The 72,089-nt window shown below is 40.6% G+C and overlaps 1 protein-coding gene across 2 annotated transcripts; it reads right to left on the reverse strand.

Moving 5' to 3' along the window:
* Positions 1–24,752: 24,752 nt before the first annotated feature.
* Positions 24,753–59,817, reverse strand: C2H21orf91 (chromosome 2 C21orf91 homolog). Of its 2 annotated transcripts, none has more exons than XM_075542470.1 (5): positions 59,713–59,817; positions 58,753–58,886; positions 33,555–33,689; positions 31,120–31,182; positions 24,753–29,489 (listed from the first exon to the last, which is right to left on the reverse strand). In XM_075542470.1, the coding sequence occupies exons 2-5, from the start codon at positions 58,877–58,879 to the stop codon at positions 29,323–29,325; spliced, it is 492 nt and encodes a 163-aa protein (XP_075398585.1). In that variant the 5' UTR covers positions 58,880–58,886; positions 59,713–59,817; the 3' UTR covers positions 24,753–29,322. The 2 variants fall into 2 exon arrangements, with proteins under 2 accessions (XP_075398585.1, XP_075398584.1); XM_075542469.1 differs by having other exon boundaries at positions 33,555–34,091.
* Positions 59,818–72,089: the final 12,272 nt, after the last annotated feature.

Below are 72,089 nucleotides of genomic sequence, written 5' to 3' on the forward strand. Positions count from 1 at the left end.
TCCATTAAGCTCCCAAAAGGTTGGGACGTATCTTCAAATCTCATAAGCAATAAAGCAAATATTAAGCCAGAGTCAGTGTTACTAGTCCAGGGTAGATGCTGGGTTAGTGTCTTGCAAGTAAGATCAACAGCTTCCAGGAAGGTCATTGGTTCTAGGGCAGTGGTCAGTGGCACTCCCTTCAGTGAGAGGATGCTACTAGTATGGCTCTTGGTCCTAGAAATTTAACAGCCACCCAGTGCATGGAGAAACAGGCATGATCACTACATGCTGAGGGAGTGATGTCCTGTCATCTCATTCTGCTGCTTATAAATCTATTTTGTCAGTTTGTCCTGTCTAAGATATGTACCTAGTCTTGCTGCTATGTTTAGGGTGTTTTCCCTTTCACTGTAGGGATGCTATGCCTGGGCTGTGACTTATCAGTCCTTTTCAGCCTCACAGTTTTGTAATGTTTAGTTTTTAACTTATGCTCATACGATGGAGTCTTTTCCATATAGCTCCTGTGCCCTTTTGTCATAATACCATCCACTAGAAATGACCATGAAGTGCAGTGAGTTATATAGTATGGCCCTTCTAGCATAACCTTTGTAATTCCCACCAAGTGCCTGGATTGAGTCATGCCCAGTAAGATATAAGAAACTGTAATGCAGGGAGTGGTCAGTTTCACCGTCCTGCAAGGTATAAAAAGAGCCACCTCAGAGGCAGGAACGTGGGATCTCACTGCCATCAAGAAAGAAGAGCCAGGAGTGGAGTTGAGTGTGATCTTTGAACCCTCCCCTCCCTGCGCACTGAACATTTTGGGGATACAGAGGGCTGTGAATCGCAGATGTAGTGGTGAAGCAGTAGCAGCAGAGGCTGCAGAACTAAGAGCCAGAGTAGAAGAGTGAGTGGCAGGCTGCCATCCCACAGAGTCGGTAAAATGGAGTGCTTTCCGTCGAGGTACACTGTGGAATGGGGTGCCTCCAGACAATTGGAGGAGCTAGATTTGGAGGGCCATGGAGCCAGAGATGAGCGCCTTCAAGATGAAGCTTATGGGCACTTATTGGTAGAGATAATGGGGCTGTCATATTTCCTAAACGGGGCTGAGGCCAAAGGTCTCTGTGGCTGAGACGATAAAGACCAGAGAGAGGGGAGCTGGCAAACACAGCTAAAAGGAAGCTCTCCCGACTGGAAGAACTGTATCCCGAGAGTAAACTGTCTCTCCCCACTTTCCCAGATCTATCATGGTCACTGCTTCTGCCTGCTTTTCCAGCAATGTCATGGACATTTTGGCAATTCAATGGTCAGAAGTTTGTAAAGAACTCATTTGGCATCTGAAATGATGGCAAGGCTCAAGATCAAGTGAAGCCTTAGACGACAGGCTGCAGCCCTCCGCCAACCAAATACCTGTCATCATGTCCTAGAGGGAAATGATTACAAAGTTATAATAAGAAACCAAATTTTTATTCAGCATATGCAGTAACGAGAAAAGAAAGGCGGGAAATGCACGGACACACCATCAAAGCGCTGTCTGACCAATTCCTAGAACAATACAAAATAGGTGGTTTATGTACAGGGTTGTTGGTGGTTTTGTTACTGTAACTAGCTTATTGTCTTTTACCAGGAGAAAGAATTGTTACAGAGACCAATGAGATCTCAGCAGGAGTGTCAGAAAAGACACAGTTAGTGTCAGGTGCTGCTTAAGTCACTCTGACTCCCAAATGCAATCTAACATGCTTTATGCTGCATGGTCCAAAGGGAGTTGAACGAGGCCAGGCAGGGGTGGGGTGGGGTGGGGCCAGTCAGGGGTGGGCTGGGACCAGGCAGGGGTGGGGTGGGACCAGGCAGGGGTGGGGTGGGGGTGAGATGGCTTTCTGAGGTGGGGTGGGGGCGAGATGGCTTTCTGAGGAAAGGTGCTGCCACGGGGCACGTTGCTTGGAAGAGTCTTGCTAATGTGTGCTGGGGGAGGGCTGGATTTTCGGCTTAAAACAAAATGGCTAGACTGGGATGAACGAGCTGTGAGAGAATTACTCTGGTCAGACATAAAGGGAACGCTGGAGAATGGTATCAAAGTCAATGGAGGGTGTCCAGGCCATGGCCTACAAGCTAGGGATGTGAAAGAGCCCAAATGGCTCATCTTGCACAAGTGAAGGAGGGAATTTAAAGGTTCCCGGGGGTGTGAGGAATTCTGGGCATTTCAGTACAGTGCTCACTTTCCAAGGATGATGTCGGGTGCAAGGGATTCTGGGGAATGTAGTACACAGATGGTGACCATAATTGGTCTCTGAGGCAATATCTGTGAAAAATAACTTAGAAGTGCTGTTAGGATGGTGCAGGCCTGGCTCTAAACCCCCCCCCCGCCACTCAGTTACTTAAGTGAACCACTCTTGCCCCTCTCTACAAACAGACCTAGCTGTTTCTCCTTTGGTTCCACTGCCCTGTTTCAGTCTGATTCTTTCCATACACAAAGTAAACATTACAACAGCTTGTCCTGAAGGGTTAGGTAAAAGCTTCTGTGGTAAACACAGTCAGCAAGGGTTTTTGTTGATCCAATGTGTCAGAATGGGGAAGGACAAAGGATAACTTTTTTCCATTTCCACTTCTTACTTCTGTGGGATACTCCCATCCGTCAGTCTCCCTTATTCTTCGTGTGTGTCTGCTTCCTCTGTCTTTCCCATTGGATAACTAACTGCCCCTCCCTACCTTCCTTGATTGTTGGGAAGCCTGCTCGGAGCTACTGCCTCTCCCTGTCTCCTTGTGGCTTCACCTTGGCAATTCAGCGGTCAGAAAGTGTGTGTGTGTGTGTGTGTGTGTGTGTGTGTGTGTGTGTGTGTGTGTGTTGTGTTGTGGTGGGAGTGGGTCCTAAAATGTCATTAGGGTTGCTTCAAGGTTTAGGATGGAATTGGGGCTCTGTATGAAGTACTTTGGCTTTTAGGCACTCGCTCAACCTTAACCAGCCGTTTCCAAATTCAGGTCTTGAGACCTCCTTAGTTCTTAGTAAAGCCAAGAACACTGGTTGAGACCTGTTAGAAAGGGAAAAAGGGCATATGGCCTAATTACAATGTTTCCCTCCCTTCATGACAACTTTGCAGGCTCCATCTCCTTTCCACAAACGAATGCTCTCATGCTATTGTGCAGGACCACCAAGCTAGCTCCAACCCATAGCGACCCTGTGCACAACAGAATGCCCTCATAGCTTCCCAAATAAGGAGCCAACCTGCTTCTCAAAGTACCTTCTCTTGAGTTTCAAGCTTTCTTCTGTAGCAATTTGTTTTACTCCCACCCTAAAAATCTGTTAACGTTTTTATGTAACGCAGCTCCCTAATAAGGCATTTACCATCTCCATGCTTTTTTTCAGCACTTCACTTCTATACCTTCTGGAACAAACATATTCTCTAGCGTTATCTCGCACATCTCCTGGGTTCCTTCCCGTCTCTAAGGGTTCATTTCAGTGGAGGAGAATTTGTGGTGGTGGTTCTTTTGAATCAAGATCTGGGTTTCAGTTGGTCCGCGTTGCTTTAGGGGTGCTCACTATTGCTAGGACTTCTCGGTGGACACACACATGACCGAGGGCTTCAAAAGCCTCTTGTATATATGCACATTTACATGTTCATGTCTTGGTTTATTTATCTGTTGTGTGAGAGGTTAAATTCTAAAGCACTTGACTAGTGGACAGCTGTGCTCTACAGCTTAAGCCCTATTACATCAATATCAAATATTGATATAAATTCAGACTCATTTGAGGTTTTTTTTAAAATGTTACTTGCCCAATTCATACTGGCTATTAAACCAAAAAATATGGGTATGCCTTAAACAAGCACAGGGAAAGGAAGTTTGCACCCAGGAAAAGTGTGTTTGGACATAGATTAGCTAAGTGTGCAAAAAAATACTCACACAAAGGAACTTGGCTGGTCATTTACTGCAAATAGCCCATCAGATGCATGATATGTAATTAAATGATTGGGGACCTTGTACTGTCACGTGAGTGATCATGATCATGAGGTTTTTAAATTCCCAGAATCAATCCTATACCCTCCCCTCCCCTATTTTTAACCTGCACTTCTTGACTCAATGGCAGTAAGTTTGGTTTTGGAATTACGCACATATTCCTGATGTTACCAGGAAGTTGCTCAAGGTTTCAAGCCTCTCCTCTCTTGTTTTTATCTTGGTTACAAGAAAAGTTTTCGGGAAAAAAAAAACCATTAAAAATAGAAAAGTTTTCGGAAAAGTCAGATACAATATTTGAATGGAATAAGTGAGTCTATTAAGGAGGTATTTTGGTGTGAAACGCCCAATGACCCCAACTAATCCGAGAGCGCTCTAGAATGAAGAGCCAGGTTTGTATGCCAGGGATAGCCACCGTTTACCACTGGCTTGTGGGAGAAAGATGAGCCTTCTTCCCCCTGTGAAGAATTACAGTCTTGGAAACTCACAGAGGCGGGTCTACTTTGTTCTCCACAGTCGCGATGAGTCAGAATTGGCTCCATGCAGGGAGTAGGCGTAGTAATACCATTGGCTGACTTTCTGGTGGGTCTTCTGCTGTGGGCTGGCTTTCTGTAGCATACATCCCCTTTCCAAGTACACCCACCAGAGAGTTCATGCCGTGTCCTTGTCTCCAGGTTCCAGAATCAAGGGTTAAGTCAACCATTGTGGGAACAGTGTGAGCATGCAGTCTTTCGCTATCTATCACCTTTCACTTTGCCCACCACTGCATTAATAAGGCCATGTCTTATTTGTCCTTCACCTTCCTTTGTACTGGGGAGGCAAGGGAGAAGTCGGCCTCTGCCTCTCTTTTGTGATAGAAAAACTCTTCCTTTGTCCACGTTTCCCCCTGTTGGCTGCCTCTCCAGCTAACAAGATTATGGTACTTTCTATGCTTCTGTAGTCCCATCTGGGATCATGATTAATTGACCTGCAATAAGCATGATTTTGTAATGATTGCTTTAGGGGAAAATGAGACCTTGATTAAAATGTATTTTATTGTGACCACAAGGCGAGATAAAAACAAATTATCCGATGAGGGAGACCATTAGCCAGAGACCATGGTTGTGTCCAAGGATTCCCAATCACGAGGCTACTTAAATAGGACATGTTAACACAAAGGAATCTGTCATAATATCATGATGGTGGAGTGGATCGTGACCGGGGGTGGGTCAATTCATCACAGTTGAAGGCAGAACTGCAGAAGTGGGTGAAGAACCATGATTGGGATTCATACATTATTGTACATAAGAAAAGCTTACAAGATGGGTTCAGGGACCTACAACCCCTTGGTCGGGGTATGTCTCATGACTATGGATCCTCCTATTACCCTAATTTCAATCAAGGACATGCTGATGCAAGCAAGTCCCTGAGGGGTAGGCTGCCCTCCCTTGGCTGGCTCAGGGCAAAAGAGCAAACACACCCTGCCTGAGGACAAAGAGTTGTCTGTGCCAGCTCAGTAGGCAAAGAAAACTCCATGGAGCCAGAATCTCCGTGGAGCTTCAAAATTGATTTAGGGCTCCCACTGGGCACTGTAGCCTTCTGCAAACCTATTGCTCAGAATTTAGCTTAATTCCCTTTGTTCCCATTGTCCAAATATAATGAAATCCATGACTGTGATTCTGCACGAAGTCCAGGCTAACAGTTTCCTTCACCCAGATGATTGCTTTTGTTTTGTCTTTGACCTTAATAGAAGGGTCTGAACATAACATTTTAAAGGACCCTTGGCTTTGATAGTACTGTGTTGGGCTGCTAACCACGAGGTCATGCCTTTGAACCCACCAGTCACTGCTCAAGAGTAAGATTGACACTCCTCAGGGAGGATGTACAGTCTCGGAGTCCACTAGGGAAGCTCTGTTCGGTCCAATAAGACACTATGAGTCAGAATAGACTCCATGGCAGTGAATTTTGGCTCGAAGGCTTGAGGTATAGACCCTTTTATGATTTTAGATATTTTTCCTATCGCACTATCTAATCTGTCAAAAGTCATGTGTTTACTCCAATATTTTAAATTATTCTGTTCCATCACCACAAGGTTTTCTCTAGCTCTAACTCATTTAGAATGAGAAACGAGTTTGCCCTGCCCTCACTATATTGAGTTACTTATTCAGGCCTCCTGTTTATAACTAGTTCTGCGCCATTCCTGGCCCTTTCTCTCCTGCAGACACTCTCTCCAGATGACTGAGGCTCTGGTATACCATGCCCCAAACCAAAAGCAATCTTACTCTATAGAGTTAGTGGGGCTTTAAGTCTTTATGGGAACTAGCAGCCTGCTCTTTTCCCTGAGGAGTGACTTGTGGATTTCCATTGAATCAATTCTGACTCATAGAGATCTTTTTGTTGTTGTTATTGTTAGTTGCCTTCAAGTTAATTCTGGTCTGTAACAACCTTATGCACAACAGAATGAAATACCGCCTGATCCCAAGCTATCTTCACAATCGTTCCTGTGCTTGAGACCCTATAGGCAGAGTAAAGCTGTCCTCGTGGATTTCCCAGGTTGCAAATCTTTACATGAGCAGATAGCAGATAGCCTCATAGTTCACCAGCAGAGTAGCCAGTGAGTTTGAACTGCTGATCTTATGATTAGCAGCCCAATAGATTATGCCATCAGAGCTCCTCCAAACTATACCATACCATACCATACCACACCATGCCCAAACCAAAACCAAACAGTGCCGTAGAGTTGCTGCCACTTGCAGACCAAGCCTGCCTTTTCCACAACTCCAAAGCTTGCCGGACCCCGGCATTCTGCCCAAGTCCATAGCTGTCCCTCTCCGCCGCTCTGGAGCTGAGCCCTTGTCACGTCACCCACTGCTAGTCCATGCTCACCTTGCCGAACTTTACCTCTAACTTCTGACACCAGCAGTCTCATTCTTCTGGGGAAACAATTAATTTTGTCTCAGATGCTTTGAATGTGTTATCAGGGCATCATGCATGACAATGAGGAAATGACATAAAAGACCACACCCAAACAAACAAACAGAAAATAAATCAAGACCCTGCCATCTGAATCAACTTCAAGTCATAGCGACAAGGGCACGGTAGAACTGCCCTTGTGGGTTTTCTAGAACGCCTCATCTTCCTCCCAAAAGGAAGCTGGTGGTTTTGAATCGCTGTCCTTGCATTAGCAGCCTAACACATAAGCTCTAGGCCAGCAGGCCTCCTCTAACAGATGACAGTGAACATAAAATACCATCAACGAGATGGATTGACACAGTGGCTGCAGCAACGGGCTCCAACCTATTAACTGTTACGAGGATGGTACAGAATTAGGCGATGTTTTGTTCTGCTGTACAGAGGGTCACATCTTGATCTAATTCAATGAATTTCAAACCAAACACATTGGTAGAATTCTCCAACTTCTTCATCACTAGCTAGTTTTGGTGGTATAAAATTTTATAAATTTGAACAGGAGTTATATATATTGGATTGCCTTGAATGTAGATAGATGTAAGTCTAACACAGACAGCATTATACTCTGAGATCTTGAAATGCCCCTTTTAAGGGTGAACGTAGTCCTCTTCCTTTTGTTTCATTCTCAGCATAGTAAACCATATGGTTTTCTAAAATAAAATTATTTTATTTATTTAATATTTATATTATCTAGAGAAGAGGGACCAGACTTCAACCCGGTGCTTCAAGATGTGAATGCAACATACAGGCATGAAGCAGGGAACCAATAGAGAGGTCTGCGGGAACAGCCCCAATCCCAACTACGTGGACAGCCCCCTTTCCCTTCAGAAGAATTCACTTCAGAGGACAGCATTGAAGCCACAGCTCAGAGAGAAGGACGTGTCTGATCAGAGCACACAGGAGCAAACGAAGGGGGAAGGAGAGAGTGGAGTACATCCTAGCCCACTAAGTCCCGGGGATGATATTTCTGCTCAGAACAGACAATGCACAAAGAGGACCATAGGGCCAACCGCACTACAAGACACGACATCCCTCACTGACCCATAGCCCTACAGGGGACAACACTGGAGACACAGTGAAGGAATGGCACCCAAGGGAGCAGAGCAATGAAGTCCCCAGGGAATACCAAAAATAGACTTTGGGGCCAGGACATGGCATACCATCAGACTTGACCGGAAAACACTCGGAAAGGTCAACTAACAGACCTAGAACTACTTACAGGCTTTTTCTTTTTTCATTGGTTTTTGTTGTTGTTTTGCTTTACTCTGTCTTGTTTGTTGTACATATCATTATTGAGAGGTTGAAAACAGAGGACCGGGCTGCGCACCGGCCAGGGCGGCACAGAGGCCCCTCCTGTCGTCCTGGGTCTTTTAGCACCAAGATGAGAGGTTGGAGACGGAGGCACGGAACAGAAATCAAATTTATTTAGCCAGGAATATGAAGTTAGGTAAGATTTTATTGAGACAGGGAAAGAACTCCCAGGGGGTAAGGGAGAGCAGAGAAGGATGGACGGGGGCATCTTGAGCCTCCGGGCGGGTTCTGAGACTGACCTAACGAGTTAGGTCAGGGAAATCGCGCCTGTCAGTGAAGCAGTGGAACATATATAGGGCTTGAGCCAAGGACATATGTGCTGCCAAGGGGAAGGAAGGCCTTCTGGTGCTGTAGTTGCAGGGTCTGAGTCAGGATGTTGTCTTTGAGTAAATCATCCTGGAACACTGAGGGAAGGGGCTGTACAGACCTGGCTCGGAGAGATAAGCTCCTTAGAATGCTGGAGGCAAGGACTGCACAGTTCAGCTCTGGCCTTGAGAGCTGGGGAAAAGGGGCTGCACAGTCCAGCAGGCTATCTTTCAGGAGAGCTGGGGGAAGCAGCTGCATGGTCCGGACCTGACCCAAACAATGATCTCTGCAGGTCTATCTAGATAAGATAGGCAGGATAAAAAATCTGGAGGAGAAAACAAAGGGACAGTTCTGGGGGACATGGGAGAGGTGGAGGTGGGGGAAAGAAAGTGGGTGTTAACAAACCCAGGGACAAGGGAACAACAAGTGATCTAAAATCGATGGTGAGGAGGGTGTAGGAGGCCTGGTAGGGCTTGATCAAGGGCAGTGTAACAGAGGAATCACTGAAACCCAAATGAAGGCTGAACATGATAGTGGGACAAGAGGAAATAAAAGGAAATAGATGAAAGAACTAGGTGGCAAAGGGCATTTATAGAGGTCTAAATACAGACATGTACACATGTAAATATATTTATATATGATGATGGGGAAATAGGTCTATGTGCATATATTTATAGGTCTAGTATTAAGGTAGCAGATGGACATTGGGCCTCTACTCAAGTATCCCTCAACACAAGAACACTTTCTTCTATTAGCCTGGCATTCCTTGATACTCACCTTCCCAACATGATTGCTGAAGACAAAGCAGGTGCATAAGCAAATGTGATGAAGAAAACTGATAGTGCCCAGCTATCAAAAGATATAGTGTTTGGGGTCTTAAAGCTTGAGATAAACAAGTGGCCATCTAGCGGAGAAGCAACAAAGCCCACATGGAAGAAGCCTGTGTGATCACAAAGTGTTGAGGGAATAAAGTATCAGGCAACAAAGAACAAAAAATCATATCGTGAATGAGGGGGAATGCAGAGTGAAGACCCAAAGTCCATCTGTAGACAACTGGACAACTGGACATCCCTTTTCTATTTTTGGTATTCCCTGGGGAGCAGTGTATCACTGTTGAAACATACAACTTTCCTCTAGTTCTTAAATGCTTCCTTCCCCCCCACCCCCCACTATCATGATCCCAATTCTATCTTAAAAATCTGGCAAGACCAGAGGATGTACACTGGTACAGATAAGAGTTGGAAACACAGGGAATCCAGGACAGATAACCCCCTCAGGACCAATAATGAGAGTGGCAATACAAGGAGGGTAAGGGAAAGGGGGGTGGAGAAAAGGGGAACCAATCACAATGAGCAGTGGGTGAAGGGAGACATCAGTTGATTAAGACTTGCAAAAATAATGGTGATTTATAAATTATCAAGGGTTTGTGAGGGAGGGAGGGGAAAAATGAGGAGCTGATACCAAGGGCTCAAGTAGAGAGAAAATGCTTTGAAAATGATGATGGCAACAAATGTATAAATGTGCCTGACACAACGGATGTATGTATGGATTGTAATTAGAGTTGTATGAGCCCCCAATAAAATGCTTAAAAATTATTTTCTAGAGAAAAAATTCAAGCCTTGAGTTTCAACATTGAGCAATTATCTATGAGAAAAATATTGAGTGATGCAGGAAGCGTTAAGAGAAGCTGGAAAGAACACACAGTCACTTTAACGAGCGGTCGACATTGCGTTACAGGAGGCAGCATATGAGCAAGAAACAAAGGTACCGAAGGAAGAAGTTCAAGCTGCATCGAACCATTAGCCAAAAATAAGGCTCCAGAAATTGATGGAATATCAATTGAAATAGATTAACAAGCTGATGAAGTGATGGAAGCACTAATGGTCTATGTCAGGAAATTTGGAAGATGGTCACTTGGCCAACCGACAGGAAAAGATATATTATTTGTACCCATTCCAAAGGAAGGTAACAGAACGAAATGTTAAAATTATATAACAATAGCATTAATATCATATGCAAGTAAAATTTTGCTGAACATCATTCAAAACTGGTTGCTGTACATCGACAGGGAGCTTCCAGAAATTGTTTCATCATATTTATTCAATCTGTATGCTAAGCAAATAATTAGAGAAAGTGAATTATATGAAGAAGAATACAGCATCAGGATTAGCGGAAGGCTTATTAGCAACCTGAAATATGAAGATGACACAACCTCTGCTTGCTGAAAGTGAGGAGGACTTGAAGCACTTCATGAAGGGCCAGGATTGCAACCTTCAGTATGGACTACAATTCAATGTAAATAAGACCCAAATTCTCACAACTGTACCAGTAGGCAGTACTGTGATAAATGGAGAAAAGATTGAAGTTGTCAAGGATTTCATCTTGCTTGGCTCAACTGTTATAAGGAATGTGACGAGCAATGTGATGAAGTTGAAATTGTTCCAGGTTTGCAGGAAGAACAGAAGACAATAGGATGATCTCAAGCTTGTGTAAAGGTCATCTTTACTGCAAAAATGTTTTGCTTCTGTAACCTGCAGCTTCTTAGAACAACCACATGCCGGTGCAAGCGAAAAGATAATGTGAAGTACCGCATTCTTTCTATGTGACCCAATAAACTGCATGCCTATGAAAGTTTGTCCCCAGTCTTTGCTCGGGGTCCACATCTGGTACTCGACAGAGTCTGGTGTGGACCTCAGCGCCCAGTATGGATTTTGACCCAATAAACCTCTTAGACTATATTCCGTCTCTGCTCACTTTGTTTATTCAATTGTCTGCTTACAACACAACAATCAATGCTCATGGAAGCAGCAGCCAGGAGATCAAGGGATGCATTGCATTGAGTGGATCTGCTGCACATGACCTCTATAAAAGCAACCAAGGAGGTTACTGTGAAGACTAAGATGCACCCAATCTAAGTCATGGTATTTTCAATGCTCTCATCTGCATGTGAAAGGTGGACATTGAATAAGGAAGACCAAAGAAGAATTGATGCATTTGAATTATGGTGCTGGAGAAGAATATTGAGAGTACCATGGGCTGCCATAGGAACAAACCAATCTGGCTTGGAATAAGTACAGACGGAGTACTCCTTAGAGGCAAGGCAGGCACTACAAAAAGAGGGGCAGCAGAAAAGAGGAAGTCCTTCAACAAGATGGCTTGATTGACACAGTGGCAGCAACAAGGATAAGAACAATTGTGAGGATGGCACAGGACTGGGCAGTGTTTCATCATGCTTTATGTAGGGTCGCTAGGAGGTAGAACGAACTCAACAGCACGTCACCACACAACCACAGAGGGTCTCTAGAAGTCAGAAGTGACTGGACAGCACGTAACATAATAACAATCCCTCTTAGACTAGTCAAAATAATTTCAATGTACTGGCATCCAGATTTCTGGCTTTCATGGAAGCAAGGGAAACTCGCTTGGGTGTTATTTTGAACATGGAACTTTGAAAACATTTTTTTAAAGCCATCTTTGAGTCAAACAGGGGTCCAGAATAAACTAGCAAAGTCTGTTTTGCTTTTGTCATTGTGTGTGCAGAAAAATTTAGTCGGTTTTGGGAACCAGATCCCAAGTAGAATGGGAAGTATGGGTGGACCAAATTAGTAAGCCTTTTAATTGTTTTTCAAGGCATTGTGGTGTGAAAATACTTCCTTATTACCAATTTGATTATCAATTGTGTTTTGTATTAGAGCTTAAATTTTGAGCAGCCAGTTTGCAGAAGATGCTGAAAAACAGTGACAGCCCACATTCCATTTGCCCTCACATGGATTAAGACTCTATTAAGTGCCATCTGATTACTAACCGAGGATGTACCTAATCTTTTCCTTGGGCACAATGCATTAGAAATTGGATTAACTCCACCAGTCTCCAAGCAGCCCAGGGAGGGGCAGTCTCTCTTAGAGACTTGCCTGGGTGGATCAACCTATTGCAGACAATACTAGGATTTCACAGTCATGACTCATGGTCCGATTGCCTTTGTTGGAAGGTCTTGGGCTAGTCTTGTAAACTATACAATTCACAATGTACCTGTAACTGTAATCTACTGATCTGGTACCAATCATGAATTTGTGACTTTTTCCTTTGTTCAAGGCCTTATTTTATTGGTATCCTGACTGTGAAACCTCAGATGCCATTATGACCTCTTGGTAATGGCTTCCCTCATCTGGATGATTTGTCTGTCTTTGTCCCTTTTGAAACTTAATTAATATTCCCCTTATATTTGAGATTGGGCTTCTTTTGCACTTTATAGCCCCTACCCTTTTTTCCCATGGCAATTCTGACTCAATTTGGTAGAAGAATTTTGAGAGTTTTCATCTTTGGAAAATTGCTGACAAATCAAAGTGTTACACTGATTTTCAAACAATGTATTTAGTAAGCTTCGAACAATTTCTTTTATTAGCGTAATATGATTTTTTATTTTAACAGACTGAATTGTATCAGAATGAGAGAAGGGGCAACAAACTTTTTTTTTTAGATTCTTAGTGCATTTTGCCAAGTACTATTTCTGGCATCTCCAGTTACTTTTATCCGAACTGGTTGATCAGAACAACTTAGAACACCCAGACATGTGGTCCAGCCTCAGGCTGCATTCAGACTTGGATTCTTGCTCATCAGCAGTCATGATTTCTCTTCCTGTCTATTAACACAACAGGAAACCAAGCTGAGGGTAATTAAATAGGTCCTCCTTTTATGTCTAATGAGCATTAAGTTAGTGGTAATGACTAAGAAGAAGGTAGCGTAACTTAACTTGCTCCAAAGTACTTTGTAGCAACTAGGTTTCCATTTCAAATTCATTTAGGCATGAAATTAGAAATTAGCTTCTTAATGAGCTTTTTTTGTTTTGTTCTTTTGTTGGTTACACTAATCTTATCACTGGTTGTCAGATTTGGCAAAAAGAAATTTCTGTACAAGAGATGATAATAGGGACTTTGTACATTTTGTTTTTGTGATTTTCTTTTACTGACACAGGAAATCCTACCCACATCATCCAACCATGCCCACTCATATCGACCCTATTGGACAGAGTAGAATTTCCCCCCACCCTCACCCTGTTTCCAAGGCTGTAAATCTTTATGAAAGTAGACTGCCATATCTCTCTCCCATAGAGCAGGGGGTGGGCTCAAATCACTGACCTTAAGTTTAGTAGCCTATGCTTAGCCATTGTGCCAATAGAGGACCCACACCACCCACCAAACCAAACCTCACTGCCTGCTCGCCAATTCTGACTCATAGTGACCCTATAGAGTAGCACTGCTCCTGGGGGTTTCTGAGACGTCACTGGGTCAGCCAATAGAAAGTAGTCTTATCCTGCAGTGGCTGGTGGTTCTGAATTGCTTATCTTGCATTTAGCAGCGCAATTTCTGAACACTATACCACCAGGGTTCCTTTATACCATCCAGTGTCCTTCAAAACTATGACTGTACTGATATATGGCTTAAATCATCTACTTTATAGAACCAGTCTGGAAAAACATTGCCGTCTGCCTCCTTTCTCCTAGTTAATAGAAAATTCATAAACCAAGAGAAATTTACTAGGAGTAAATTTTGCTGAATTTGGCTTTCTGCAGCAAAGACGCCATTTGCTTTATTCAGGTTCTAATGACAGGGATTATCTAGGTTGCCTTTCGGAATGAGTACACCTAAGATAGCCACTGGATTTATTAATTATTGTGGTTCTGACATATCCTTCCTTAGCAGAGAGTTTTCCTTACCTTTTCTCTTTCTAGTATTATCTTCTGTTTGGTTTGTGGTCCATCAGAGTGTGGGGAAACAACTTAGAATTTCATTGTGTGTTTAAAAACAAAAGCTAAACACCAGTTGGAGGTGACATCATATCATGGGAGCACTGGAAATGGAACTAGATTTGGATTTTTGTGAAAAGTAGTGTAGTTGTGCAGGGGAAAGAAGACCACTGCCCTATACTTTGTAAAGGGTTAAATACTCCCCCCTCCAAAAAAATGGAAAATATCTCCACCAGGCAGAGATTCCTTAGTAAATATTTTTCCTGCTAGGTGAGTTCCCCCCTCCCCCAAACTGGGAAAAAAACCTCCCTTCCCTGGGCGGAGTTTTCACAGTATGCATTTTTCTCACTGAGCAAGCATCCAACAACTTCCTCTGAGTTAGAGCATACAGTGGCATTGCCTTGGAAGGTTTCTCTAGTCAGTGAATTTTTCAATGAAAGCACTTTCACTTGAACCTTGTTTTTTGTGATGACCAATGTAAGAGAACAGCATGAGGCTGTGAAATTTTGTTTCCTGCTCGGGAAAAATGCCGCAAAAACTATTGTGATGTTGAACACCGCTTACAAGGATAACACTCGGGAAAACTCAAGAGTACGAGTGGTTTTCTCATTGCACAAAAGGTGAAGTCGATTGATGACAACGCTTGCACTAGATGTCCTTTGTCTAAGGTTTGTTCTAGACAAACCTCAACCCTCAAAGTAACATCCTTGCTTTTCAACACTCTAAAGAGGTCTTGTGCAGTAATGGAGTGCGTCCTTTGATCTATACACAGCTGTTTCCATGAGCATTGATTACAGATTCAAGCAAGACAAAAACCTAGACTTACTGTTTCTGTTTAATATGATGTTACTTATTGGTCCAGTTGCGACTATCTTGGTTTTCTTTGCACTGAGTTGTAATCCACACTGAAGGCTGCAATCCTTGATCTCCATCAGCAAGTGCTTCAAGTCCTCCTCCCTTTGAGTCATCTGCATATCATAAGTTGCTAAGCCTTCCTCAAATCCGGATGCCATATTGCTCTTCATATAATCCAGCTTCTCTAATTGTTTGCTCAGCATACAGATTGAATAAGTATGAGGGGGTACCCGCCAAAAACCCCGAATTCTTTTCAAAGTTCTGTATGAATTTTTTTTTTTTTTTTTTACAAAACAACCACATTACTTTCAAAGTTGTCTCTGTTACACTTAAATCTGTAATTCTATTCTTGGACATATTTTTCAAACCCATCTGTTTGGATGCCTGACAGCACCTCCCTTGTTTTTTCCTTCACCTCTTCCACATCGTCAAATTGCTGTGCTTTAATGTCCCTCTGCATTCTTGTAAACAAAGAGAAGTCCCATGGAATGAGGTCAGTTGGGTAAGGTGCGTGGGTCAAGAGAGGCATGCTTTTATTTTGCCAACAACTGGCACACTGAGATGGTTGGTTGCATGTGAGCAGGTGTATTGTCATGGTAGCAAAACCAGTCCATCTGCCACAAATCAGGTCTTGCTGCACAGTTACGCAATCTTTTCAGAACTTCTAAATCAGTGGTTCTGAACTTTCCTAAGGCTGGAACCCTTTCATACAGTTCCTCATCTTGTGATGACCCCCCCAACCATAAAATTATTTTCGTTGCTACTTTATCACTGTATTTTTGCTACTGTTATGTATCAGGAGACTCCTGTGAAAGGGTTGTTCGACCCCCAAAGGGGTCATGATCCACAGGGCTGCTCTAAATAGAAAGCTTGATGAACAGTCTGACCTGATGGAACAAACCCCCAATGCACTATCCCCCTCAAATCGAAAAACAAATGAGCATCATCTTGATCTTTGATTGCACTTGGATGAACCTTTTGGGGGTGAGGTAACGATGGTATCTTCTACTGGTTTGATTGATGTTCGCTTTGGGGTTGTAAGAATGCGCCAGGTCCTGTCACCAGTAATGACCTTGGCAAAGGAAAGTCTGGGTTACTTCCGAGTATTCTTTCAAAGCACTGCATGTTTTCAGTAGAAACTCTTTTTCCTGGTCAGTCAGAACCCAAGTCACACATTTTGCTTTGACCCTTCTCATTCCTAAATCTACAGTTAAAATTCTCTGGACAGAGCTCCAAGACAGTTTAGCTAACTTCCTCTTTTCTTCCCGGATCTGTCATTGGTGTTCAAGCACAAATACATGAATTTTTTTCTTTTTAATCATTTTATTGGGGGCTCGTACAACTCATCACAATCCATCCATCCATCCATCATTGTGTCAAGCACATTTGTTGCCATTATTATTCTCAAAGCATTTGCTTTCTATGTGAGCCCTTGGTATCAGCTCATTTTCCCCTGCCTTCCCCATTGCCCCCACCCTCATGAACCCTTGTCCATGGATTTTGCACCACACTGGTTTACTTTAGGAGTTGAATAACATCAATAATATATCCAAATGGAGTATAATTTAAGACACTGTTGAGAAAAGGTGGTTATGCAAATATAGCACAGCATTGAACCAGAATCTGATTGGAAACTTGAATTCTTAAATGAATGAACTGCTTTCACTGACCATGGTGGTTGGTGGTTGGGGAAAATTTCCAGTAACATTACTTTACCGGGGAGATTTTATCTATAGGATTAATACATGTCATATTAAAGCAAGGAAGACATTAAGACAGTGTTTCTGGGCCACCTTTTAATAGGCACCCTCTGAGCCAGGGATGCTAACCAAGAGCTAATGACCACTAAGCCCTGTTTTGGCCGTCATTGGTTTCTTCTGTGACCAGGGTATTTCTTTTTTTTTTTTTTTAAACAATTTATTGGGGCTCATACAATTCTTATCACAGTTCATACATATACATACATCAATTGTATAAAGCACATCTGTACAGTCTTTGCCCTAATCATTTTTTTCTCTTTTCTTTTTTTACATTTTATTAGGGACTCATACAACTCTTATCACCATCCATACATATACATACATCAATTGTATAAAGCACATCCATACATTCCCTGCCCCAATCATTCTCAAGGCATTTGCTCTCCACTTAAGCCCCTCGCATCAGGTCCTCTTTTTTTTTTCCCCCTCCCTCCCCTTTCCCCCCTCCCTCATGTGCCCTTGGTAATTTATACATCGTTATTTTGTCATATCTTGCCCTATCTGGAGTCTCCCTTCCCCCCCTTCTCTGCTGTCCCTCTCCCAGGGAAGAGGTCACATGTGGATCCTTGTAATCAGTTCCCCCTTTCCAACCTACTCACCCTCCATTCTCCCAGCATCATCCCTCACACACCCTTGGTCCTGAAGGTATCATCCACCCTGGATTCCCTGTACCTCCAGCCCTCATATGTACCAGTGTACAGCCTCTGTCCTGTCCAGGCCTGCAAGGTAGAATTCGGATCATGGTAGTTGGGGGGAGGAAGCATCCAGGATCTGGGGGAAAGCTGTGTTCTTCATCGGTACTACCTCGTACCCTAATTAACCCATCTCCTCTCCTAAACCCCTCTATGAGGGGATCTCCATTGGCCGACACTTGGGCCTTGGGTCTCCACTCTGCACTTCCCCCTTCATTTAATATGGTATATATATACATATACACATATATACACATACATACACACACATATTGTTGTTGTTTTTTGCATGATGCCTTATACCTTGACCAGGGTATTTCATTGAAAATTTGTTCAGCTCTTTGACTTCATCCATTTCTTCCATTTGCCTTATAGCTGCTCTGTGATTAAGAACAAGTTTCAGAATCTCTTCTGACATCCACTTTGGTGTTTTTTTTAAATTTTATTTCATATGAATATTTATGCAACCATCACTAAATCAAATACAGAACATTTTATTCTCATATTCATTGTTGTTAGCTCCCGATTTCACCCCTCATATTCCCTTGCCAGGCCCTTATCCAGTTTCTGTCTCTATAGATCCACCTACTCTGGGTTTCATATACAGAAAATCAGACAAAACCAAATGAAACAAAACCACAGAAAACCATACAAAGCAGGCAAATAAAAACTCAACAATGACTAAACATAGAAAAGCCTCAAAGAGAAATCAGAAAATATTAAAAACGGAAACCACTTTAAAATGGGTGGAGAGATAAAATAGGGAATGCCATGTTAACCTAACTACATCTGTCATAACCAAATTTAAATGCTCCCTGTTCCATAGCAAAGCTACTCACATCCCTTGACTGTAGTCAGACTCGCCAGACTTAATGAGTGTGGGAATTCTGAAAATGGTTTGGGCTTCCACTGTCATCCATAGCCTTCTTCAAATTGAGTATTCACAATTTAAACTCTGATACCATTCCCTCCTTTGGATTTGGGTTTTATAATTTACAATCCTTGGATCACACAGGCTATGCTTTTTCCATGTGGACTTAGTTGGTGCCCTGCTCAGTTGACTAGTTTTAAGATAAGCCTTTAGGATACCAGATGCTATTCTTTTTGATAGCTGGGTAACATCTGTCCAAACCAATGACTCTTGTTTGTGTATTTACATAGAGATTTATATCAAGAAATGGCTCATGCAGTTTTAGAAGTGGGTAAATCCAGTTGGTTCAGGAACGCATATCAGGTGTAAGTCAAAGGCCTCTCCTGACTCATGAAGCTGCAGACTGATGAACAGGAACAGGAAGAAGCCAGAAACTAGACTTGTGGGTGCTGAATGGTGTCAATCCAAGAATGCTGACTTCATTCAAGGTCAGCAATCCCCTGCTGGCTCCTGGGATCATCAGATGATGTAACAGGAGTTTGATGAAACAGATGCAGTATATGTGAGCTAGCTTCTGCACACTGTCAATCTATACGAATAGTAGGCCACACCTTGAATAAAACCTTCCTCAATGGTATCAAGACTGTGACTAGCTTAACTGCGTGATTGCTTTACAGAAGATCTCATCATGGAGTTGACCATGCTATGATAGATCCTATCATGGGAGAATCCAGGTCCACCCAAGTTGATGTTTCCTGTCTAATGATCCCCCTTTCTCTTCATGATAGAATTTTGTGAGACCAATGAATTCTTCATTGGAACAACCATTTTCAACAATACAAAGGGCGATTATGCATGTGGACTCCTCCAGATGTAATGGAAAGAAAACAAATTGACTATGTTAGTGGGAGAACAAGGAGCCCTGGTGGCATAGTGGGTTATGCATTTGGCTGCTAACCTCAAGGTTAGCAGTTCAAAACTAGCAGTTACTCTGCAGGAGAAAGATGAGGCTCTGCTCCCCCCAAATTAGTATTGAAAACCTCCCAGGGAAGTTCTACCTTGTCCTACAGTGTCTCTTCAGAGTCAGAATTGACTTGATGTCAGTGAATTTAGTTTTTGGTGGGAAAACATAATGGAGAAGCTCAATATCAGTAACTAAAATGGGGCCAGGGACTGATTGGCACAGATCATCAATTGCTCATATGTAAATTCAGTTGAAGCCGAAGAAAATGAAGACAAGTCAATGTGAGCCAAAATATGACCTTGAGTATATTCCACCTGAATTTCAAGAACATCTCATTAACAAATTTGACACTTTGAACACTAATGACAGAAGACCTGATGAGTTGTGGGATGGCATTCCGAACATCATATATGAAGAAACCAAAGACAGGAAATTGAACACCCTACTGCCCAATTTTACTCTTACACCCATGGAGTCACTATCTTTTGCTACAATCTTAGAATTTGCTTGATCATAATAAGAACTCACAATTCCTTCTTAAATGAAACCACGCTTCCTTTGTGCCTTGCCTTTTCAGGCCAGAAGCTGGGCCTAGTGAGATTCTCGATTGTAGGTTTCTTGAAATTCATTTTCCACAATGGGGAAGTACGAAGGTGCCCTAAAGATCATCAAGTGCATTCTCATGATTCACAGATGCTAAGAGATGCACTAGTACCCAGGAGTACTAGTACTCAGGAGCACTGACGTTCCTGCTTGCTCGTTTAGCAATTGCCATGCTTATTATAACTTCCTCTTCTTGTGCCAACACTTTGCAGTTCAGTTGCCTCTTTCTTCTAGAATAGTCCTTCCCCTTTACAGATAAGAAATTGTGTTTGAAGTCAGACAGTTCCAGGGGGACATGGGCGAGGTGGGGGAAAGGAAGTGGGTGTTTACAAACCCAGGGACATGAGAACAAGTGATCCAAAATCAGTGGCAAGGAGGGTGTAGGAGGTCTGGCAGGGCTGGATCAAGGACAATGTAACCGAGAGGAATTCCTGAAACCCAAGAGGGCTGAACATGATAGCTGGACAAGAGTAAAGTACAAAGAAATAGAGGAATGAACTAGGAGGCAAAGGGCATTTATAGAGATCTAAATACATTTTAGCGACTTATACTGAGCTTCTCCATTGTGTCTTCCCACCAAAAACTAAATTCACTGCCTCAAGTCAATTCTGACTCTTAAAGAGACACTGTAGGACAAGGTAGAACTTCTCCAGGTTTCCGAGAGGGAGGGAGGGGCAAAATGAGGAGTTGATACCAAGGGCTCAAGAAGAAAGCAAATCTTTTGAGAATGATAGCAACAAATGTACTTGACACATGGATGTATGTATAGATTGTGATGAGTTGTACAAGCCCTCAATAAAATGATTTTTTTAAAAAAATTATGTTTAGTTATGCCATGACTTCCTTCCATATTCAATTTTTCTTAGACACCTCTTTTTATCTAGAGACTCCAGAAGGGTTTGGCCTTCAAAATAGTTAATAGTCCACTCTTGCCTGGAGGACCAATTAAGCTGAGAGCAAGTAAAAATTACTGCTTGAAAAGTGATTTAAACCCTTATTTTTCTTTCACATACTATTTGCAATAGCTCTTCAAATTTTACATTTATCCCACAAAGAAATTTCACTCATTATATTAGAGATTTTGTGAATCTTCTCTGAACCATTAGTTTATCTTAATTTCAGATGCTAATCTATTTTCAGCAGTGCTTTTTGGCTTAATTTATTCCTATTAAAAAAATTCCTTCTCTGCATGTATTTATGATAAAAGCCAAACACAAAAATGGAGGAATGCAGTAAACAGTGAGTCGTGGATGCTAATGTCCATTTCTAAACAGTTGTCCTCAACATCTTTTTTCATTGTTTCAGAGTCAGACATTTAATACGTCACTACTTCCCTTGAGCCTCCGACCCCATCATCTTTTCCCTCTGCTCAGAACTCAGGTTGAGGCAACCAGGTAGACTTCTCAACAATTAATCCCCCTCAAATATCCTTATCTGTAGTTTTGCTCCATCTCAAACTTGAGGTCATTTTAAACCTCTTCAAGAACAATAATTTTAGGAGCGATATCATCTTGTTAACATCTCATTAGGACTTCGCGCTTTGGATTATTGCTACTTTTCCATTGTTAGCTTTCCCTTGAGGTCTATCCTTTCAGTATTTATCCACGCTCAAAGTATTTTCCAACTTTAAATACACAAACAAACAACCTTGGATCCATATCCGCTAGGTTTTTAATCTCACTTCATGGACAAACCTCTTAAAAGATATCACAAGTCAATTCCTCGGTTCCGCATCCCACCTCGCTTCAATCCAGTGTGCTACGTGTGCTTCAACATCTCCATCAAAACTGTTACAAATGAGCTTCCGCTTGCTAAATCCAATGGACACTTTTAAACCATTATTATTTTTCATCTTGTTGGCAGAGTCTTGATGGCATTGGTACATATAGGTCTGAGCCCCAAACCTATCACTCCCTCACTGTCATTAAGCTGATGTGGGTTTCTGAAATTATAATTCCTTATAGGACTAGAAATCCTCATTTCTCCCTTAAAGCTGCTGGTGGTTTCAAACTACTCACCTTTAAGTTAGCAGCTAAACCCATAGCCCACTATTACCACCAGAATTAAAATAGAGATAAAAACCTCAATTGATACAAGGATTACAATGGAAGATAGGTGAGAGTAAAAGGATAAAGGCTATACATGCCGAGTTGTGGGGTTTGGCCTTTACTCTGAAAGCAAAAGTAATCAAGAATGGTCTTTGAGTGGGGAAAGCATAGTTTAGGAAGTGAAATCTGAGGCAGTGGCTCTCTTGGAGCAGTTTTTCAAATTTCAGCGCACAGCAGCGGCAGCAGGTGGGACTAAAGCCCACTGGGCTCCATCCTAGGACAGCAGAAATGAAAGCTCTGTGGGGAGGGGACAAACAACATCAACTACAAGAAAGGTAAAGCCAGAGAACCAAGGTTTGGAACAAGTGGCGATAGAACAAGCAGGGCTCATTACAGGCTTGGAAACAGTACAGAGGTTGGAAGAAGAGCTACATGGAGGTATGTGCAATCTTTGTTCTGCCTTCTGAAATCTCTCATTCATGCAACAGATCCATCCGGGGCTGGGTGTTACTAGATATTACCATGGAAACGCAGGTCAAAGTTAGAAGTCATCACTGTTTCCCTTAGATTTCCCTTGTCCCCAAGATCCTGCTAGATATACAAACTGAGCACCTTTAGTTATTAGTTCCCCAGAGTCCTAGCTTCCGAACAAGTAACAGTGAAACTCACATTTTTATGAACAAGTTTTCACTCCAGACTCTTCCCAGTTTCAGCTGACTCAGCAAGCAGCCCCGGGGGATCTTTGGGATAGAGATGTGATTCTCAGTAGCTCACTTTTAGAAACAAATTTTGTTAAGACTTCTGAATCTCTCAATGAATAAGGTTAGGTGTTGAATAGAGTTCAGTACTCAATAGACTGCCTAGAAAGCCTGGAAGCATAGCATGGACAAAGGTAATTATAGTTCATGGTCAAATTCATACCCAGCAATGGCAACTAGACATGAGATGCCAGTTTGCCCCCACTGGAATAGACCAGAGCTGCTGTTCCACATTGTTGCTGGCCTCATCAAATTGCTTTGACTTAGCCATGAAGGCGGGGTACCCCACAGTAGGAGGCTGAGATTGCAGTTTTTGCTTTAAGAAATGGAAGTGGTCAATACTACCCAAATACTGGAATGAGATTCAGATGTTATTTAAGGTGGTCATTGGGGGGAGGAATCCAGATGGAATCTAGATTTAAAAATTAAGGAGGTAAAACTTTTCAAAGAGCTTTTTATGAACAAATTTAAAATACCAAATAGTTTTATGAGTTGCTCTGCCTGCACTACCTTCCAATTCTAACCCACACACATTCAACACCTCCTTGGCTGCAAAAGGCTCTTACAAAGAACTCCAGGTTCGAGGACAATGAGAAGTGTTTTGAACCCGCTCCCTGAGAGACTAGGGAAGAACCACTGCAGTAGGGCAGCAAGATTGCTTACTTTTTACCAAATGTTTGTCCTTTGTAACTCTAGACTTTCCCTTAAAATTACAACCCAGTTAAAACACGAAAGTTGCTTCCTTTGTGGTCTTGTACGCATCTAATTTTCCCAAATCAAACTCAGTCTGTTTCTTATTCTAAGAAATCTAAGTGTGACGTACACTGTCAGTGTGATGAGGCCTTCAAGTACTAAGATTCTTCTCTCAAGATGCCAGGAAATGTCTAACTCTTCAAGCTATCCTTATTCTGTAATGTACTTCTGATCTCTTTTACACTGTCCTTGTTTCATTTTAAAAATATATGATTGTGGTTAAAATGATAATTTATGAAAATATTCATTCAAAATGCTAACATGACCTTAAACTTTTGTAATATTCCAATTTTTAATATTCCTTTAAGGTCAACTTAAAAATATCCAGAACTGCTGTATATAACAGTTCTAACTGTCCATCAAGTGCCAAATGAATACACAAGTTACAGTAGTCATCCAAAAGAATATGCCTTAGCAGAGGGGCAGAAACTACTGATCCTTACACTGGCTCAAAACCCCAAAGCAGTCGAGCTAAGTCTGAAAGAGGAGGATGGAAATAGAAAGGCAGACAAGTACATGACATTTACTAGGGAGCATCAACAAACTCCAATTGACTCTGGGAAGCCCCCTTGATCAAGTTCTAAAGCAGACAAATGCAAATTATAGCAGTGATAGTGATCAGAACAAGAGTGAACAAGAGATATTGGGGTTCAAGACTGATCAGTGTTCACATTTGTTGGAACTCAGTTAAAGCCGGGGTATTAGAACAAATGTGCAGACATCCAGTAAGTCACCGAAACGGTATTTCCAGAGTTTGAACACACATGGGGCGTACAGACAATTAAGTATCAATGATTAGACCTCACAGCCGGTTCCTTACGAGACATAAAATAACATTAACGGCTTGGAAAAATAATTTAAAAGTAAAACTTCCTAAGCTTGCCTAACGCTTCATGAACCGTATATATTCGAGTATAAGCAGACTTGAATTATCAGCCGAGGCACCTAATTGTACCACAGAACTGCGTAAAAAATGTGCTGAGGAACTCGGCTTATATACGAGTATATACAGCAGGCCAACCATTTGACAAGTGTCTTCTGCTACTGTCACTGGTCGGGTTCACTCAGAGAAGCGCTTCCCAGGGGTTTCAAGGCTGTAACTTCAGATCACCAGGCTGCGCTCTGGGAATGTCCTGAGTGTCTTTAAACGGCCAAACTTGCAATGAGTGGCTGTTAGTACCATACGGGGAGAGCTACTTTCAAAGCATTCACAGAAACTAGCAGGTAACAAAATATTTATTTTATTGTAAAATTAAAAAGACAAGCAAAAGTAGTTAACAGTTCCAAAGCAGAGCAATACAAATGTATAAATTATTGCCATCTTAAAAGAAAAGTTTAACAGCTAAGTAATGTCTAGCGCTTTGAAACCAACTTGGTTTTCACCACAGTAGTTCCAGGTTCTTTTCCTAAGTGTCTTACGTAATTCTGAAAAATAAAACTGTAACATCAGATAGATTTAGTTTGATAACTTTAGTATATGCTACTCTGTTTTAAATCAAGGCTGATATAGAGATAAAATTAGTAAAAGCAGGAGTGACATTTAATAAGAGCCATTAATGGGCACTTTGCAATTTACCTCATCTTAGAAGTAATGGGATAGAAATAAACACTCTAGTTGAAGGAAAAAAATACACATTCACTAAAATTATCTTTGCTTTAAGGGGAAAGTTTAACTTTTTAATATTTTGGAGGGAGGAGAAGGAAAATACCCAACCCTCTGATAAACACATATTTATATCTTTGACTTTGGCAAACAAAATTGTAGGATAAGTCATTATTACTAAAATGCATTAATCTGGACACAAAAGACCAGGAAGAAATACCTTAAAAGCTAGATGTTAAAAGAAAACCTTAACACTAGAGATTACGCTGTAGTTCATATGCACATAAACAGGCAAAAGCTACTTAACAGGTGAGTGCATTGTAACAAGGGCAAGAAAGATGAGGTGAACTGAAAATACTGGCACACAAGACAGAGCCTGTTTTACTGCAACAAGGGGCCACTTGTGACTGTGCCAGAGGCCTGTTAGCATTCCCGTACACGAGCCTCCCCGCAGCCCCAGGCAACTCCCACCAAAGTGAACTGAGCAAAAACTACCTGGTGAGGGTATTAGGGTTTAGTGACGCTCACCATGAGTTTCTTCAAACGTTCCCACCAATATACATTATAAGATGCAATTAAACACTGAAATGAGACCTTTGCTATAGCCACGTCCAAACACAAGTTATTTAAATAATTTTAGAGTACTAAATTTAAAAAAGTACTTTAAAATGTTGAAATATCTTACTTTACCCTAAATAATAACATCAATAACTAATTGCAAACATATACTGGGGGAAAAATATAACAGAACATTACATAATACCATTTAGAAGCTTTCATGTACAAGTAACTTACTTTTTATGGTCATTAAACTGAACCTCCCCATAACAAGCCACACATAATATAGTCTCTAAAATTTTCTACTTAAGTTTACCACGTATACATTGTGTATTATATCACATGTTAACAAAAATAATTTCTTCCCTAGAAAAACCCAAACTGGTAAATATTAACAAAGATTCAAAATATTTTAGAGACCTCGAAAAAAAACTGACAGACAAGCAACACTGTCAACACCAAGATACAGAATCTACAAGCAATTTTTAAAAGTTAACCTTTTAAACCAGTTCAAGTAACAAAGTCAATGGTAAAATGAAAAGTCAAGAAATCATAATGTATCTGTCAAGAGATTAATAATAAAGTATACGCTGACTATATTTCTGAATCATTTTCCAACATGAACTTATTTAAAAAATAATCCTTAGATGTATAGAAAAATGGGCACTTTGTGGTGAAATGAACATATCATTCTAAAAAGTAAGAACATTTCATTGCTCCAACATTGTACATATGAAGTGACATGATCAAACAAAAAATAGTATTCTGATACCGGAATCATCTATTATTGGTACCACAATGTCTTAAAGCACATGACTTTTTCAGATTAAATTTAGGTATTAAATATTGCAATTTAAGGATGCGATGATAATCTTTTAAAATTTTGATTCTGGGTTCAATTAAATTTTTAAGAGATTTAGAAACTTTAATCTCTTATCTTATAGTCAAAATCACTTTTGACTTCTGTTGAACAATTCAACTTGTCTAGCTATGAAATCTAACTTGAAGCAAGCACACCAGTATATTTCACAGCTCTTAAATCAGTAAGTCCTCAAAATGTTAGTGATGGCTGATTGGCAGTGTGCCTTTTCACATTTCTCACACTGATACTACAGATTATGAGATTTTCTTCTAAACTTCCCAACAACTGAATAGTGAACCCAATGTTTCTGGTATGACATGTCCTCTCAAGTTGGAACCTAACTTTGACCCCTTACCCTTATAATTGCATATATAACAATTGCATATTTAATCAACATTTCTAATATACTATATGTTTAACAATCTCAGTAAACTGCTGTGCAAAACACTTCAGACAGAATTTCATCCAAATAAAGTACTGAATACCAGCACCATGGATATTTTTAAACAGCACCTTTCCTTTCCTTTGGAGAAAGTAAAAATACGTAAGTGGAACTAATCAGCATACCTGATGATAAAGGCCTAACGTGTACATAATTCCATCCAATGTTTTCAAGCTCATTAGTAAAGCTATGTATTTGCCAAACACTCTGTAAGAGACAAACACTCTCTTTGGATAACACTGTTGCACTCTGGGCTGCACTGCTGGGCTCATATTCTGGAAACATGCTACTACTCATAGCAAATGCCAACACGTCCTTTTTTATATGATGGGCCCTAAATAGTCTACAGAGAGTTATACCCTAAGTAATCTAAATAGGATTATAGCAAAAAAGGGTAAAGTCAAATTTGAAAATATGACCATAAGTAAACATTAACATAATTACTGGCATAAACAGGTAATGTCTTTATGCAACTTGTAAATTTACAGAGACCTTGGTATTGCACATATTAAATTCATCAATGCATCCCAGACCCTGGAATTAAAATCTACTTTGGTTGACCCAAATAACTGAGAAAAACTGAAAACATCTTTCAAAAGCTCCCTCCCAAAAGCTTCATACTTAAAAAATAAAACAAAGAAATATAGGATCAATGGAATACCATCAAGCAAATCTAATACATTTTAGCATTAAAAAGTAGTTTTCTATCAGAATGGTCTCGTGAAATATTGTTTGTGTTCGAGACTACCCATGCCAAAGTAGACTGCCAGTTATAAGGCAGCAGTCACTTATATTTATGTATGAAGCTGTCAAATGCATGGGCTTTTCATTGGATCCTTTAAAGCGAAGGATGTCCTTCTGACATCCTTTAAGTTATAAACAGCATCTAGAGCCCACTTTAACTCTGACTTCGTAGTAGGCTTTTATTCTAATATACTAGTAAAAAAAAACCATCTAGTTAATTGAACTAATAAATTAGTTAAGAACTCTGAAAACATCATAAGCAACTTGACAGAATATCCTTTTTAAAACGAGCTCATTTTTTGAATTGGAAATTATATCTCTGTGGATAAGCAATCCTCTTCATTCCTAATTTTAGAAAAGTAAAATACAGAGGGTTTTTTGCCATTAAATTGAAATGATATTGACAAATAATTTGGGCAGTTTAGTGAATGAATTCTTGACCCTTTAAAGTGGCACACTGAATAGTTTTTAACATTTTAAAAAGACGAGACAGCAACTACACAGCACATGCAATTTGAGGATATGGGATACTGCCGTTGGCTTGGACAGTCTTTTGGCTGACTTTGTTCAAATTCTAGCATATCAAAGGAATTAGATCAAAAGTAAATGAAGTAGAAGAGGATTGTTTTCTTTATGGAGATTAACCCAAAACAAGCTCACTGCCATCGAGTTGATTCCAGTGACCCTATATAAGGGGAGGGAAGAACTGCCCCTGTGGGTTTCCACATGGTTTACACGAGTAGAAAGTGACATCACTCTCCTGTGGAGTGGCGGGTAAATTTGAACTGACCTTGCGGTTAGCAGTCCAAAGTGTCTGCCACTACACAAGGGCTCCAACTTAAGTAGACAGAAAAAAAACTGTATTAGCATTTTCTTCCTAACCTAATTTACAATAGCTTTCGTTAGAAAAAATAATGTATTTTATTTACTTGGATACTTGCTTTAAAAAATGATCAATTCTGCTTTCATGAGTTACTAGAAGGCAAAACATGTCAAATAGATTTCTATTCCAAAATATTTTTTTCTTTGTTAAACAAGATAGTCGTAAAAACACTGTTTTGAGCATAAAATGCACTGATCTGAAATATGAATATATTCACACGTGGACGTGTAAACATCATACAGAGCCATTCAAATACACATTTATAAAGAGAATGGAAAGGTATCTAAAATAGCATTTATATATAAAATTCCCATATTAAAATATTGCCAATAATAAATAAGGTGAATATTATGAATACTATTAGCCTCTTAAAAATTATCTCTAGGAGTTCAGACTAATCTAAGGAGTTAGTCTTCTATTGTTAGAATAGATTAATTTAAATTAAAAAATGCTTTAATAAAATCACATTGTAACAGTATCTTTAAGTAGTCATATGTGGTCAGAGAGGGTGGGCATTTAGTAATTATGAAACGATTCCCAAAATGATTAATCCTAAAAAGATTAGAGTCCAGTGATCTGCTTTATTTGATGAGGATGTTAAATACCACCTTAAGCATTGCAAAAGTAACCACTATAAAAGAATAAACTAGCTTTCTTCACACTTTACATGGCCGGCAGACCGCGTGTCAGTGGAACTCAGCTGCTCATGGGCAGGTGTGGCTTCACGCCTGCGCGGCCCACCTGCAGGCACGGTAACTTAGAGCAGTTCTTGAGGAGCTGCTCAATGGCGACGTGGCGGACGTGCAGCTCCGAGGCCAGAGAGTCTTTCTCCTGCACTTGCTGCGTTAACTCTTCAAAAACTTCTGTAACGATGAAAATGTTATTAGGGAAAGATTTTCAAGGACACTGCAGCGCTCTCCATAAAGCTTTTTGCAATTTTATTATTATTATTCTAGGTAGTCTGTCTATTTTCCCCACCTAGCGAACTGGAAGGAATTTCCTTGGTAGTCCAACAGTTAATCCTCAGCTGCGAACCGAAAGTCAGTGGTTCAAGCACTCCACCTTTTCAAAAATTTACTGCCTGTCAGGGGAGAAGGCCTGCGATCCACGTTGGCCTGGGAACCTTACAGTGTAGGTCTACTTCACGTGGGGTCACTGTGACTTGTGATTGACTTGGGAGCACACAATAGTAAGTCAATTGATACTGTGTTGCTTTTTCCTTCCAGTGAAACACAAAAGTCGTAAGATAGGACTAGAGTTAGCAGAAACGAATCCCTGGCCACATCTGCACCACCTCTCCCAATTAGAATCTGTAAATACTTTAGTATAACCCATGGACAGGAAGTATCCATTAGGACCCAGGCCTGAAAACTCTTTTAAGAGGTCCTGGAATCAGAGTACTTGAATTTTGTATTCTTTGTCCTTTTTCTTATGAGATTCAGAGTAAGCATCAATTTCCTCTGTAGATCAAGAATAATGACAGTAAATACCTCACAGGGATACTATGAGGATGAAGTAAGATCAGGTTCTTTCAACGATATACATACTTAACCAATAAACTGCTATCACTGCTATATTTATTATTCAGAGAAACTGTACAGCCAGGAAAGACCACTAATTTGGGGGTGAGAATCCTTTGGAGCCTTTTGAAAAACTCACTGCCATCATGTCATCTTTTTCACACAGAGTAACTGGTGGTTTTAAACGGCTGACCTTGTGGTAAGCTGCCTACCACATAGCCCACTAAGCCACTAGTAGGTAGCATAAAGTTAACACAAATGGTCAATCAATCAAAAGGGTAGAGGTTCTAGGCCATCCCCAGATGACTCAAAGGCAGGCCTAGTGATGTGATTTTAATGAAAATTTGGTAATTGAAAACCCTATGGAGAACACATTTTTACTTGACACTCAGAGCTGCCATATATCTGAATTGCTTCACTTGATGGCAAATAGTTAGAATCTTTAATCTGCTTGTGATTTATATACAAAGGGCGCTTTCAAAAAGTAAAGGAAAAACTGCCATTATCTACAGATTCTTATAAATGAGAGTCATCTCTCTGAGAGAGAGAGAGAGAGAGAGAGAGAGAGAGAGAGAGAGAGAATATTCGGGAAATTGGAGGACACTTGGTGTTCATATTTGATGATGTTCAGAAATGATTAATTTGGTTTTTATTCACCCATACTGTTCTCATTATTCTCACACATATTTGCAGCCTTCCATGAAGAACTATTCAGAAGTATACCTATACCGTGCCAGCACATTAGTAGGTAGTTAATAAAATGTTACTAAGAGCTGGGAAATGATAGAACATTCATTTTTACTTAAAAATCTTTTTTTTGATAGGTCAAAATGAAAGGTTTTTTTTTGCTTTGGATATTGCTGCTGGTTCTAATCTTATTTCCAAATTTAAATGCAGATGGCACTAATGATACCCTATTACACAAGATTTGCTGTATCAAAATTTTCATATACAAAAAGCCCTGATTGCTCACCTTGAATTTGTTGCTGAAGCACTGCATTCAGCTTCTGTACCTCACCAAGACTCATTGAATCCACTGCAACATAAAAATCATTATTACTATTGCCACAGTCTGGGAAAGTAAGCTGCCTAAATTACTAACAAGTGTCTTGATTTAATAAATATTTACATGTGTCCATCAACATAGCATTTAGTAGTACCCCAAGGATTAACCATCCATTAACTTTTACAGTTTGAGGTAGTTTTCAAATTCTGACCACAGCCCACAATAAGTAATGTATTTTATGTCACTGCCAATTCACAACTACTCTCCACTTGAAATACACTTCACCAAAACCATGCTTTAGCTTTTTAATAATGCTAGCAACTAGTCATTAATTGATTTTGATTAAGTACTACAGAGCTGACCTGCAGAATGAAAAAAATGAATATTATGAAAATAAAAAAGTCTCTACATAGATAATATGTAGAAATAAGAAATTATGTAAATACCCATGGTTCCCTCTAGCTGTAAGCTATCTAAATTTCAAATCAATGAAAACTACTTGTTTCTGTGGAAACAGATGCAGAAAGAATGAACTGTTTCCAACTGTAAAATAAAGGCACACATTACCGTTGGTCTTCAGTAAAATGCCAGCATTTTGCTTTTGAAGTGCTGCCCCCATTCAATTAGCCTTATAAGGGATAAGTAATGGGACTTCATGCTAGCCCAAGGTAGTTAGTTCTAAACTATTGGAGGCCTGTACATTCCCATTCAGCTTGTTGATATTATCCAGTTTAATAATTTTGAGACCGCAAAATATCAATGCCCAGGTCTGTCTAAATAAGATAGGCTGGATGAACAATCTGGAGAAGAAAGCAACGGGACTGACAGTTCTGGGGGACATGGGAGAGGGGCGGGTGGGGGAGAAAGTAAGCAGTGTTAACAAACCCAGGGACACGGGAAGAACAAGTGATCCAAATTGGTGGTGAGGTGGGTATGGGAGGCCTGGTAGGGCATGATAAAGGGTAATGTAACGAAGAGGAATTGCTGAAACCCAGGTGGGGATGGAGCATGATAGTGTGACAGGAGGAAAGTCAAGGGAAATAGAGAAAAGAGCTGGGAGGCAAAGGGCATTTATAGAGGTCTAGACAAAGACGTGTACATGCAAATATATATGAGGATGGGGAAATAGATCTATGTGTCTATATTTATAGGTTTAGTATGAAGGTAGCAGAAGGACATTGGGCCTCCACTCAAGTACTCCCTCAATGCAGGAATACTTTCTTCTATTAAGTTGGCATTCTGATGCTCACCTTCCCGACACAACCTCTGAAGACAAAGCGGGTGAATAAGCAAATGTGGCCAAGAAAGCTGATGGTGGACAGCTATAAAAAGATATAGCGTCTGGGGTCTTAAAAACTTGAAGGTAAACAAGCGACCATCTAGCTCAGAATCAACAAAGCCCACATGGAAGAAGCACACCAGCCTGTGCGATCATGAGGTGTTGAAGGGATCAGGTACAAGGCATCATCAGAACAAAAAAATCTTAACCACAGTGAATGGGGGGGGGGGAAGTACAGAGTGGAGACCCAAGGTTCATTTGTCCGCTATTGGAGATCCCCTTGCACAGGGGTCTAGGGGAGGAGACTAAGCCAGTCAAGGTGCAATGTAGCAACGATCAAATATACAACTTTCCTCTAGTTTCTAAATGCTTCCTCCGCCCTCAATCCCCCCACTATCATAATCCGAATTCTACCTTGTTTAAGTCTGGCTAGACCAGAGGATGTACACTGGTACAGATAGGAACTGGAAACACAGGGAATCCAGGACGGATGATCCCTTCAGGATCAGTGGTGAGAGTGGCGATACTGGGAGAGTAGAGGGAGAGTAGGTTGGAAAGAGGGAACTGATTACAAGGATCTACATGTGACCTCCTTCCTGGGGGACGGACAACAAAAAAGTGGGTGAAGGGAGTCATCAGACAGTGCAAGACATGACAAAATAATAATTCATAAATTATCAAGATCAAGGGCTCATGAGGGAGGGGGAGTGGAAAGGGAGGGGGGAAAAAAAGAGGACCTGATGCCAAGGGCTTAAGTGGAAAGCAAATGCTTTGAGGATGAGGGCAATGAATGTACAGATGTGCTTTACACCATTGATGTATGCATGGATTGTGATAAGAGTTGTATGAGCCCTTAATAAAACGATTTTTAAAGAGTGGGGAAAAAATGTAAATACATAGCTTCTGGGGAAAAACAAATGCCTAGGGCATACCCCTGAGTATTTCAGAAGTGGTGGTGAATTTTAAGCATTTCCTCTTTTTTGCTAAGGCCAACCTGTCATTTTAAATACTTTATTATATATGTCATTCTTTAAAATTATTAAGATATTATGTACATATAATACCATGAAATAAAACCAGAAAAACCAGCCACCCAAACGTCACTTCTCTTCCTTTTACTTACACTCTTCTCTGCTGTAATGGGGGTGCTGTGTCTGGACACTAGGCTCTGCAGTAGAGATGGCCTCCTCTTCTCTCTGTGACTGGTTATGACGATGAGGCCACAATATACTCTCAGGGCATATATTCGTACCTGAATCTTGCAACATTGAAAGTCCAAAGTCAGTATTTTCCCTCTGCTCCAAAATTCTTTGTGTACAGTTTGAAAGGCCACCTGCAGTTCCGTGTATCCATTTTGCAGAATATTTTGGTACTTGTGAGTCGAACTGTGGAAGTAACTTTTTATCTGGTTTATGTCTGAAGTTAAACAGGTGATGCTGGGGATTTTTAGAGCATTCCGAATCTGCATCTAGATCCTTATTTTGTGCATACTGTACAATCCAGTTTATTTTTTTACTGAAAATGGTTTTAACTTCTTCATAAGTACTTTTTGAGAGCTTAGATCTAGGACAATCCTGGTTTGCAATCAAATGGTATTTTTCGAAACAGTCTTTATGGCCTCGTAATGATCTAGTGTGCAAGAGATTAGATTTTGGTACTCCTGCGGGGAAGAAAAACATAAATTCAACAAACTCCTGTTAGAATACGCCGATTTTACTAAAGCACAGTTGCTGACAATTTGTAAATCAGAAGAAATTCTAAAGAAATGGTATTAATAATATGGAATATGGTCTAATATTTGTTTCCATGCAAATTGCATATACAGTACCACGCACACAGAAATATCTTATAAGTAGCTAAGCCTTTCTTAAAACTACATGATTCAAATTTAATCCTAGTTCAGAGACATAATACTGTATTCAGAATAAACACCACTACTGAACTCATCAATATAACTTTATAGAATTATCTTGGCCTTGTAATACTTCATTTATACTCCTGAGGTACACATATGCAAAATTTCTATTTTAAAACTCAACACTAGAAATGCTCAGTAATTTTATTTTTAAAGCAGCTAATTATATTTTTAAATGATTAGTTATATTGCTATGGGGGAAAGCAAAATCAAGACTGAAAAATATAGATGAACAACCCCAAAGTCAAAGAACTGCTAGCATTTATCTTTTATACGAGAGCTCCCAATGTCTTATATATTTTGTACTTAATTCAACTTATAAAAATAATTGCACCTTCTAGAAGAAATTCATGAAGTAAAATTATTTTTCACCTAGTAAATTGTCAAGATGTAATAGCCAGCATAATTCTTCCTCCAACAAATTTCTTGTTATATACCAGAAACAATAGAAATCCTTCCCTTACATTTTCCCTCTCCTACGTTCCTGGAAGAATTTCAGAATGCAACCCTCCTTGCACCCTTGTTGTTGTGATGTGGATCTGATTCAGAGCGGATGCTATGAGCAAGCAACGCTTCAAAATGCAGAAACCCATTGGCTGGAAACGAAAACTTGCCACATCTAACCAGTTTATACTTTTTTATTTTTTTAAACCAGTTTATACTTGCTCACCTTTGAAAACCATGTTGAAAGTTACTCAGGTGAACTAAATTTAAAAAGTTTTAACTAACTCATCAGAATACATTCTGTATTATTATCCTTAGCTTTCAAATTCAATGTCATTACAATTTTATTAACTGAACTCTAAACGAAGAGCAAGACAATGAAATATTTGCCTATCGGTGGCAGTAAGTTGTAAATATTAATTTCTTTTAAAAAAGATACAGCATCAGGCAATGGTAGCACTTGCCAAAAACTGCCCAAACCAGTGTTCCACTGGCTTGGCTTCTCTTAGTTCTCCCAAGAGTTTTGTGTGCTACGTGGGCAGCCGCTCCTGCATGAGAACAGTATACATAGATGTGCATCAGGCCCTCCCACAAGGTAAACTCAAAAGCTTTCCACAATACAAAACATATTTTAAAACAACTCCATATACATTATATTTGCCAATTTGCTATTTATACGAAAACTGTGCTTAAGTGTATATGTATTTACCAGCTCTTAAGTAAGTAGGCCTAATCTCTAGCAACATAATACTTTTAAGTCAAAAATCTCAAAGTTCTGTTCAGTAATGTGTACATCATCAAAAATAGTGAATAAACAGATGAAGTACATAGCCTCTATTAATTAGGATAAAAACATTAAAATTTACTACATGTTTTAGATAATACTGCTATTGAATTGATTATGACTCACAGAGATCCTATAGGACAGGGTAGAACTGTCCCTGTGGGTTTCTGAAACTGCAACTTTTTTTTCCTTCCAATCATTTTATCGGGGCTTATATAGCTCTTATATCCATATATCCATATATCCATCCATCCATCCATCCATCCATCCATCCATCGTGACAAGCACAAATGTAGCCATCATTTTCAAAACATTTCCTTTCTACTTGAGTCCTTGTACCAGGCTCCTTTGTCTCACTCCCTCCCTCACTCCCTCCCAAACCCTTGAAAATTTTAAAATTGTTTTTTATGTCTTACACTGTCCGATGTCTTTCTTCACACTTTTCTACTGTCCGTCTCCCAGGGAGGGGGCTACATGTAGATCCTTGTGATCGGTTCCCCGTTCCCCCCCACCTTCCCTCCACCCTCCTGGGAAACTAACTCTGTATGAGAGAAGAAAGTCTCATTCTTTTTCCTGTGGAGCAGCTGGTGGTCTTGAACTGCTCATCTTTCCGCTAGCCGCCCAATATGTAACCACTATGCCACCAGGGCTCCTAATTTTAGATAAGACAAGAAAGATAGCACAGGTTATAGAGCAAGTAAAGAATATTCTATTTGAGTCCAAACTTACTGCTCTACTTTAAGAGTAGGTAAGCAAACCAACCTGGAACTTGTTTACTAACTTTGGAAAACTCATAAAATAGTTTATGTCCTGTGAACTCTAAGGGCTTGTTGATAGCTAATCCAATCAAACAGTAAATGGTATTATTCTCAGTTGATGCCTTAGCTCTAATATATTATCATCAATGATTTAGTTGAATCTAGGGTAAATGTTGAGGCGTTCCGGTGGCTGAGTGGTTACATGTTGGGTTGCTAACTTCATGGTCAGCAGTTCAAAACACTGGCTGCCCTGCAGGAGAAAAGACTTAACTGAATGCTGCTAAGTGTTTATATAAAACTAATATCCTGATATATGTACTCTAGAATTTTAACAATAAGTGAATTAAAGATGTCTATGTGAAGAAAAATGTTCTTTAAATTCCAATGTTTCTTAATGATTCATTCGATATTCACTTTCTCCCCCACATATTTTCTTTTAAAACATTTATCTCCTGAATCAATGTTAGGAACCAAGATAAGCAACAGAGTATAAGCATAGAAATAATCTAGTCAGAGGAACAGCAAATTATTAAACTACATTAAATTTATTGCTAAAATATAAATACGAGATAAAATTTTAATTTTTAGGCATTAGGAGAAAAATCCCATATAAATGGCCCGAAAAGTGTCAAAGGCAGTAAGAGGTCTGAATACACGTTTAGAATAGCTGTTTACTGGGCATTTCCACTTATAACACAGGAGTTACATGGGCTCCTCAACCTTGTCCCACCTACACTAAACTCTTTTCTATTCATTTTTAGCATCCAAACCCCAACCATATCCTTTTCTTAAGTCAGGCAACCAACTGCCCAAGGAAGAAACCTAGACGTTCTTCTTGACAACTAACTTCTCCCTCTCTTTAGTTCCAGATATTGCACCATTATCATTTTCCCCTATAAAATCTGGCGCCTACATTTCAAATCCTGCATCATTCTGAGTGCCACTATACTACCTGAATCATTATCATCACCTGTCTAGTCTCCAATTCCTTTTCTAACAAATACATCTGGGTCAGGCTGCCTACTGGCCTTTATCTCCTGCAAGAGTCATGCTTTAACCGAGAAAAGGGATCACCTTTGTCATCTACACACATCCTCAATACCCTAATGTGGGGCACATAGTGGAGGCTTAAAAATAGTGGTTAAAAAAAATAAAGGGGAAAAAGAAGTGTACTAAGAGAAAACAAAAATAATCATGGTTGCTAATTATCATTCAAGGTCAACTACAATGCAATTTTTACCCAATTGAGAAAGGAAAGCAAATGTGATTCAGCCAACCAGCTGTGATGCATACTTAGTTTAATGGTCATTAGTTTGAAGAATTGATATGTGGCATGGATAGTGATTGCAATCTTGTGGATGGACAGTGTTGCCATTCAGTGTGTCAAGCAAAATCACGAATGTCTACACTGACTCTATAAGAAAACGGTTTTATGTACACTGACAAGCTCATTCATCCAGATTTGTACCTTAGAAACTTCTTTAGCTGTCATTTATACTAAAATTTGAAACATTACTGGGTTGTAACATTCAATTGGAAAATATACTTACGCTTTCATACCTTAAAATATCTACTCAGTAACTGAGAAGATACAAAATTCAAGAAATGTAACTCATTAACTACGTACTTTAGAGATGATATTAGGAGGGCCCAGTTTCTGAAGGGTATCATGGTTGCTAACAGGATTAACACAAAAAGAAGAAACTCAAGGTGATGTTCTGACCCTGGCTGCAACAAAGGGCTCAAATGTGGCAACAATTGTGAAGAGGGCCGTGGGCCTGGGCAATGTTTCACTCTGTTGTAGACAAGTGTGGTAGAGTCAAATTTCTTAAAATGACTCAAGTTTCTCTAACTCCCACCAAAAGATTGGGTGTGAGTATGCAAATAGTTTGTGTAACACTCAAAAAAGGAGACTGGTCACAGTTTTGTTACCATCACCCCCACGCCCACCCCGCTATATGGATGAGCTATCTTTGAAGCAGAGGAGGGAAACCAGAAGGGCCCTGGAAAAGCATTCAAGATCTTTGATTCAAGTGGCAAAGGCCACTGAGCCCCCATGCACAGAAACTCAGTGGGGCTATGAAACCATGGGAGAATGACAAGCAGGCTGGCTTCCTTGGAGACAAAGGCCATAGGAACATGTGGCTGACAGGCTGGGAACTGGAGGGAGACTTTTTTGCTAGGAGGAGACCAAGACTGGCCTTACTGTTTGCCCATCTGTGACTTGTGGAAGCCCACTAATTTTCTGGAGAAATCTCTTCAATTGGAGTTGTCTGAGTTGTGTGTGGTCACTACAAGAAAGTACCAACCCCAGCATAGTGTAGAGTGGTGTGGGAGAAACAGTGTCAGAGAGGGTAAGGAGAGATGAGCCTTAGAGGCTTGGCTGACTCCTGCCTGTGGCAATAGGGAAGCCAGAGGAAGTTAGCGACGCCCACCTCCACTGCTGCTAATTGCACTAGGGGCATACTAGGTTGGAAAAGACTTACACACGCCTAAGCAATGTCATATGCACATGTGGAACAGATTCTTTTTAGTCTAGAAAACAATGTGAGTAATCCACGTAGTAGCAGTATGCATGTGGTCTTCTATACTCATTTTACTTGTTCTACCTCATCAGTTTAAATGAACACAGGAGAGCCAACTACTACCAGAGATACAGTGAGTTTCTCAACTGGCTTTCAGTTTTAATTGCATTTTCCAGTGTTATGAGCACTAATTGGTTTGCTCAGCAGTTTTTGAAAAGGAGTATGTCTAAATTGAATTGAAGTAAATTAATAGTTTTTAGGAGCTGAATTACAAGTTTTCAAATTAGTTCACATAAAAATTTCTGGGCTAATAAAACCTTGACAGTCAATGTAACAACATGCTATTATGAAAAATCCTTCAAAACCCACCTCAAAAATGTGATTACTTTTCTAAATCCTAGAATAAATAATTTTTAGAGTACTGGTCCTAAAACAAGATACACCGACTCAGTGGCTGAAACAATGGGCTCAAATAACACTGTGAGCATGAAGCAGGACTGGGCAGTGTTTTGTTCTGTTGTACACAGCACTGCTTTGAGTCAGAACCAATTCCACAGCATCTAACAAAAATAAGACCTTTAAACTCGCAACTGTGATTGCTTCTTTTAAAGTTTTTATTTCTTTTCTTTATGGACAGAGGTAATTCAGGCATTTATGTAGTCTGTATATTTCTGTATAGACCATGGTATTTAAAAAATGTTACACTAAACAAAACCATCAAGTTATAGTCAACAGTTTTCTCTCCCCTTTTCTTAATTGTCCATGCTCCTCCCTCAGTTTGCCTTTCGGAGCTGCCTTTTGAAATATTCTTTTCAGCATTCTGACTTCAACATTTCTTCCATGTGCCTTAGCTACTCTACGGTCAAGAGCAAGTTTCAGGGTCTTTTCCACCATCCGCTTTGATCTTTTCTTTCTTTCCTGTCTTTTCAATGACTTTTTGCTTTCTTCATGAAAGATGTTTCTGATGTCCTCCCCCAGCTAATCTGGTCTTCTGCCCTTGTGTTCAATGTGCCAAATTTGTTGAGATGTTCTCAGAATTCAGGTGAGATAGACCTAAAGGTCGCACCTTGACTCTTGTGCATGTTTTTATTTTCTTCAGTTTTCCCTCAACTTATACATGAGCGACTGATGGTTTGGTTCAGCAGTTCATCTTGGCTCAGTTTTAGCTGCTGATATTGAGCTTCTCCATTGGCTGTTCTGAGAGATCTAGTCAATTTGACTTCTGGGAATTCAATCTGGAAAAGTTCATGCATATAGTAGTCATTTTTGTTGCTGAAAAAAAAGGTATTTACTATGAACAAGTTCTTGGATTTGAAAATCCTATATTGCAAATTCCGGATTCATTTCTACTACCAAGTCCATACTTTCCAACTACTGTCCTTTCTTCTTTGTTTCTAATTTTTGCACTCCAACCATCAGTAATTGGCAATGCATCTTGATTGCATTTTTGACCAATTCCTAACTGAAGTTGTTGCTAGAGGGTATAAAAAGTCACAACTTTTTCTTTAGATGCCACCTTAGTATAGAAAGGTTTGGTGGTGTGAACCAGGTGTACCCTTTGTTACCTTGAAGGAATCATTAATTCTCTTATAGAGGGTATGAATTAAGACACCATACTTCATTTTCCTTGGTTTTACTGTCAAAAGAAACACCCCATCTCTATCAAAGCCACTCCTCAGTACATATGAGCCACCTGGGCATTTGTAAGAGCAGTCTGAGCGAGCTCTCTGTAGTGGAGGTGGTCAAGGCCAGATGGACCAGAGATGGTGTGGCAGACTCAAGGTGCAGTGCCGACACTCTGGAACTGAGACAGAGCGATAGGTGGGCTGGCTTCCTAGAGGGGTTGGTTGCTAGCTGAGGAGAGGGGTGGCTGTGGACCAAGGACTGTATCCTTACTGCTTGCTGATCCTGACTTGTGGTAATAACCTATTAATTTCCCTAATAACCCCCCATGATTTTGAGTATTTTCTCTGAGTTGTGTGTGACCACTGCAACAAATGATTGAATTCAGCATAGGAGTAGAGCAGGAGGAGGGTTGGTTTGTGTCAGAATAAGTACAGGAGGGTGGACTGTGGATGCATGTCTGACCCCTGCCTCATGGCAAAGGGAAAGCCAGAGGCCAGGTACGTCTACCTCCAACCAAGGCTGTTTATTGCAGATACCAAGTTTGAAGAGGGTCGGCGTAAAAGAGGATGACTCTCAATTAACGAAGTTGCTGATAAAATGGGCTCAAATATAGCAATTAGGAGGTGGGCGCAGGACCAGGCAGCTTTTCGTTCTGTTGTAGAGTTGGTAAGGTCTGGAACCAGCGCTATAGCACCTAACAGCTGGTCCTGTCAAACACCAGCGTCTGTTAGCGGATTACCCTGATGCTGTGTGGCTTCATAGGTCATATATTCTAAAACCACAATATCTGACTACCATATGTGTTCCCTATCAACTGATTTTAGACTTTATTTTGAATTCGATTACAAGACTCCATTAAATAGTTATGAATCCACCAGTTATTGTCATGTACCCTGATTTGACTCTGACATGTAGCAATCCTAGATATGCCGCAGCAGAACTGCCTCATCGGGTTCCCAAGAGGTACTCTTTCAGGGTGTGCATTACCAGGACTTTCCTGTTGTTGGGATTGTGACAGTGCTGACGTTTTTGTGTAGCAGTCCAACAAGTGCTGTGAGGATCCCACACAACAAGTACACCCACTGTTGGCTTAGTTAGATTCCAGATATTAGGTCATCAGGCAAAAGTCAGCATTATTTGAAAAATTAAAATGATATCAGGTCACAAAATGGAGGACCACTACCTCTTCCATAACAGCTAAACACAGAGAACCATGGCCCGGACAGGCTGACACGTAACTATCAGCCAGTTACTCTTGTCCTTGCAGCTTGGTGTTTGCTACTGCCAGAATAGATTTTTCTACCATCATCATAAATGCAAAATGCCGGGTACAGAGGTAGTTGATAAGTGAGGAGTAAGTATCTTTGCATGCTGACCTATAATCTGCAAGCACTACAAATCAGTATGTTAGAAAGCAGTAACAGAGCAAACACTTTTACTCTAAGTTTAAAGCAGGACTTACCCTTGTTATATAAGTTTTCCTAATGTAGGTTTGCATGATCTTCTTAATGTTTTGGATAACAAGATTTAGTTATGATTAAGTTCCAGTTTGATAATATGCCATTAAAAATTTTTTTAAGAACACTGCCTTCAACTATTACAAACATTTGTGCAACAAATCATGAATTCCTGCTTCAATGCCTTTTTTTCCCTTGAGCTTCAAATTTTGCCCAGCCTAAAAATTTTCCAAGAGCTAAAGTATATTTCCTTCTATCATTCTATCTTGGTTAAGGGAGAATAAGCACCCGCAGGCTTATGGGCTGCTCATTTTCCTAAGTGCATTGTGCTCCTTTAAACAAGTGTTATGTTGGGGCGAGGGGCTGGCATATCATGCCCACATGGAAGCAAACCAAGGTGAAAGAGAAAGGGAAGGTGGGTCTAGACCCCATATCAGCAAATCAAACCCGGAGGGCAATGTTCCTGCATGGATGGAGCTGCTAAGGCACAGCGAGGACTGTAGGGCCAACAACAGCTCAGGACATGATGTCCCCTTACTGGAGCATACTGTGGCCTTAGACAATACTGGGGACAGACAGCAGGGAGGAAGTGTGGTCTTATCCTCCCGTAGTGGGGCAAACCAAGAAGGGAACCTAAAATACCAGCAATGTGAGCAAAGCCAAGCCACAAAGCCCCTGAAGAGCCCCCCAAAATAGACTTCAGGCTAGGAAGGGCAGCTCCGGAATTCCCCAAGGACCAGTGGGGAGATAATCATAAAGGTCAGTGGATAGACCTGGAATTATCCATGTTTCTTTTTTTTTCTTTCCTTTTAAAAAAAACACCATTTTATTAGGGACTTATACATCTCTTATCACAATCCATAATATACATACATCAATTGTATAAAGCACATCTGTACATTCTTTGCCCTAATCATTTTCAAAGTATTTGCTCTCCACTTATGCCCTTTGCATCAAGTCCTCATTTTTTCCCTCCCTCCCCGCTCCCCTCTCCCTCATGAGCCCTTGATAATCCAGATTGTTATTTTGTCATATCTTGCCCTATCCGGTGTCTCCCTTCAACCCCCTTTCTGTTGTCCATCTCCCTTTCCAACCCATTCACCCTCTACCTTCCCAGTATCGCCCCTCACACCCCATGGTCCTGAAGGTATCATCCACCCTGGATTCCCTTTTTTCTCAAACATTAGTTTTCTATTTGTATGGTCTATGCCATGGTTGGTATGCCTACTTACATAAGACAAGCAAGCTCGAGGAGAAAGCAACTGAACCAATGGAAGGTGGGTGAGACGGGGGAAGGGGGCGGGCAAAAGGTGCAGTGGGCAAACAACACCATAGACAGGGGAACAACTAGGGAATAAAAACAAGGAGGATGTAGAGATCCTGGGGTGCTGGGGCAACAGTAATCTAGCTGAGAGGAAGTACTATGAGGCAGAAGTAGGGCAAGCATGATGGTGAGGGAGAAGGAAGGTAAAGGAAACAGAGGAATGATCTAGGAGGCTATGGATAGAGGTATAAGCATAGGTGTGCACAAATGTAAATAGAATTATTCATAAAGATAGAGGTATTGGTCTATGTACATACATTTATATGGCAATCCACGGAGGTAGTGGACAGACTTCGGCCCTCTGTTCATACCCTTCCTCAATACAAGAACATGTTGTTCTAACAAACTGGCGATCTGAGATGCTCACTCTCCAGGCACAATTGCTGAAGACAAACTGGGCGCATAGGTAAATTTGGTGAAGAAGGCGGATAGTGCCTGACTATTAAAAGATATAATGTGTGGGGTCTTAATGGCTTGAAGTGAAACAAGTGGTCATCCAGCAGAGAAACAACAAGCCCACATGGAAGAAGCACACCAGCCTGTGCGATCACGAGGTGTCATCAAGACCAGGTAACAGGCATCAGAAAACCCTTAACAAAGAAAGAAACAAAAGTCATAGGGTTGAGAATGATGGGGTCGGAGCAGAGACTCAAAGCCCACCTGTAGACAATGGAACATATCCCAAAGCTGGGTCACAGGTAAGGGGTGAGTCAGGGAGGGCACAGTAAAGCACCAATGAAACACAATATTCCTGGTCCTTCAGGCTTCTTCACCCCCCACTATCATGACCCCAGTGATGTCTTTCATTTTGGACTAGCATGTACACAGGTGTATCTATAAGAGCTCACGACACACGCAACCCAAGAGCAGGAATGGGAATAGTGATACCAGATGGGTAGAGAGAAAGGGGGCGGGAGGAGGGAAAGAAGGGGGAATCGATAATAATGATCAACATACAACCACCCCCCCACCCCCCTCCAGGGGAAAGAACAATGGAAACCATGGGGGAAGGAAGACAGTGGTTGGTGTGAGATTTGAAGATAATAATAATTTATAATCTGTCAATCAAGGGGCCACCAGGGGGGGGATGAGAGAGGGAAAAAAGAGGAGCTGATACCAGGGATTCAATAGAAAGTAACTGTCTAGAAAAGGATAATGGCAACATAGGTACAAATATGCCTGATACAACTGATGGATGGATTGTAATAAAAATTGTAAGAGTCCTCAATAAAATGAAAAATATAACTAAGTGTTACATATAAAATATGAGGATGGGTAAACCCTGCTGTGCAGTAAGACTGAAAGGACTGAGATTAAGTGCTACCTGTTTTGGGGATTTCTAATTTTAATAAAAGGAGTAGAGAAAATCCCTGTTTTAAGTAGAGGTGACATACAGCCTGAAGGATAGGTCCACATTGTAGACACAATTTAAATGAGTCACATATAGTTTCAATTTCTTAAAAACACCTGGTAGCAACTAGTTAGTACTGAGAAAAAGCTACCCTTTTAAAATAGTAAGCTCTTCAAAAATATACCTGTAAACTAGCAGGCTATCAGCCATGTCACCTGTTCAATCAGAACACTGTATCTAGGATAGGTTAGGAACCCTGCAGTGTTTATACTGCTTGTCCTAGCGTGGGCTTTGCTGCCATATTATTAACAAGAAGCAGGCAAGCCAGAATTCAAGAAGCATCTATTGCCTACTACAGCTACTTAATGCAAGGATGCTCAGTCTATCTTGTCAAAGAATAAACATGGAAGATCAGACCAAAGGTGCCTCTAAAAAAATGTTATCAGTTGTCCTAAACAGCTCTTTCCTCATCGTTAGCTAATATGGAACCATTTAAATGACTAAAACCTCTTTTAGTCTGCCATGTTCAAGCATCCACCATACTGTTTAAAAGTAATAGGCATTTGCTTCATATCTTATGAGAACATATGGGCTTCTTGGGAACTACACTAAGCACACAGATGGTTCAGCAATTTGCTTTTCCACATTTTGAGAATCACTCACGATGCCCTAAAGAATCTCATCCAAACAGACAGGCTTATAGATGGTGATGCCATTAGAGTTGTGTGTGTGTTGAGAGAAAGATTAGAGTTGTGTGTGTGCTGAGAGAAAGATTAAAATTGTGTGTGTGCTAAGAGAAAGATTAAGTTGTTCATCAAAGCTGCTTCACTCAAGAGATGAATTTAAACTCTAGTGCAAATTTCTATGAATTAAGAGTTCACACAGCTCTACAAGATAAACTTTAATCTTAAATAACCAAGAAAACCAAAGTAGAATTGGATCTTGGTTCTATTGACAGGATGTATAATAAATTGCAAATAGTAACTTGTCAAAAAGATACTTCTCTCAATCTTTTTTCATTAGAACAGTTGGAAAATTGGGGAAATACACCTACATAACAACTGTTTATTGCTAAAAAAGGTACAAAAAATCCACACTCAATATACTTCCTAATTTAACTATCTATTTTTCTATCAGCACTATCCAAAAGACCTTTCTATGCTGACGGGCATGTACTCTATCTCCACTATCCAATATGGCTGCCCTTAGTCACATAGGGCTATTGAGCATTTGAAATGTGAGTCACTAACAGTTTTCACCTGATTTAACTTACCTAAGTAATTAAGCAGGTTACTTAGAAAGAGAACATGAAGAGAGACGATCACTATTTCTTTTGAAAGTTTACTGCCCATATAAGATGAGCTACTAAGCTCAGAGCAGCAAAGAATATAAAAGCTACATTAATTTTTCTGGCACATTAAAGTATACAAAATTTAGACTACAATTTTTAAGTGCACAACCAATTAATGCCAGTATATTATAAAAAGTAGCATGCAATAATCCAAGTTAACTCAATGTGCCCCATTAGCCCTCTATATAGATCTAATGAAACATACTGGCATTTACACTAACCAATTTATTTTTGAACACTGAGTTGTTGGCAGCACATTCCTAATAACTAGATGAATGAGGCAAATCATTATGACAAAGTAAATTCACAGGTTCAAAGGCAGGAAAGGCAATAGCTATATCAACTCTCTGTCCTTCATCTCCTGAACTAAAAGTCTGCCGAAGGTTCTGATTGGGTAAACTTGTTCTCTTACAACTAACAAACACAGAATCCAAGGCTGTCTTGCAGCTATCCATATCATATACCATTAAGCTTACATTCCAACTTCTTTACACTCATTTGAATCATTACACCTGAGATTTGAGCGACAATCTCCTTATAAGAGAAGCTTCTTGGCCGTGAAAACCCAGTGAAACACAAGGCGCTTCCATGCGTTTGAATCGATTCAATGATAACCACTTGGTTAATAATAATTATTAATATATGTAGTCAATGGTTAAAAATCAAGGTGAATGAAAAATTCCCCTATAATCCAGCAACTATTTAAAAAGGAAAAAAAAGCAATTGATTTAAATCGCAAGAAATGCTAAAACAGAAACAAGCATTACATTCAGATCATGTGAACACTAACTGTATTGCTCTATGAACATGTTTTGGTTAATCTAAGCTTCAGTCACGTCTCTAGCCCTTTTACTGATACTATTTGTACTCCCCACCCTGTCCTGCACTATCCTCACAGTTGTTAGGTTTGCGTCCACTGTTGAGGCTGGTGTGTCAATTCTTCTCACTGCGGTTCTTTCTGCCGACCCTCTAACTTTATAAGCATTCTGTTCTTTTCCAGGGGCTGGTTCCTCTGATGACATGGTCAAAGGATGCGAGATGAAGGAAGGCATCGCTTCTTCTGCATGCTTTCTTACTCACTGGGGTGGGAAGATATAATAAGGATAGCAATATATATATTGCCGTATACCTGGGTTGTGGTGTGAAGTACGTCTGGTTCAGTTCTGACCATTAGTGATCCTGGGTGGCTAATTGGAAGGTCAGCAGTCTGAAACCACCAGCTGCACCTTGGAACAAAGATGAGGTTTTCTACTGCCTTTAAAAAGTTAGTGCCAGAAACCCACAGGGGCAGTGCCTGGGGTCGCCAGGAGTGGGAACTGACGTACTGGAGGAAACACGGCCCAGTCCTTTTGCCAGGATTTCACTCCATTTCACTGGGGCCTCTCTTGTTTTGACTGATCTTCTACTTGAGCAAGAATGATGTCTCTCACCAGGGACTGGTTCCTCTGTATATAAATGTCCAAAGCCTAGAAGCTTAAGTTCCATTTCAAATTAGGTTTAACAGCCTTAAATATGGTGACGATTATAATTGTAGGAGCCAATTTAGATTAAAAAAGAATTTTAAATTCTAATATTTTACACAATGAACCAATAGCTTGTTGGTATCAACTCATAGTAATGAAGACAATAAACCTTGGGACATGGCCTTTGACTTGAAGCCTATCTCTGGGAATTTAGGGCTTAATCAGAGTGCTCCCCCCAAAATGTACATGAGAATGTTTAACCAGTAAATCAGTTGCCTTCTAGTTATGACTCAAAGTAACCCTACACGTCACAGACTTGTACGTCATAAGAGTTTTCAAAGGACAATATTTTGCACATAGATTTCCCTATCTGTTGCCCAAAGCGCCTTTACATGAACTCAAGCTTGTGTCTTGTGGCTATCAATCAGAGCCTTAACCATTTTCACCACAAGAGACCCCAAGAATGTTTTAATAATGGCAGATCATTGATTATGTAAGATGCAACTCTGGAAAAGAGCGATGTATAAAGGTGGTCCTAATACGTTAATTAGAGATAGGTTGTAAAGCAAAACAACTAAGTAATATATAGCCTGATTTCTTTTTTTTAATTAGTTTATTTGTAACTTAAAAATACATTGTGGAGTAATAAAAACATGACTATAATGTACACGGTATTATAAACACATGTAAACAATTCTTGATTACTGAAAAGCATTTGGTGTCAATTTTCCCGGGAAAATTGCCTATTATAAGTTGATGATAAGCTGGCAAGGAGCCCTGGCAGCACAGTAGTTAAGCGAATGGCTGCTTACAGGATGATGAAGTCTGAACCCTCCAGATGCTCTGCAGGAGAGCTGGTTCCATACAGACTTACAGCCTTGGAGCCTCTGTAGGGCAGTTCTATTCTTATCCCACAGGGTTACTAGCAGTAAACATTGAGGTGGCCTGATTTCATTTGTGCGAACGATGCATACCATGCGCACCACTGCAGCCACGCATTAGGAAGCATACTGCTGTTGTAGGTTCTACAGACATTTCCTATACATAACCACCCAAGAGAACAAAACAATGCCTGGTCCTGCGCCACCCTCACAAGTGTTCCTACTGGAGCCCATCGTAGTTAGTCAGGGTCAACCCATCTTCTCGAGGGCCCGCCTCTTTTTCATTGCCCCTCCACTTTACTAAGCATGATGCCCTTCTCCAGGTCCTGCTTTCTCCTGACATGTCCACAGTGTGAAAGATGGAATCTTGCCATCCTGGCCGCTAAAGAGCTCTCTGACTATACTTCTCCCAAGACAGATTTGTTTGCTGATTTGGCAGTCTGTGGCAATTTCACTATTTTCTGCCAGCACCATAATTCAAACACATCTTTGATCTTCCTTATCCAATGTCCAACATTCACATGCAGATGAGGAAATTGAAAACACTATGGCTTGGGTCGAGCACACTGTAACCCTGCTGGCTGGCTTTTCAACACTCTAGAGGGATTTTGTGCAGCAGAATTGCCCAAAGCTCCCTCCAATCCTGGTGCCACAGTGTTCTTCTCAGTCACGGTTCTCTATCTGCTCAGCATACAGATTGAGTACTTATGGTGACACGATACAACCCTGTAGCACACCTTTCCGAACTTTACACCATGCAGCACCCCCTTGTTTTGTTCACTTAACTGCCTCTTGATCCATGTACAAGTTCTGCATGAGCGCAGTGTTCTGGAATTCCTGTTCTTCTCAAGGTCATCCATAGTTTGTTATAATTCAGTCAAATGCCTTGGCATAGACAATAAACAAAAGTAAACACCTTTCTGGTATTCTTTGCCAAGATCCATCTGACATCACCAATGATAAAGCTTCAACAAAATTTTACTTGCATGTGATATTAATATATATATATTAGATATTAAATATTGTATTGGAAAATGAGATTATGAGAACCTTAATCTTTTTTTGCTTCATGTATTTTGGTTGTGCACAGTAGGAAGTACTTGCTTTTGCAATTAAAAAGATCATTTTAGAAGAAAAAATAGATTATCTTAAGTAGAAATTTAAAACATTTGGAATAAAGTGAAAAAAAAATAAGATGCTGAAATAACACTGAGCATACCTAACATTCATTCTTTATATATCATAAAGGCAAATTACGTTCCAATATTAAAATTTTTCAAATTCCACACGCATCGCCCTGGAGCCAATACCAACTTATAGTGACCCTGACTCACTCAGTTCCCAAGGCTGGACTCTTTCCAGAAGCAGAAAGCCACATCTTTGTGGTGGAGCAGTGGGTAGATCAGATCTGCTTGATCTTTTGTGGTTGGCAGCAGAGTGCTTAACCACTGTGCCACCAGGACTTTCCAATACACTAAATAACTTGTCTTTTCCCTCCTCTCATATAAACTCAGCAATGGCAGAGATTTATGCTTGTCTTATTCCCTGCTACAAGTTTCTAGCCCATGGCAGGCTGCCCTGTAGGAAGGAGCAGCGTTTTCTAGACTGTAAATCTTTACCAGACTAGAAAGCCTCTTTTTGCTTCCTTTTAACTGCTGACTTTGTGGTTAGCATCCTCACACGTAAGTCACTATGTGTGCCACCATGGTTCATCCCCTTATGAAACACCTAATAGGACTGTGTGCCCACTTGGATTGCTATCATTTAAACTCATTCTAATTAGACCGATGGTTGACAGTTTTCTAATTGTGCAATGTTGCCAAGATGCCATCACTTTTATAACTCAAACATTTTTAGGCATTACATAATTTAAAATACATATTGAATTTTCATGTCCTATAAAATGTGGAGATTAAATGCAACATAAAGTAAATACACCTTCCTATCTCCAAAGTGCTTAAAAAGCTAGATTTTCTTTATACAACACCCAGTATTAAAGGTTGGAAACTTTTTCGTGTGACTTAGTGGTCACAGAGGGACACAGAAATGCTTAAACATATAAAAAGTATTTTCCTATTGAAGTTAAAGCTTGTAATTTTTCTAAAACTCACTTTATAAACCACTAGCTTCTCTCAGAAAATTTTCACAAACTCATCTTTTAGGATCTTGAGCTTAGATGATAATCCTCAAATCTAAGGTTGATGCTGCCTTCTCTGGGTTTACACTGCTGGCCTCCACTCACAGGCCTGCTCCATCTCTCAGGTAGGGTCAGCTTAGGGTTCGCATGGGTCTACTAACAAATGCTAGTCTTCCGCTCAACTTCCCTGTTACTTCTGGGCAGCAAATGACAACACGGTTGCCTTGTGTTTCCATTTTCCTAGCTCCTCCCACCTGTACCATTAAAATCTGACATGAGTTCTAAATTCCATATTATTTTGGTATCATATTATCTAGATTATAACTTATGTGGAGATTATATCACCCCCACTTCTCTATGAATCCTTGAGAAGGTATTTTTAGATATTCCATCAATGAGTTTTGAAACTCTAATTATGGGTTGTTGTTGGGTCCAGTCTAGTTGATTTTCTACCACCAGCACCTGTGTGACTGAGCGTTTTCACCTCCATGGGAGTACACTGTCGGGTCTTTCTCCCACAAAACTGCCTGCTTGGTTCCAACCCCAACTTTTGGCTCTTAACCTGTGTGACACCAGACTCTTTCCTATCATAGGGCAAAATTCCTATGTATATAAACCTTTGTTCTTTGCTTGAGTATTCCTATTTATGGAATTCTTCTCCAACCTTGCCTAAAAGTTATTTTCTATATTCTAACAAATTTTTTGATTTTCAATTGTGATGTGCTAACTAGTTAGGCATATAAGGCTCAATATTCAGCTTGTTTTCCATTGTATAGATAGAACATATTTTAATAGCTGATATTACAAACAGCAAATGTTATAGAATCATCTTTATGAACACACACCATGTGGTATGCAGAAATGAGTTAATTGGGATGCAGTACCCATATTTAGAGTAGTGTGCTTAGTGGAACCCTAGTGACACAGTAATGAAATACTCCACTACACACAGAAAGGGTATCAAGTTCAAACCCACAACCTACTCCGAGTATTATAGAGCAGTCTGTTTTCATAGCGAGTCACAGTCTACTCTCTGGGAGTTTCTATTCTGTCCTCTGGGACAGCTATGAGTTGGAATCAACCCAACTAAAACAGGATAAAGATTATGTATTTACATTAAATATGAGATGAAGCTCTTTTATCACTGACATTCAAGAAACTTTTAATACACTCCAGGACAAAAGTAGGAAGGTTTCACTAAGGGAAGATTAAGAGGAAAAATATTATAGAAAATCAGTTCTCTAATGTCTGTTCTAAAATCTAATTCATTCATCAATAAATATTTTATCGGTAGTCTTTTCTGATCCTTCTGTAATGCCGGTTGTGCTGTTGCTGTTAGTTGCCACTGATGGATTCCCATGCACGGCAACTGCGTTTGCCAGAGTTCAGTGCAGTTTTCAAGGCTATGAACTTTTCGAAGGAGATCACCTGGCCTGTCTTGCAAAGACCCTCAGTGCAGTGCAGCCACCAGTCTTTCTGCTAGTAGTTGACTCGTAGCTCTTTGTGTCACCCAGATTCCACTGGCTGTAACACTAGTATAATATAAAGCTGAGACCTTTTGGATTTATAAATGGGGAGGGGAAAGATGGGAGCCCGGTAAAAAAATACACAAATTACGACAGTAACAAACTACCAAATGCTAAGTAGGTCAGCACAAGCTACTAGGAGGAAACAACTCTTTTAAGAATTCAGGACAAATGGCTCTTTCTGTGAATTATATTGTGCATACCTTATCCAAGCATTTACGTGTTTTACCATATCAGTATTTCACTTCTAACGCCAACATTTATATGGATGCAGTCATAAAGTTTTAAATGTCTAATAGTTTGAGGTTTCTGACCACAAAAGTAAAGAGGCTTAAAAACTAGTTTTGAATGTTAAGTTTACAAATTGAGGGATAGAGAAAAAAAAAAAGATATGTTACCAGTAAATAAAAGGTCATGAAAATTGACTACAATTGACACCATCACCGAGGAAGAATGCGTCTTGCGGGTCTAAGACAGAGTGCCAACATGGAGAGAGTAGAAAATGACAATAGAGAATTAGGGAAACATCAACATTCCAAAACAGAGGGAGTGGCCTACAATTCTAACAGTCTAAAATTTGGGAGAGGTTAGAGAAATATTCTGGTTATTCAGTTGTTACAAGAGTTAATTGTCAAGGTCTCTGGCATTCAAAAGACCTAGATAAAATTAAAATCCCTTTCTCTGTCATTTACTAAGAGGCAACCAGACCTCAAAAATTTTGTTTTGCTACATAAATGTTTTGTCACATAAATAGCACTCATGGGAGAGCTCTATTGTGAATGCTAAGGAAAATGTTCAAATACCATTAGAAAAAAATCAGTTAGTAAAAGTTGTCAATCTTCCTGTTCATCATGAATTAAGCACTAGGTTGTGTTAACTCAAAGACCAGCAGTTGGAACCTATCAACTGCTCCAAGGAAGAAAGATGAGGCTTTCTACTCCAGTAGAGATTTACTGTCTCAGAAACCCAGAGGCAGCTGTACTTCGCCTTTTTGGTTGCTATCAATCAGAATTGTGTGGGTTTGGATTCTCTTGGTATTCATCATGGGTTTCTAATCATAAGGTTTATGGTTCAAACCCACCAGACACTCCAAGAAAGATGGCCATCTGCTCCTGTAAAATTTTCACTCCCTGAAAACCTCAGATAGGGTCACTGTTAAGTCATAATCCACCTGGTACTGGTTGGCTGGGGACATCAAGAATACACTATTTATTTCCCATTTAGGATTTAGATAAGCATATATCCCAAGCCAAATTGACAGAATAAATTTTAATAACTTGTCCAGAGTCAAAATAATCGGGGTCCAAATCTGAGTACTCTAGCTCTGCACTGCGTGCTCCTCCTCGACCTTACCTCAACCCCCAACTTTTTATTATCGAAAGGGCACTGACTTAGGAACGAACCTATGTTCCCAATCACTACACTTCCATCTTTGCAGCATCATTCTAAACATCCATAGCAATTAATGCTGAGTTTCACTGCGTATACTGTTACGCATTCTTGGATCAAGTTGGAGTTTAGCCTTTTGATTTAGACTTTGCCACAGTAAGTTCAGATTAAGAAATAAAAGAACAAAATTACTCTTACTGGTAATACCTGAAAACTAGCACCTGCATTGTCTTCAGTAATTGAGTGTCCGGACAGGCTGGTGTGCTTCTTCCATGTAGGTTTTGTTTTTCAGATAGATGGCTGCCTGTTTAGCTTCAGGCCTTTAAGACCTGGAAGATAAACAAGTGGCCATCTAACTGAGAAACAACAAAACCCACATGGAAGAAACAACAAAACCCACATCTCACCACCCTATGAGATCACAATGCATCAAAGGGATCAGGGATCAAAGACCAAAAGAGAAAATTTGTAGCATTGTGAATGAGGGGGCTTGCGGAGTGGGAACCCAGGGCCGGAGTGGGAACCCAGGGCCCGTCTGTGGGGAAATTGGACATCCCCTTGCAGAAGGGTTGCAGGGAGGAGACGAGCCAGTCAGGGTGCAGTGTAGCAATGATGAAACATACAATTTTCCTCTAGTTCTTGAATGCTTTCTCCCTCCCACTATCATGATCCTAATTCTATCTTACAAATCCGGCTGTACCGTAGGATGTGCATTAGTACAGCTAGGAACTGGAAACACAGGGAATCCAGGACAGATGAACCACTCAGGACCAGTGATGAGAGTGGCGGAGGGAAGGTGAGGAGAAAGGGGTAACAGATTACAAGGATCTACATATAACGTCCTCCCTGGGGGATGGACAGCGGAGAAGTGGGTGAAGGGTGATGTTGGATGGTGTAATATATGACAAGGTAATAATAATTTATAAATTATCAATGGTTCATGGGGGAGAGGGGAGGAGAAAAATGAGGAGCTGATACCAAGGCCTCAAGTAGAAAGCGAATGTTTTGAGGATGAGGGAAACAAATATATAAAAGTGCTTGACACAATGGACCTATGTGTGGATTGTGATGAGTTGTATGAGCCACCAATAAAATGATTTTAAAAATATCTTCCAAATGACTTTTTAAAAATATGATTTTACTGACATGTAATTCACGTATTAGCTTGATCTTATAAAAGTTAAGTATTTTGCCTATAAAACTGAACTAGTTGTAGGGTCAAGATTCAAAACCAAGTCTAAGGCCCTTAATCACTTAATCATTAGTGCAACAAAGCACTGGGAAATTGGATGTCTTTCAACCTTCACTGACCAGAAAGGCTCCTGTAGTAGACATGCTATTTGTCTATTCAATATCCACTCTCCTTTTCTTTATCCAACATGGATTTTATTTGGAGCAGCTTCTTTTGAATGCAAGGGCAGTAAGAGGTCCACAGAATTGTTAGGTGGGATTTTCGGGAAAGTGCCTTCTTAAGTGGGCAAGAAATTGCTGATATGCTTTACTTTTTGTCAGGTGTCTGGGGATGAGGAAGAGACGGTGGGAGTTCCAACAATTGCAATGGTTCATGAGGTGACCTTGAAGATGGAAACAATGCACTAAGAACAAAAGCAGCAGGGGTACTTCTGATTATGAAGGTCCCAAAGAAATTAACTGCTTAATTTTTTACACAAAATATACATAGTCCACTTAGTATCACATTTAGATTTCCTGTTATATATAGGCAGACCTAATTAAAACATGATACATTTCCTAGTATTTGCAGAATACTTACCCTTAATCTGACCCTCCAAACCAAACCAAACACATTTCCACTGAGCCGATTCCACTTCACATTAGCCCTGCTGGGTAGACCTGCCCCTGTAAGTTTCTAAGACTAACTCTTCACTAGAGTAGAAAGGCCCACATTTCTCCCAAAAAGCAACCAGTGGTTTTGAACTGGTGACCTTGCAGTTAGCAGCCCAATATGCAATCACTATGCCACCTAGGTTGTATAATTAGCAAGTTCAGAGTTCAGAGTAGAAAAGATGGAAGCCACTAAAGAGGGGCCATTATAATTAGAACAATATAAGATTCTAGGACCTGTTTCCTCATATAGTATGGTTAAGCAACTCACATGTTGACCACATATGGTCAATTTGTTTAAATTACTGTCATATTGTATAATGTATTGAACTTATAATAGGTTAAGCCCCTTTTTGACTCCCATTCTCCTCATTCCCTACTATTGTTCAAATAACGAGGTCTTATTTTAGAACTGTTGAAAAAGAGTTAACATTTATTTAAATTGACATTTAAAAGGCAATTAAGACAGAGGAGCGGCTGAGGCTACTTATGTACCACTGCGCCTCCCATGGGATTTGTTATTTTTAATTTGCAGGTTTAGGGTCATAGTTTCATAGCCCACCATAGATAACTAGCCTAATGAATGAGTCTGTGTTCCTGTTCTTTAATTTCGCTGAGTACTGTCTGGGGTCTTAAAGGCGTCCAAGCATCTCTATCTGCCTGAAGCAATAGGGAGGAGAATCAAGAGGAGGAGAAAATGAAATTCTTGCCACCATAAACAACTATCTCCCTTGGCCAGGAGACCAGAGGACAGCTACCATTCTTGAACATTTTGATCACAGATTCTTTAGAAAAATCCTCATCAAAAGGGGATATGCACAAAAGAATTTCAACTTCTCACAGAATCGATACTTTCTGTAGCTATGGAGGGGGCATGAACTACCGAAACTCCTACCCTGAGAGAATCCTCACGCGACAGCCGTTTAGCTTAACTAGATATGATTGCCTGTCTTGAAAATTGTTCTCTTCTAGGATCTAGCTGTAAGGCATCAAATTGGCCCTAGCAATCCCAAGGATTAGATAGAACCTTAGGGGACAGTGACTTTATGCTACTGGGAAGGAACAAATCAGAAAAAGGATGAAAATGATTGCACAACTTGAAGTATATAATCAGTGTCACTGAATTGTACATGTAGAAAGTGTTGAACTGGTCTGGTGTATGTATTGCTACATACATTCTCAGCCTTTTAAAATGTTTTTGCTGAGAAATTTTGTATGGCAATGGTTAATTTGGCATTTTGTGAGTGCATATGTAAAACTCAAAAAAAGTACAAATTCAAAGATAATTTTTTTGTTTTTAAAATTGAAGACAAGCATTATTTCACTAATGCAGGAATTATGTCAACTATATGTATTTATGTGTTTGAAAAGCTGAAATTATATAAAGATGACATCCAAATATGTTTGTGAATTTTCTACATGATTGAGAATTCATTAAAAGGCTAAGAAAGTAAACGTGAAGCTTTAGATTTAGGAGGAGAAATTCTTTTATAGCTTGAACCCCAGTAATGATTTAGCCAGTAGCAGCACTGATCAGGAGAATTTGACAGACATAATAGCAAACGTAGGCAGTGAAGACTCAGGAACCACAGGTTTGTAATATTAGTCCTATCAATTAATATAAAGGGTAGATCAGTGAAACTAAGACCACATACATTAGAATCACACTGCCATGCAGTACAGCCCCGCACTGTCAATTTCCCCCCCCACATATTGTGTTAGACTTCAAAGTGCCTTTCTGTTTCTCCATGTTCACAAGTAGGATAATAGCTATTCCAGTTATTTTGAGTCAAATAATTAATGTAAGGAGCTTAGTACAGGGCCTGGGACAAAGAGTCCACGGTAAGTACCTATGCCTGGCATGTAATGCGAGGAAGAGGAGGGCTTTCTACTTCCCTAAGGAGCTACAGTCTGGGGAATCTACAGGGGCAGTTCTACTGTTTTATAGGACTGGTATGAGTCTGAATCAACTCAATGGCAATGCGGTTTTTTCCTTTTGGCCTTATCGACAGCTTGTTTTCACAACTAGGGCAGCCTTGAGTAATCCAACTATCTGGCTGTTTCCTAAAATGTAACATTAGAAGGGTTAGGCATAATGGTATTGTATTGTCTTTGTATTTGTTCTGGTTATTCATCTAAAACTAAAACGCTACAGTCTGCATTAGAATATGTAGGGTCAAATACTTTTCTAAAGGCAAACATTTTAATCTTTTACTCTAATATGATTCAAACTCTGGAAATTTAAATAATACAAAATAAATCCATTTTTAAAAACCACCCCTTTCAAATTAGTCATAATTACTGTAGCTATTAAAGTTATATGCAACTCATAGGAAATCCACACGTTTCTGTTGTCATATCATTGTTCAGTAACTACAATTATTCCAGAGTAAACGAGCCAAATTTTCAGTCAATATATTAAATGCAGAGTGAATTTCATGTCACTGACCATACACATGTCCCTATAGATTTTTAGTACTAAACTTTTAATTTTGACTTTTGCTTTAGACTAATAATTATAAACATAACAATAAGTCTTAAGCAGGAAATACTAAGGAACTTAAAAAAATTATATGTACACTTCATCTTTTATTAAATAGTAAAAAATAAAACTCTCAAATATATAATTAAACCGAAGCAAATGAAAAATGGTTTTGAAATTGTCTAAAATTTAAGGACTTACTACATCTCATTACTGATACACTACAATTAAAAATTAAAATGGCATGCAAATCTTTTATTGAGGGAATATTAAGTTTTTTCTTTTGGGGAGGTGGGTGGCAGTGACTCATATTTTAAAAACAAACCGAAATTTAACACACCATAAAGATTTAAAAAGTATGTCATATACATTTATTAGAAACAAACTATAGACACATAACATCAACACAAATGTATACCTTTAATAAGAGACCTTTTCTTAACATTAAGTGAATGTTTTTGCATATAATCTCAGACATCACTAAGGGAAAAAAAGCGTTTTAGTTTCAAAACAACATTAAAGGTGCATGTGATCACTGAAAAGAAATGTTATGGAATTTTCAAAATACTTTCCAGGTAGGACTGGGGGTTGGGAAGGGTTCAGGATCTCAATTTTGAGATTAGAAATGTATACTTGGCCGGTTTTGTATATATAAATACATATGGTAGACCTACAAGAATAAAACTACATTTGCACACCAATGTAAAAAGCTAATTTAAAAATATTTAAAATATATAGTCTGTTAAAATCTGACAATCTAACAAGCTCTTAAGCCAGAAAACACAATTATCAATCAGTAATCTGCCTCATTTTTATCAGAAAAAAAATAGGGTTAGTAAGGTTTGTTTTAAAAAACAAGATTCTCTTAAAATTCATTTTCAGCAGTTACTATAAAATAAGTCTCATTTCAAGAACCCCTTATCAAAAGATCTTCACATTTCATACTTGGCACCAATTCAAACATTTTTGGATTTCTAGTTTACCTTACACCATAATCAGTTCAGTATAAAAGAGTACAAATACAAAGCACAAGACATAACATTAAGCTATAAGGTATCCTCCTTACCCTCAATATTTAGTTCAAAACATATGTGGCAGAAGGAGAGCGTTTCTTTGTCTGTTCCCAGTTTACAAACACTGCAAATATTGTCATCGTTCAAGTCAATGTTTACAAACTGCTCCTCTTCGTTCATAGTGGCCCTATGAAGAAACAGAAGCAGTTGTGAAGCAACGGTGAGAACGTGTTACTACCCCATTAGGAACTTCTAGGAAAAGAGGATGGTGTGCAATGGGGCAAGTCCGGCAGCAGACCACGGCCACGGTAGCAATTCGTGGAAAGAGGCGCTAGCAAAACTTACGGCTTGGCTATAGGAGCCATTAAGCCCAAGGAGCTGCTTTGTCTTATCCTGTACTCGGCTAGCACCCGAACTTGGAGTACGCCCCACCCACGACCTACAATACTCCGGCACAGAAAGACATCAGCGGCGATGCCTTTTCTGCTGCCGGCCTGTCCACACGCTCCGCGCCGTCGATGCAGCAGCCCCCTCCTCGGGACGCTGCCGAACTTCACTGTGGACACGTGACGCCAACTCGGGGTTGGCAGGTTGCCTACCCGCGGCAGGGAAACGCACGTGGACAGCGAGCGTCCCGGCCGCGTCCTCCGCGGCGGCCCGACGGCCCGGCACCGGTCGGCTGGGCCCGGAGAACCGGGGTCCCGAGCTCGGCCGGCGGGGCGCCGCGTCCCGGGGCCACGGCTGCCTTTCCCCGAAAAGGAGCGCGAGCCGCAGCTGGTCGGCCGGGCCCCGGCGCTCCCAGAGGAGGGTCTCCGTCCCCTCCCCGGCGTTGGGGGTACGCGCCCACCGCCCAGGGAGCCCCCGGCCCCTCGTCCGCCTGTCCGTCTCTCTTCGTCCGGGAGCTCTGAGCTAGGGAGCGCGAAGGACCACGCGGTTCTGGGCGCGACCACCGCGAGAGCGAAAGCACTGGCGGCCAAGCTGGGGAGGGGTCCGCAGAGGGGCAGGGTTCTTACCGTCCGGCTCCGCGTCCCTCAGCCAGCGCGACGCTCCCGGCGGATGGAGTTCCTCCACTATTGTTTCCGGCCGCTGCGGGGGCGGCGCCGCGAGCCTGGCTCCGCTCCCTCCCGCCCGCGCCACGGGCGAGGTGATGGGGGGGGGGGAGGGCACGTCTGAAGAGGAAGCTGCACGCTAACTCGCTGGCTGCGCGGCCGAATCGCTTCTCTCGCACGTACAGGAAGGGTCGGAATTCGGCTTCCTTGTGAGTCCGCATTTCGTGGCGCACGTCTCGTCCCGTTTGTTTGGCACGGGCTCTGCACGCACCCCTTCCCGAGGTGCGTAGATGGACCGGTCCGGAATCACCTCCCCCGTCGGCGTAGTGGAAACTACTGCCCGGAGGCTGGCGTCTAGGGGGCGTGGCTGGCGTCTAGGGGCGTGGCTGGAGTCTACGGGGCGGGGCAGGAGCCTAGGGGGCGGGGCGGGAACGGGTTGGCAGGGCGGGGAGAAGGGAAATCAGTCCGTGGGTTGGACTCTGTTTGAGAACGCGAGGCGGCTACAAACTTGACATCACTGTCGTCCAGATAGGTTTCAGTTAAGATACTCACTAAAGGAGGAGTTCGGATTTTAGATTTCTTGATTTACGAATAAGTTTTAAAAACAGCAACTCCTCTTTGACGGATTACCATTGGAAATAGGTCACGGTCCTTCTGGACGTGGTAGGTCCCGCCCACGCCGTTGGGGATCGACTTGGAGATCCCCCCCACCCCTTTATCGTTAGATCCCACCCCTTCCTTAAACTACGAATAGTAGATTTTCACGTGCCCCTTTTAAACCATTGTGTTTCCTTAGGGTACATTTCAAGCATTGCTTTCACTTCTGTTTTCTACTGTAATTCTCACAACACCGCGGAGAGGAGGAACCAGGAACTGGTTTATTATTTTGCAATCTAGGTGCGACTGACATCACAATATTTCCCTTAGCATCGTTAGTGGCCAGTGTACAAAAGAGGTTACAGTGCAAGTCCATGTGCACTGCCTTCCAGGAGACGTCCACTCACGGGGACCCTACCGGGCAGGGTAGGCCCGCCCCCGTTGGTTTGCTGGAGTGTAAATCTTTACGGGTTCAGGGGTAGAAAGCTTCATCTTTCTCTGCAGGGCAGAGAAGGGGTTTCCAATCCGAAATTCACTCTCCCACCAGAGCCCTCAGTGTACATTCAAGTTTTCAAGAACAGATGGTAAGAATGAGTTCCACAGACCTTGAGGGTTTCTGCATTAAATTTGCATTCGATAGAAACCAGAAAACACCTAAGGGAAGTGATCTAGTGCTTTTGTGTAGTACAGAAACCAACCCCATCTTTTTAGAATTCCAGAATCTAGCGTCCAAAGTCCTGCTCTAAACGTAATTTGTTCGAATTTTTCTTTTTTTGCTGGTAGAATCAGCTGTGACTCAGAGTGCTCTTATGTACAGCACAAGGAACAACACTGCCTGGTGCTGTACATCCTGACGAGTTTTGTTTGAGCTCCTTGTTGCAGCCACAGTGTCAATCCATTTCGTGGGTCCACACACCACGATGCCCTCCTGATAACATGTCCAAAGCACTTAAGGGAAAACCTCCCCATTCTCGCTTTTAAGGAGCATTCTGGCCTATGTGTCCATTGTTTCCTTTATTTATTTTCACGAGTTTCTTTTTATTAGTATTTCATTTTGTCTCCTCTTTTACCTATTATTTATTTACTTATTTTTTGCACTTTTCTGCTTTACCCAATATTTTATATATACGTCTAAAAGAATAGGAGAAAGGGACTGTGGTGGGGGGTAAAAGGGAGGTGGGAGGGGAAGATGGGATTGAAAAGAGAATAAATGACTTGGAGTTACTAGCACAGTTACCATTTCTAGTATTGGAGTTTCTCGTGTTCTTCACGTCCATCTTGGTTTTCATCAGCTATCACTTTTCTTCACTTGAAGAACTTCTTTTAAAACTTCTTCAAAAGCAATGTTACTGGCAACACAGTTTTTTGCATTCTGTGTTTTGAAAAAAAGTATCATATTTCATTTTCATTTATGATGGATATATTCCCTGGACCCAGAATTATAGGATGACAGGTTTTGTTTTTATCTCTGCTCTTTGAAGATGCTGTTCTTTGGCTTTACCTTGGTGATGAGAAATCAGTAGCATATATTTTAATTTCTCTCCTTGTATGCAATATTTTCATATATGTTTTTTCTCTGGCTGCTTTTAAGATTTTATCCTTTTTTTCCAATTTGATTGCTCTTGGTGTTCATCTTGTGTTTGAGTTTGTTGAACTTCTTGGCTATAAGGTTAATATATTCAGTATAGGTAGAAAAATTCTTGTCTTTTTCAATTTTTCCTGCACTCTTCCTTCATATTCTGAAATTTAAATTGCACTCGGATTGGTTGCTAACCTACTTGAAATGGCTGAGGCAGCCTGCACTCCCCAAGGCCTTCCTTTCATTTAATTTGCTGTTTATAGCAGATCTCATCGTGTAACTGATTACATTACAAAAGAGCTCATTGTGGAGATTATGTCACATCTGATCATGAAACAGGAAAGATAACTACATAGTACATAACTGTCAAATTATGTTTGACTGCCAAACCACTGATAATCATGGCCCACCCAAATTGACATACAATATTAACCACCATACTGAGTTATTTTTTCTGCAGTATTTAATTTACTCCTAAATCCATTAAGTAAAAATTCTATTTCAGTTATTGTGGTTTTGAATAATAGAAGGTACATCTAGTTCTGTTTGATATTTTTTCTTTCTTTCCTCAATGTGTTCATATTTTAATTTAAGTTATTAGGTATATTTACAATAACCAAAATCCACTGCCACTGCATCAGGTCAAACACATAGTAACCCTATATAGGATTTCCAAGACTGTAAATGTTTTTAGAAGCAGACAGCCTCATCTTTATCTTGTGTTTCAGTTGATGGATTTGAACCATTGACTTTTTGCTTAGCAGCCTAGTCCACAGCACCACCAGGACTTCTATTTTAAAATCTTTTCCTGTTAATTCTATCACCTCTGCTATTTCTTTTTCTGTCATTCTTTATATGCTTGTTAATAACTAATGTTGTCCTCAGAGTTTTGGACCATATTTTCCTCCCTCTTAGTTTTGATTGGATGCCGGATATTACAGATATCACAAGTCAAACGTGGTAGGCAGAATAAGAGCCCCACCTCCCACCCACCCCCACCAAAAATGTCCACAGCATCCTATGAATATGTACAAGGGACTTCGTAGATGTAAACCAAACTAAGCCAAAACAACAAAAAAATCACTGCCACCAGTTAATTCAGACTCACTGAGACTCTATGGAACAGATTAGGGCTAGGTCTGCCCCCGCAGGGTTTTTGAGACTAGAAATCTTCATAGAAGCAGATGGCCACATCTCTTGGAACACCTACGGGGTTGAGCCACAAACTTTTTGTTAGCAGCCTAGTACCGCTAGGGATCCTTTTATAGCTGTAAGAAGGTTAAAGATAGTAACATTTTGATGAAATAGTGGATAGGGCCCAATCTAATCACATAAACCCTTAAAAGCAAGGTTTTCTCTAACCAGAGTCATAGAGATGCAGAGAAATGGAGAGGTTTGAAGTGTGAGAGGGACTCATGGTAAGATCACATGGAAAGCATAAGAAGAAATCCTAGCAGCCTCAAGACCGCATATCCGCCCCCAGCTTATGGCCAGCAAGGAAATGGGGCCATGTGTCCTATAATTGCAAGGAGCTGACTTTTGCTGACATTCTAAAATAGATTGGAAGACTTTTTAGGCTTAGAACCTCCAGCAAAGAATACAACCATACCGAATACACCTTCATTTCAGGCGTACGAGGCTCTAAAAACTCCACTGAGCCAGGCTGGGGACTTTTCAACTCTCAAACCCAAACCAAACTCCAGTAGATGCGGATTCACAGCCACCCTATTGGACAGGGTAGACCTGCCCCTGTGGGTTTCCAAGACGGTAACTCTTAATAGTGTAGAAATTCCCACCCCCGTTTTCTCCAAAGGAGCAGCTGGTGGTTTTGAGCTACGGTTGACCTAGTTAGCAGTCCAGTACCTAACCACTGTACCAGCAGGGCTCCTTTTCACCAACAGAACTGCAGTAGAATAAATGCACGGCATTTGGGTGCCCTAAATTCTTGGTAATTTATCATGTCAGCGTTAGAAAACATACATGGATTGTTTGGATTTAGATGTTTTCTCTTAAGGATGCTGGACTTTGATTCTAGGGAGCCCTGGTGTCCTAGAGGTCACATGTTGGGCTGTGATCTGCAAAGTCAGCAGTTTGAAACCACCAACCACTCCTTGGGAGAAAGACAGGGCTTTCTGCACCTATGAAAAGTTACAGACTTGGAAATCCATGGGGGCAGTGCTACCCTGCCCTATAGTGTCACTATTGACACTATGGCAGTGAGTTTATAATTGCCAAACCACTGAGAACTATGGTTCTGCCAAGGTGATACATAACCTTAACCGTCATGGATACATTACTCTGGCCTCACACCTCACCTGTTTGCTACTGCCATGGGTTAAGCCGGGTTGACTAGAGAAACAAATCCAGTGACACCCATCCATGTATAAGAGAGAACTTTATATGAAGGAAGCATCCTAACTCTGTCCATTTGAAGTCCATACGTCCAATGCTAGTCTATAATTCTTTTCAGTCTCATGCAGCCACATACAATGATGTTGAATTCAAAAAGATCACAGGGCAATGGATGCAGATCCGTGTGTGTCCCAAGATCAGTGGAAGCATGGCTAGCCTCCAGCAGTTCTCGGGGAGAGTCACAGAGAGAGGAGAGCTTCTCAGAGCCCTCCTTATGAGAATGTCATGCCCATAAGGAGGCTGTGACCTGATTGACAGGTTTAACTCCACCGTAGCCAGGACTGTCTAGTTGATACAGAATCATCTGACTACCACATGTCAGATTTAAGTAGTTGATGCACAAAATAGAGTAAATTTTTTACTATTGCCATAAATGTAAATTGTTGGAAAAACCAAATAGTTAATAAGTGATGAGATGGTGTATTCTCTCCAGTTCTTTACAAATACTCTGCCACCTGCCACTCTATCTTAGCTGGCATTCCTTACTATTTTACTTATTCACTAAATAAAAATCACTTCACAAATCTCTTTGCTTCTGGTCTAGTTTTCTAATCCATTCTTTGCAGTCTATTCTAAAACACACAAGTGAAATAGCAAAAATCTTGTGCTGGTGTCTTGTCTTAATCATATCATTAATAAATATGTCTGCTTGACACTTAGAAGTTTATAATAGATTTTCTTGTTTACTTCATTTATTTACAGGGGTTTTTAATAATATTATCTCTGCCTACAATTCTTGACTGTAGTAAACTGTGTGGAAATAAGCTGTGGCAGTTAGATTTTATGTAAACTTGAATCTGTGTAAAAGTGTAGGAGTGTAGTCAGACCTTTCAATCGGGTTACAGCTTCATCAGGTTACAGCTTCATAATGCCCCCTTGGGGGGGTGTAGCCTTTAAAAACAGAGACAGTGAGACCTCTATCTCTCCCCATTCACTTTCCCTGCCTCCTGGGACTCTGTATCTGCTTCTAAGTGTGGTCCCATGTAGGCTGCTGACCCAGGGAGTTGACAGTGCCCACTGTGTCACCCCCGACCTTGGATCCATGAGGTTGAGCACCCACCAGCCTATCATCCCTCTGCTTCTGACTTTACCCTTCTGTGAAGAGGTCACAAAGTCTGAAGATAGATTTGGGTAGCATTGCACCCATAGACTTGAGCTGCACTAGGTTGGGATGCCTTCTTGATATAAAATTACTTATTGATATGAATTTCTTTCTTATACACAGATTAGTGTTACTGGTTTGGCTATACAATTTAGCTTAACACTTATCCCCAAAACTATGAAATGATATACAGCTGCGTGAGGGGGGCTCCGGGGAGGGTCAGCGGGTGGGTCTGAAAAAAAAAAAGAAATGATATACAAAAACAAATTATTTTGAATTCAACATAAATTGCTGGGAATCCTTTCAGATGAAAGTAAGAGAAAACCAAGTATTTGAATTAAGTAAGACTTATTCATTTCGTCTGACAAGATCAGAGATTCCCAATAGGGAGAGTTATTATTAACTCATTATTGTTAAAACTTACCCTTACTGTAAATCTTGTCTTTCAAGAGTGTAAAGTGATTTTTTTAGCGTAAAGTGATTATCCTAGGACTAGACTGCATATTTTCTTTCAAGCAAGAACACTGGAGTAGGAGAGGTGGGTGAGGGAGTGAGGGAAAGCTGCATCTTTTATCAGGAAGTGAAAGCTTTCCAGGGAGCCTACAGGTTTCCTTTTATATCTCATCACCCAAACTGTCATATGACCACCTTTGAGAACAAAGAGGGTGGAAAAGTGAATACTTCATTTTTTTCATCCTTATGATGTTGTTGAATCAGTTTTGATTCAAATGCACAGCAGAATAAAACATTGCCTGGCTCTAGGCAGAATTTTGCAAAACCAACAACTTCATCATTGCAAATACCTTTTATTTCAACAACATAAATAGCAATTATACGAGCTATAATATACAGGAATCAAATTCTCTGCATCCATGGGAAAAGATGATTGAGAGTTCCATATCAGCCGCCAAAATAAGGCTAGAGGCTGACTGTGAAACAGGCCATCAATTGTTCATATGCAAGTCCCGTATGAAGTTCAAGAAAATTAGAACCATCCATGAGAGCCCAAATACAACCTTGATTATATCCCACCAGAATTTTGACAACATCTCAAGACTAGATTTGACTCCTTGAGCACTTAGGATAGAAAACTTGATCGGTTGCACGATGACATAAGAAGTATCATACACAAAGAAGATATCAAAGTGGATGTCAGAAGAGATTCAGAGACTTGCTTTAATTGTAGAGTTGCTAAAGCAAATGGAAGAAGTGATGAACTGAAAAAGCTAAACAGAAAAAAATTTAAATGGACTTCAAGAAGAGAGTGTGTTGAAGAAGCACACCAGCCTGTGTGATCATGAGGAGTTGAAGGGATCAGGTATCAGGCATCAAAGAACAAAAAATCATATCATTGAGAATGAGGAGCAGTGCGGAGTGGAGACCCAAAGCCCATCTGTAGGCAACTGGACTTCCCCTTAGAGAAGGGTGGTGGGGAGGAGACGAGCCAGTCAGGGTGCAGTGTAGCAATGATGAAACATACAACTTTCCTCTAGTTCTTAAATGCTTCCTCCTTACCACTATCATGATCCCAATTCTACCTTACAAATCCGGCTAGATGAGAGGATGTACACTGGTACAGATAGGAGCTGGAAACACAGGGAATCCAGGACACATGAACCCCTCAGGGCCAGTGGTGAGAGTGGCAGAAAGCAAATGTTTTAAGGATATGATGGCAACAAATGTACAAATGTGCTTGACACAATGGATGTATGTATGGATTGTGATAAAAGTTGTACTAGCCCCAATAAAATGATTTTTAAAAAGAAGAGAAAGTATTATGAAAAAAAATTTTTAAGACAAAGTATTATGAAAAGTATCAAGACCCGGATATAGAAAATCAAAAAGAAAGAACCCACTCAGCATATATGAAGCTGGAAGAACTTAAGAAAAAAATTAAGCCATGAGTTGCAATATTGAAAGATTCATGAGGTAAAATATTGAATGGAAGCAACAAAAGAAGATGGAAAGAATACACACAGTCACTTTACCAAAAGATCTAGTCATCATTCAACCATTTTAAGAAATAGTGTTATGATCCAGAATCAGTGGTACTAAAGGAAGAAGTCCAAGCTGCTCTGAAGGCATCAGTAAAATTCAAAGCACCAGGAATTGACAGAATATCAATGGAAATGCTTGAACAAGCTGATGAAACATTGGAAGCACTCACTGATCTATGCCAAGAAATTTGAAAGACAGTTACTTAGCTGTGTTTGGCTGAGTTATCTAGAGAAATAACACCAGTGAAATACACACACACACACACACGAAAGAAATTTACATCAAGAAGTAATTTTATATCAAGAAGGCATCTTAGCCCAGTCCAACTCAAGTCCATGGGTCTGACGCTAGCTGGAGTCTTCTCCACACTCACGTAGCTGAAGGCCAATGACGCAGAGAGGTAAAGTATGAAGCAGAGAGATCACAGGACTTTGCCATGTCCAAGGTGGTTGGGAACACTGTAGGGTGCTGCCAGCTCTTACAGCCGGACAGTCTGGAGGCAGAATCCAAGAGAGTAGAAGGGCAAAGGGTAAGAGAGAGTGATTTTCAGGGTCTCTTTTATAAAGAAAAAATCCCATAGCCCCATGGAGGCCTCAGCAGGTCATGTGACCTGATTGTTAGTCTGGACTCCACTGCTTCACTTTCATCCAGGCACTCACCACACTAGCCATCTAAAAGGAAGAGACCTGTATTTGTACCCATTCCATAAAAAGGTGACCCAATAGAATATGGATATTTGATAGAAAGCATGGAAAAGGGATTTGAAAATGACAGATAAACAATGACTGCAAGACAGCTCAGTCCACCTACATTTCCTGTCTGAAAATTGTCTTTATATCTTTTATGACCAAAATGGCCCTCTCTCTTCTTATCAGGCCCAATGTAAATATACCTGCTATAAAATTTTCTCCAATATTACCTCTTCCTTTCTTTCCTTGAAATGAACTTGTCACGAGAGACTTCAAGACCATTTCAATTGTACTTTTACTTCTCTCTCTCTCTCTCTCTCTCTCTAAGGCCACTCAAGTCACAATTTAGGTTTGAGGGATACACATGTTTTGAGAATGATGAGGGCAACAAATGTACAAATCTGCTTGACACATTCTTTCTCCACCCCACTCCACCCTTCTCCTCATTCACATCCCCATCCCTGGCGTCCTCGTAGTCATCAAAGGCTGTTTGTGGGTAAATAAACCACACTGCTTCATCTTTGTTTTGCCTTATAACAATGCTGATATTAAAGATTTATCTTTGTAAGATTGACTAAATTTGCTAAGCATGATGTTCTAAAATTTGTCCATGTCTTGTGGTGTTTAAGAGAGTTATAGTTTTTTATTGATACGTAAAATTCCATAGTATGGATGGACCACAGCTTGTTTATGCATTCCTTCACAGTTGGGGTTTTAATTTTTTTTCCATGTTTTTTGCTATTGTGGAAATTGCTGCAATGAACATAGGTGCACATTTATTTGTTTGGGTTATGTTCTTACTTTCTTTAGGATTTATATACCCAGATAAAGATCGCTGGATCATAAAGCACCTGGATGAAGTCTTTTGAGATGTTTATAAATGTCACATTTTTAGTAGGCCCCACTTTTTAATTTTGGATATTTTTCATTATGTCTGGTATTGTGTTTATGCCTTGTATTAGAGTCCTTAAGTTTGTCCCTATTATTTTTTCCTTTTGATGTACTTTAATTCATTATAAAGAACTAGATGTCTAGAGCTCCTTGGTTGTATCTCTGGATTTTCCGTTCTAATCCACTTGTCTTCATATCTGTCTTTGTACCAGTACCAGGCTGATTTGATTACCAGCTTCACAACAGGTTTTTTATTTTTTCAATGGTGTTTTATTTATCTTAAGTTTCTCCCTTTTCCATGTAAAGTTGGCAATTGGTTTTTCCAATAAAAATTGCGTTAAAATGTTAAAGAATTTTGGTAATATTGCCATTTTCAAAATATTTAGTCTGCCTACTCAGTCCACTCCGGGGCTCTTATTTTATGGGGAGGAGAGGCCAATCTGTGGCACAAGAGCTCGTTTAAAAAAATAGTTTTATTGGCACTTAATCCACATATCACACAATTCAGTAGTTCAATCATATCAGGGAGAGTTGTACAGTCATCACTACAATACATTTTGGACCCCCCCCCCACTCCATGGTTAACTCACTTTGTGCAAGAACCATCGGTTCTCGTGCCCCTTCCCCCTCCCACATACATTGTGTGCTCTCTTTATATCAATATTGCTTGCTCTATCTTAAACTACTGGTGCGCTGCCACTGTGTCTGAATTATATGTCTCCAATCTGTTAATCTACCAGGCTGCTAATCAAAAAGCTGGATGTTCCAATCCACCCGAAGGTCTGATGATCTTCTTCCAAAGCAATCAATCATTGAAAACCCCATGAGCACAGTTCTGCTCTGACCCACATGGGGTTGCCTGGTGTCAGATCTACTATACAGCAACTGGGTTTATTGATTTCAACACTTATTATAATATCTTGAAAATTGTGCTTTTATCGATTACAGCTGTTTGATTGCAAATAATGTCAGCGACACTCGGTAGTACTGTCTTCAGAAGATCGTACTTTATTATTTTCCCCCTGGAGGTTGACTGTGGAGCACAGGAGTGCCGGCTCTGCCCCGCAGCATGCGTGTCACTTCTAATCTTCTGCTCTCTCACCCCTAGAATGTAGTTCTTGTCAGTGTGGGAAAGAGGGGGGCCCTCTCCTTAGAACCCTATGCCACACCGCAGGGTACAGGGGGAAGACAGGATAAAGGACATGGGGAGCTGCTGTGGGCAGATATTTCAAAGAACAGCCACATAATGTTTCCGGCTAACCTCCACTCAGTACGTGGTTCTTGAACGAATGTGTGCGTGCATGAATAATGTGTTGTTGTTCTGTGCTGTGAGTCTTTTCTGGTTCATAGGGACCCTGTGGACAACAGAAGGAAACACTGCATGGGCCTGCAATCGCCTCACGGCTATTCTAAGTTTGAGTTCATTGTTGTAGCCACTGGGCCAGTCAATCGTGTTGCGGCCCTTCCTTTATTCATGCCCCTCTACTTTATCAAGTATGATGTCCCTTTCCAGGGACTGGTTTCTCCTGACAATATTTCCAAAACACATGAGACAGAGTCTTTCCAGCCTTCCCTCTAAGGAACATGCTGGTTGTACTTCCTCCAAGATCGATCTTTTTGCGCTTTTTTTGCAGTTCATGGTACTTTCAATATTCTTCACCAGCAACATAATTCAAATGCAGTGTCTAACTTACACATGCATATGCAGTGATTGAAAATAGAAAATAGAGGAAAGAACTAGGAGGCAAACCACATTTATAGAGGTCTAAATAAAGGCATGCACATATGTAAATTTATTTATGAGGATGGGGAAATAGATCTATGTGCATAATTTATAGGTTTATTATTAAGGCAGCAGATGGACATTGGGCCTTCACCCAAGTATTTCCTCAATACAGGAATACTTTTTCTATTAAACTGGAATTCCATGGCGCTCACCTTCCCAGCACAATCACTGAAGACAAAGCGAGTGCATAAGCAAATGTGGTGAAGAAAGCTGATGGAGCCTGGCTATCAAAAGATATAGCATCTAGGGTCTTAAAGACTTGAAGGTAAACAAGCCATCTAGCTCAGAAACAACAAAGCCCACATGGAAGAAGCACACCAGCCTGTGTGATCACGAGGTGCCGAAGGGATCAGGTACCAGGCATCAAAGAACAAAAAATCATATGACTGAGAATGAGGGGGAGTGCAGTTTGGGGACACAAAACCCATCTCTAGGCAACTGGACATCCCCTTACCAAAATGTCACAGGAAGGAGACAAGCCAGCCAGGGTGCAGTGTAGCAAGGATGAAACATAAAACTTTCCTCTAGTTCCTAAATGCTTCCTCCTCCCCAACCCCCCTACACTATCATGATCGCAATTCCACTTTACAAACTGGCTAGACCAGTGGATATAACCTGGTACAGATAGGAACTGGAAACATAGGGAATCCAGGACAGATGATTCCTTCAGGACAAGGGGTGAGAGTGGCAATACCAGGAAGGTGGAGGGAAGATGGGGTAGAAAGATGGAACTGATAACAAGGTTCTGCCTATAACCTCCTCCCTGGGGGATAGACAACAGAAAAGTGGGTGAAGGTAAACGTTGGACAGTGTAAGATATGACAAAATAATAATTTATAATTTATCAAGGGTTCATGGGGGAGTGGGGAGGGAGGGGAAAATGAGCTGATACCAAGAGCTCAAGCAGAAAGCAAACGTTTTGCGAATGATGATGGGCAACAAATGTACAAATGTGCTTGACACAATGGATGGATGTATGGATTGTGATAAGAGTTGTATGAGCCCCCAATAAAATGATAAGAAAGAAATAACGAAGGAAAGAAAGAAAAGAAAAGACCAGGGCTTGGGCCAGGTACTCAGAGTAACATCCTTGCTTTTCAGTGCTGTAAAGAGGTCTTGTGCAATGTGCCATTTGGTCTCTTGGCTGCTGCTTCCATGAGCACTGATTGTGTATACAAAAAAGACAAAATCCTTGAGAGCCTCAATATTTTCTCCGCTTATAATGATGTTACCTTGGCCCAGTTGCAAGGATTTTGTTTACATTGAGTTGTATGAAAAACATATTTA

This window comes from Tenrec ecaudatus, chromosome 2 (assembly GCF_050624435.1).
Source record: "Tenrec ecaudatus isolate mTenEca1 chromosome 2, mTenEca1.hap1, whole genome shotgun sequence".
NCBI lineage: Eukaryota > Metazoa > Chordata > Mammalia > Afrosoricida > Tenrecidae > Tenrec > Tenrec ecaudatus.

Coding starts and splice junctions, on each gene's coding strand:
- C2H21orf91 (XM_075542469.1), bottom strand. CDS start 58,879: ATGAACGAAGAGGAGCAGTTTGTAAACATTGACTTGAACGATGACAAT. Junction 34,092..58,752: donor TTTTGAACTAAATATTGAGG/GTAAGGAGGATA, acceptor TCTTCCCCGCAG/GAGTACCAAAATCTAATCTC. Junction 29,490..31,119: donor GCTTCAGCAACAAATTCAAG/GTGAGCAATCAG, acceptor TCATCGTTACAG/AAGTTTTTGAAGAGTTAACG.